Source organism: Sorghum bicolor, chromosome 5 (genome assembly GCF_000003195.3).
Source record: "Sorghum bicolor cultivar BTx623 chromosome 5, Sorghum_bicolor_NCBIv3, whole genome shotgun sequence".
In the NCBI taxonomy this organism is placed as follows: domain Eukaryota; kingdom Viridiplantae; phylum Streptophyta; class Magnoliopsida; order Poales; family Poaceae; genus Sorghum; species Sorghum bicolor.
In genome coordinates, this window is record NC_012874.2 from 10898049 (window position 1) to 10970137 (window position 72089).

General features: G+C 43.8%; 2 protein-coding genes, 2 long non-coding RNA genes and 1 pseudogene across 4 annotated transcripts; 3 read left to right on the forward strand and 2 right to left on the reverse strand.

Annotated features, from left to right (window-relative positions):
• LOC8057119 (protein SAWADEE HOMEODOMAIN HOMOLOG 2) lies at nucleotides 4524–12607 on the reverse strand. Its single transcript, XM_021462209.1, has 8 exons — nucleotides 12578–12607; nucleotides 12224–12461; nucleotides 11903–12089; nucleotides 11149–11209; nucleotides 10428–10479; nucleotides 8082–8225; nucleotides 5433–5555; nucleotides 4524–4851 (listed from the first exon to the last, which is right to left on the reverse strand). The coding sequence occupies exons 2-8, from the start codon at nucleotides 12434–12436 to the stop codon at nucleotides 4759–4761; spliced, it is 873 nt and encodes a 290-aa protein (XP_021317884.1). The 5' UTR covers nucleotides 12437–12461; nucleotides 12578–12607; the 3' UTR covers nucleotides 4524–4758.
• LOC8057120 lies at nucleotides 24513–35910 on the forward strand (annotated as a pseudogene).
• LOC110435723 lies at nucleotides 26411–27033 on the reverse strand. The gene is made up of 2 exons (XR_002453573.1): nucleotides 26914–27033; nucleotides 26411–26675 (listed from the first exon to the last, which is right to left on the reverse strand). It is a non-coding gene; the product is annotated as an uncharacterized LOC110435723 (long non-coding RNA).
• On the forward strand, nucleotides 44972–45619 carry LOC110435873 (uncharacterized PE-PGRS family protein PE_PGRS54-like). The gene has a single exon (XM_021461959.1). It carries the CDS (start codon nucleotides 44972–44974, stop codon nucleotides 45617–45619), a length of 648 nt encoding a protein of 215 aa, XP_021317634.1.
• On the forward strand, nucleotides 48074–50774 carry LOC110435449. Its single transcript, XR_002453142.1, has 4 exons — nucleotides 48074–48304; nucleotides 49116–49433; nucleotides 50220–50306; nucleotides 50427–50774. It is a non-coding gene; the product is annotated as an uncharacterized LOC110435449 (long non-coding RNA).

Sequence of the window (72089 nt, forward strand, 5' to 3'; positions counted from 1 at the left end):
AGAATGCAAATGAGTTCTTCTTTTTCATCGTATTTGCAAAAGTTTCAGGAGCTTTCCCACGTTTGTCTTTTGCTCTCGCCCTCTCCTCCACATCAAGAGTGCCAATGAGCTCAGGCACACTGAACTCCTGCCTATTGTGCTTTAGAGAGGTAGCAAAATTCCTCCAAGAAGGTGGCAACTTAGTGATAATATCGTCAGCCACTAACTTGTCGGGCAACAGACATGTGACAATTCAAGTTCCTTAGCCAGTGCCTGTACCTCATGGGCCTGCTCAACCATAGAATGGTTCTCAACCATTTTGTAGTCAAACAGCTACTCCATAAGGTATAACTCGCTACCGGCATCAGATACCCTAAACTTAGCCTCAGGTGCATCCCATAACTCTTTGCCAGATGTGCAGAAAATGTAGTTTTTCTCATACTTTGAGTGAAGAGCGCTTATCATAGCACCTCTAAATGGGTTATTGGCAGCCATAAATTTAGCTTCCTCGTCATAAGTAAGATTCTTAGGCTTCCGATCCCCAATCTAGAGTGAAAGCAGTTCATCATAGTACACCACAGTTTCATTTTTACACGCCAGATCATGTAATTCTTCCCATCAAAAGGACTAGGTTTATTTTAATACAGCAACAAAATCACTAACAGGAAATTGTCTAACATTAGGTTTTTGGATTGTTAGATATTTAAGCAATTTTCATGGTAATGATATATAAATAATTTAGCATGGCAATGATATAATCATATGTTGTCAAATAAATCATAGCATCATGATTTAAAACATGTGAACATGGTATGTTGAAATTATATATCATACCAGTAAGCATAATCATTTTATAAATTATAGCAGTAAGTATTACCGTATGTTCGTAAACCGCATGAACAAAATGATCCAGGGCATCAAATTAAATCATAATAGATATGAAATATATGATCATGAGAACAACAAAGCTGAAGTTGAGTGTACCCAGAGGAGGGTACCATGCCGAAGGCATTGGAGGCTCCATTCTCACTAGTACTGGCCATAGAAGCAGTGAGTTTGTTTGATGTCGTGGATCTCAGTCGATGCAGGAAGATGTTCATAGTGCTGATCCCGCCAATGCACCAGAGGAAGAAGAAGACGATGTCGGCGGCGTGCAGAGGGAGCAGTCACATAGTCGCTCCCAAAAACCTAATCATCCGCAACCCGAAGTAGGATTCTCAGCAGCGGTTCCGGGGGCACCTGCTCTCTCGACACTCCATACGCACGGAGCACCAGGATGGAGATCGTCTTCAAGCAGCGGAGCATGATTTTGGTGTTCGCGGTAAGTCTTTCTTCAGACGGGACTTGAGATTTTATTGTCGCAGGTAGAGGTAGGAGAAGGGGCTCGCATGCTACTCAAAAGACAGACAGGCAGGTGAAGAGTTCATAACAGCCAGAGATTAACCGTCATAATACAAAAGAAGAAAGAGTTCATAAGAGCCAGAGATTAATCGTCATAATACAAAAGAAGAAACTCCCGTAATTATGAGATTTGATTTGATTGCCGGCACGGCACGACACGCACGCCCGCCCGCCGCCCGCCCTAGCCGGTGGCAGTTTTCTCAACTTCTGAATATAGAGTTAATGCTTTGTCAAAATCTCGTACGGTATTAATTAGACACCACGTTATGTTACGGACCATAGATTTTATTGATTTATTAAATTTATATGGGCCAAGCCGCACCTAGAGGACAGCTAGATGCAACAGCGAGCAGCGGCATCGAGTGTAGGAAGGGGTTGGCGATGATTCTCGGACAGTGGTGGCGATGATCATTTTGCTCTGCGCTGTGGCATGGCATGGCTTCCTGTGCAGCAACCATGGAGCAAGACAAGACAACGTGACTCGAGGCGCAAATTAAAGTATGCACGAGGGGAAATAAAGAACAGATCGTGGCTCTTTCGGTGCTCACCAGGACGCGCGACAAGGGCGGAGCGGTGGCCGGAACATGGGCAAGGACAGCGTGGAGTTTGGCTGCAGGGCAGCAGCTTCACGCTCACGAATGTAGCCCTTGGCATGTTTGCCTGCACTGGAGAAATGGATTGGAGACGCAGATCGATTGCTTTGCTGCCTCACGTACGGAGAAAAACAACAGGGGCTAGCGACGTGGATCGGTGACGGTGCCTTGGGAGGAACGTGATTTATATGGAGGTCTTGAGAGTTGAGACGAGTTGAAAAAGGCTTGTAGCGAATGGGGCGGTCTCAGTGAATGCGTGCAGCTTGATGGGGGTGTGGCTCGATGGTCTCCACATGAAGAAACTTGACGGCTTGCTCAAGTCAGCGGAGAGGTTTCCAACAGCTGTCACCACAGCGGCGAGCGAGCTCAGCACCTCGATGAGATCCATATATAGACTCAATGAATAAAGAATAGATTAGCACAAAGTCTGGAACTTAACTTCAATTGTCGATGGCTATATTGCTGGCAGCCTTCGATGTAAGTACGTACACGGATGGAACTTTCAGTACTGAATTGCAGCAGATGATTAGCGGTGGCCTGAAAAGATTTGCGAGACATGTGCATGGCAGCTTGATAGCTAATTGGAACTCAGACCTTAGGGCTCAACAGGCAGCAAACGCTTGGCTTCCCCATCTGCTCGGGCACAGGGAAAGCACCACCGCCAGCCATGGCGACCAGGAAAAACGCAACCGCGGCACATTGACAGAAGCCTACATACGATCAATTGCTGCATATGGATAAGAAGCAAAGAAATAAGGGAAACATACAACGTGCGTGCATGGTGTAATTAACAGAGAAGATGGAAAACAAGGGGATGCTCACCAACAAATAACTATGAACGATCAGCATTGATGGTCCTGCGGCATGTTTGGACGTGAACGTGAACTAGGCAGCATCAGAAATTCCATGCGTGCACTTCGGGTTCCGCAGCGGCCGGCAACCCCAGGCGACAGAACTTGGTGACTTGTAGAAGGCAGCGCACGATAGGATAAGCAACAACCGAGTTTCTCCTAACGTGGCAATCGAAAGACATGAGAAGGAGTGGAGAAAATTTTAATTCACATCATCAGGGATTCTCAAACTAGGAGCTTCCCTTGAGATAGTTTTGGTATAATTTGTCTAAGAGGTTGATACATACATATAGGAGGATAACTCCCCACATTAACATCAACAAGAGATATGGGACTAATTGATTTGCAACATTCATCTTTACTAATAGGCCTAGCCCATTAGTAAATAAATACATGGTCTTTGGGATTTATTATGATTATTGTAAATGGGCTTTGACGTTGGAAAAATAGTAAGATATTTATTATTTTCAGAATTAATTATTTTCATGGATAAAATAATTCAAGAAAAGTCCAGAATTAGTAGTTAAGCCACGAAAAATACTCCGAAAGCTCCGAAAATTCGGGAAAAATTCTCAGAGATATTATAGAACATGGGGAACCCGAATAAAGTTTTTTTTGGAGCTGATGATAAGATTGTTTGGAGCATCTAAAAATTAGATCATGCTCACAGAAAAGTGGAAACAAATTTCAAAAAAACCTAGAAAAATTCCCAATAAGATTGTAGGTATTGTTTGATGAACGAGGAACTGAAATGAGTGAGTTGGATGATAAAGAACAGATTTTAGGAAGCTCCTAATAAAAACTTGAGCTAAGAAATAAAGAATTTAGTTGTAGATAAAGATAAAGATGTACCGACTAAGGAAGATCGTTCTACTAAACACAAATTTAAAAAACTTTGCTTACTCTCAACACACAAAGGAGCAACAATCAAACATTACATCAAATCTTATGCAACAACATGTATGCACAAACAATGTTGCTAAGCCTTATGATAAATCTTAATTTAATGAAAAATATTATGTTTCCTATATTTTCATGGGCACAAAAATATATAATCAAATTATTTTAACTCTATTTCGAAAGGAGTAAATTTTAGGGTGTTACACATTCTCAACACATAAAGGAGCAACAAGTAAACATCATCTAATCATATGCATCGGCGTGAATACACAAACAAGTGGCTAAGCCTTAATGATGAATTTTAAATTTAATGAAAATTTTATTTTTCTTAATGTTTTATGAGCACCGAAAATACATAATTAAACTATTTTAACTCTATTTCAAAAGGTGCAAAATGAGGGTGTTATAGTGGCACTAATCATGGCTCTCCCTTCTATAATAACCGTTCGATCTGAGCGGCGTGCTATATGAGCTCTCCAATATCCAAGATCTTATACATATAAGATGTAAGACTTCTCTCAACCTAAGACTCAATCTCACGTCATCCTACATAGGACTCGATCTTACTTTTCCTCGTTAACAACAATGAGATGATTAAACAAACAGGACTCTTCTACGAGCAGCATAGACGAATCAAGCCTATTTGATCTATTATAACGCACAACCAAAGGCTGGCTAAATAACAAAAAATAGGATGGGGAAATTTTACAATGCCAGGGCACATGTTTTGAAACCACCTCTGATAACTTTTTTGACAGCCCCTAAAAATTACTTCCATAAAAGTGATATAATTTGTACCCCTACGAAAGGCCATTTCTCTGGTAGTGTGACTCTGATGAACTTCACAAAGACATGTATTTCCTTGTCCTGAAGTCTTACATCTTCACACAATTAATATTAGTTTCCAATCTGTAGCAACACTCATAAGCCACCAAATACATTGTAACAAACAAAGCATACATTGTTCTAAAAAGGTATGGCAATATTAAACATGGCATCCAATTGATGCTAATTTTTTTTCTTGAGCTAGTAAGCTATTTCTTTTCTTTTCGTTGCTCATACGAAGTTTGAGGTTTGTAGTCATCTCCTACATATCGACGGCACAACTTCCTTAGTGTAACAATATCCTACAAAATTAAATGAAAATCTAGTATCAAGCAAAGAACAATATAAAAGCTTAAGGTTGCAGTCTAACTTACGATTCACTAAATGTAAAAAGTGCATACTTTATGGAATTAACAATAGAATATATTAAATTATAGTTCACTTAAAGCATTAAGATTCAATGTAGTTAACCAATTTTGGGTTTACTCCTTAAACATGTTGAGATTACTGCAAATATATTTTTTCAAATTGAAGAATCTAAATTCATATTGCCAAATGAGACAGCTATACAACTTAAGGACATATAGTGTAGTTTACTCAAGCATATGGTTGTTCCTCAATGGGTCAATAGTTATAGGGCATCTAAATTTTAAAGAAAACAAAAAGGAGCAGCAATATGCAGAATTTGTCCATTGAAAAAAATTGATATAAAGCATGTCATAAAGTGCATCAACTACAATTATAAATTTTCAATGCATAGATGTTATTATATAATGAAGAGTTATAAGAATAATAATGAGCATAAGAAAACAAGATAAAACATAGAAATTAGTACAATAACTGAATTGTAGTTAGTGAATGGACAATATTAGAAGTGAAGTACCTCAGAATTATCATGCACATAAAGAACAAGGATTTTACAATCACATTCTTCTCTTGGATGACGCGTTTTCCTTTCAATAACATGCACTTCAGCATCAAAATAGAGGCCACTCTGTTCACTTACCTGGACAATTTAGAACATAAGTATATATATTCATGAGAGACAACACTGCCAGGGTAAGAGATAGAATTACAGAACAAGAAAATATGAAGAAAAATAAATTACTTCTATGTTGCTGATTCTTTCATGTTACACAGACACAAGCGATCGAAAAGAAAATTCCCTTATTCTAGCCCGTTATATATGATGGACTGTAATTGTTTAAAAGTTCCTTTTTCGATATAGTTCTGACTTACATGTATATATTCAGTACTCTAGTTCATAAGTTTGTATATATGTTCATTTTCGAAACTATTAGAGCTTGCTGACATTAGAACTAAAGGAAGTGCATGAAACAAAATTCTTGTCCTTTTACGAAACTCAATTTACAGTACTGTATGAAGAAGAATGAAACCCAACCTACAGTCACAAGTATCATTTTCCCACAGTATCTCATTTCTTCACTCTTGTATTCCTCCAATGGAACCCCAACCCCATGATATATATTCATTAATCAACCTTTAGTCTATAGTTATTTTTTAACAACTTTATAGGAAAATGTGAACAACTACAACTACAGCGCTGAAGTGTTCCATTAAAACCACCATAAAATATGTTTTAATAGTGCATCTATTATCTAGAGTTGTATTTTAATATATTTTCTATAATCCTAAATAAAAGTTAATTAGATAAGTTTGATTTAGTATAAAGTACAAAACTTGAACCTATTAACTTTTTAAATGGTGGGAGTATAGTCTAAGACATTATAGTGTAAAAAAGAATCCACTAACCTTGAAAACCATTTTTGATATAGGCATACCAAGTATACACTGGAAGGGCATGCAAATTCTTATTTTAGTGGCCTTTACACGAAGGGCCCTAATGTTGGACCCCAAGTGCTAACACCGGTTGTTTGAATACTGTATTAGCGAGGAGATGAATATGTCTCTATGTAAGCCTTATGCAAAGGAGGAAGTCGCTGATGCGCTATTTCAAATTGGTCCGCGAAAGGCCCCAGCCTGGATGGCTTCCCCTTCGGCTTCTTCCAGAGAAAATGGGACACACTTCGGGAAAATGTAGTTCAGGTAGTACATGCCTTCTTTTTGATATATGGGCACATGCAGAAGAGTGTGAATGATGCCACTATATATATAGCTCATACCGAAAGTAATGTTCTCAGAGAAGGTAAGTGATTATAGGCTGATAAGCCTTTGCATTGTCGTTCATAAGGTTGTTTCTAAATGCTTGGTTAATCATTTGCGGCCTTTACTTGATAATTCAATTTCTGAGGAACCAAAGTGCATTTATTCCCAACGTACTCTCTAATTACTGAAAATGCATTGATTGCTTTTGAGTGTATTCATGCAATATAGGATGATAATTCAGAGAGGAGTAACTTTTGCATGCACATGCTAGATATGACCAAGGCGTATTATCGTGTGGACTGGAGCTATTTGGAAAATGTTATTGTGAATCTGGGCTTTCATCAGAAATGGGTACAGTTGGTCATGGCGTGTGTTACCACTGTATGCTCTGCGGTGTGCTTCAAATGGTGTCATGCTGGACACCTTCCAACCAACACGACGGCTACGCTAATAAGGTGAAGTGTTGCTGCTAGTAGATATCAGGAGAACCTATACATGGCTTACACCAGAAGGACGCCGGCGTCCCACCTGCTGTTTTTCCGCGCTAATGAGACACAAGCAATGGCAGTCAAGGTGTGGACTTGCCAGGTACTACAAGGGCACTTGTTAGGATTGACTACAATTTTCTAACAGTTCTTTTTTTTAATATAGGTGTGACTTATATGTGTATATCCAATACTCTAGTTTATTTGTTTCATATGTTTGTATGTTCATCTTAAAAACTGTTTAGAGCTTGCTGACATTAAAATTAGAGGAAGTCCATGAAAATAAATTCTCAGCATTTTGCTGAACTCAATTTTAGTACATGTACTGTATGAAGAATGAAATCCAGCCCTCAATCACAAGTATTAAGAAATATTAGCTTAATTCATATCTAGTCTCGCTCTAGCTTATCATTTTCCCACTGTACTTATTTCTTCACTCTTCTATTCCTCCAATGGCACCCCACCCATGATATCTTCCATAATCAACCTTTAATGTATAGTTATTTTTTAACAATTCTATAGAAAAATTGGAAGAACTGCAACTGCACCATTAAATTAGTTTTGATTAAAACAACTGCAAAATATGTCTTGATAGTTAGTGTTTGATATTTGAATTTGTTTTCTACAATCTCAGATAAAAGTTAATTAGAAAAGTGTGAGTTAGCATAAAGTACAAATTAAAACTTTAACCTACTAACTTTTTAGTATAATCTAAAAAATTATAGTGCATAAAAGAATCCACTAACTGTGAAAACCCTTTTTTGATATAGGTATACCAAGTATATACTATTGAATGCACAGTTCTAGGGATAGATAGAGCAACCTAACTACCGTCCATCTCAAAAGTTCTTGTTTGAATATAATGTGGATGTTGTATACTAATTAAGTTAGCGGCAAAAGGTAGTTTAATATTACAATACCTTATAACAAAGAACAGGGTCCCTACAACGAACAGTTGCACATTCTGTGGCCTTGTATGGCACTGAGCGTTGCCGCAAACATGTACGAGCATTGATCCATTCAGGTTCCTCTGCTCCAAGTCCAGAAAAATGAACCAATAGTTCCTGATTCATAAGGCAAGCAAAGAATGGCACATACAGTAAGAACAACATAAAATGACAGTATAGAAACTACACAAACAAGGAACATAGAAGACAAATAATTCTGGCATGTCCAGGAAACTATACAAGCATTTTTAAGCACATATAAATTGTGTATGATGTTACAATTGAAAGCACATGTAGGCCAATAAATATATATGTGCAAGTTTATGTATACAAAGTAAGATAGTGTTAGAGTTATCTCTAGTATATAACATACAAATTTGAATTATCTTAGATCTACACAATACACATGGTTCTAGAGGGCCCAACCAAGGAGCATGGTATTGTTCAATCATAACTGTTGGATGCTTCTTTTTTAGAACATGATGGCACTCACATGTTTCATTAAGAGACATAGAATTACAAGACACAAGTACGAGAGAGCCCTTGTAGTGAAGGCTATACAACCCACCAAGATAATGGTAGACTACTTGGAACAAACCATAACACAAAGAAAAGGCAAGGGGAGGGGACCTCTAGCCTCAATACCCAAACAAACAAATTGGGCCTGCAAGCATAGTGGTTGCCTTCATAGAAGGCAAGACCATGGTGGCACAAACGTCCAACCCAGATAAGCCAAGACGAGCATCCAGCAGCAAAACATCCGCCAGAGAAGGGTCCAAAGCAACCTTGGCAGCAAAGCATATGCAAGAGAGAAGCCAACGCGACAACGGCAGCAAATCATCCAACAGCAGCTAAGCATCCGCTAACAGCGGTAGCGGCAAGTATATATCTACCACGAAAGGCAAACGACGGTTGTAAAGCTTCTGCCAGGAAGGACGACCCAAACAAGAATAGCAGGACAGACCATTGCGAAAAAGGATATGGAGCACACATAGGTACAGTACAAATCTACCTTGAAGACCAACAACACAACAGGGATGGCGGCAACGACCGCACAGGGTCAACTAGGACGACCCTGACAGCTTGAGCACATAGGGAATGGTGGTGTCCAAAGCATCACCTCTCAGAAGGAAATGACATACAAAGATGCCACCGTGACTTCTCTGAAATTGGGTTTTCACCTAGAGACCACATGCAACAAAGGAAGATGGATCTTCGACGATGATGCCTCCGAGGAGCATGACACACGAGCACACGCCATCATCATCGGCACGGATCACAAAACGGGCAAGATTGTCGCCAAGAGTCTATCGAAACACAACATATGAGCCCCAGCCCAGTCGCAACCCTGACAGCTGCTGCCACCACCACCACTACCAGTAGCGCGGCCTCTGCTGCCACCACCGGTGCGGCTGTCACCGTCACTGTGGTCACCAGCACAGCCAGCACCACCCATGCCATGGCCAGCAGCAACGCCACCACCACCGCCAAGGTAGCACAATAGCTAATAGCCGGAGCTTGCCTGGAGTGGGCAAGCCATGCCAAGCAGCTGCATCCTCCATAGATCCGGGTCCCACGCACATGGATCTATCCCCTAGAAGCACAAAATCTGACTGGAGTGAGGACCACTCGATGGGGAACACAACAGGGAGGACGAGTTTAGGAGAGGATCCGAGTGGGAGGAAGAAGGGGGGAGAAGGCTGCGCAACAGCGGCCAGAGCTAGGCAGCCAGGGCGGGCTCGCTTCAGGTGGTGGCTGTCGCCTCTCCTGTCACCCATGGAAATGACACTGAGAGTTATGCGGAGACATGCATCAGAACAAGGCAACCTACATATGGTAGTGCAGATAATTGTTAACAAGTATTCTGTAATATGGAAGTCAACAAAGTAGTGCGGCATGATGAGCCGACTTGTAGAAACTAGAGGACACCAACTAGCAATGCAATGCAAGGAAACTGATTTTTATGTCAAGGAAACTGACATAAACTTATAATAATAAACCACAGGTTCAAATCTTCTTTATTTCTTCTGTCTAGCTGCCTGAGATTAATTGGAATGTCACATAATGTCATTATACTTTAATACCTCCTGCCTCAAAAAAAATTAATATATTAAGTACATATGCGCCCTATCTGAGTGTAACACAAGTGCCATAGCAACCTATATCACAGATTAACTTGCTGGGTTAGCCCCAGGGTTTCCTCCCTGTACATACAAATGAGAATGGAATCGTATATATGTTGCTATGACTAACAGATGCTTATTATTGGACAAAATAACTAACAGATGCTGATTATTGGACAAAATTTGATTTCCTTACCAAATCACCTGATTCGCAAAACCTTTGAGCCACGATGTCTTGGACATCAAACCTGCAATATATAACGATGCACAATGAGGAATAAAAATGCTGCACAGAAAATTTTATATATATACAAACGGCTGGTTTCAATGACGAAGGGTAGAAAGTTTCAAGCAGCACTTCATAGGGTTATCCAATCCCTTCTCTTACATGCATTTAACATCTTTTGCTTATGAAATAAATTTTCTCCAAACCGTTGGAAAAATCTGTTTGACTCACTATCATTTGGAAATCAGGTATATGTCAGCTAGATTATTTTATTTGACTCATATATCAAAACAGGGAGCCGCAGATACAATGATAAGCTAACTAATAGGGATAAACTGTCTTGCCTGGCACATAAATACATTATTTAAAAACGTATGTCGACTTTGTTACTTTTATTAATATAAGTGCATAAGAGAATATACATGGTAAGATAGAAGGGCTTAAAAGTTTATGTATGAGTAGTTTGTCCAGAAATTAGGATGCACAGTAAGGAAGACCTGTATATATACAACCACATCCGGCCCCCCATATCACTTTTTGAAAATTGAAAACCTTGTAACATATACATGTGTGTATATATACAACCACATTCCACCCATCACTTTTTTTGAAAATTGAAAACCTTGTAACATATGGAAATCAATCAATAAAAAGCAAAATATAAGAAGGGCAGGTGCAAGAGTCTCCGTACCAAGCGCCATCTCTAGCTGACTTAGCTTCATACTTCATGTGACCATCAATATAATTATTCCCTGATTGTCAAATAATGCTAACAACAATGAGCAGAAGGAAGATACATGACAGACAATGGTCATGCATGGATTTGTGATGCATATCAGTTGCAAGAATAAAATCATAACATATAGCACTATCCTAAAGAATAATACTGCCCTGGAGATATATAATTGTCTTGTTTTTGTGATGCACGATGTGTAGCAAGAATAAAAACAGAACGTAGCAATATATATCCTAATAATAGAAAAGAAGTGCCTGAAGTTTTGAGGAGGCAACAAACAAGTTCATAGATCCTAAAAGGATGCAACACATTCATTTGGCATGTAAGCTAGGGAAGGGAACAACAAACGACGAATTATATATGATGGAGCTAAAAGTCTGCACCCAGATCGAGTTACAGTTTATTATTAGCTGTTTAGCATGAAATGGAAACAAACCTTGTACCTACGTCAGATGAATAATACATCATTTGGGCGTTCAGTATCAAGTCCATGGCTCTGATCTAGTTACATACAGATCAAGAGAGAAGGAGCAAAATACTCATAAATCGTAACTCGATCAGTTCACAGATTTGATCACTCCCTCGCTCGCTGCGGTGTTCGGTTATTATCGCCTTCCTAAAAACCAGCGACTAGCAGATCCACGCAACTTAAATAAGCATCAGTGATCGATCATATAGTCACAGGTAATTAACATCGTCGATCTATCACCTGAGGAAGACGAAGATCCTGCGTGCGTAGTGACTGTTGGCTTCAACTTGCTGAGGGATGAGGAGCCTCGAGCTTGCTGATGCTTGGCCCCAAACTCCCTTGTGCTCACCGGAGGCGTAGCATGTTCTTCCTTCGCTATCTGCTTGGGGCAATGCTTGCTACGATTGTTATGAAACCAGTTGAGCACCTGCATGATCGAGTTCCCCCCAGCAGCCCAGATTGATCGAGCCCCGGTCAGATCAGATCCCGAATGAAGAAAAAGGTTCATGGAACATCGATTGATGCACAGATGGAGCTAGTCATGTATGTATGTATGTGTACCTGCTTTGACTTGACGGGAGTCGTGATGCCAGCAAGGCCCCGAGAGTAGCTGAATTTCACGGCGAGCTCATCCATGAGGACGTGATCCAGCCTGCGATTGATGATGGTGACGGGGAACAGGCGCTCCTCCATCTCCTTCACTTCCTCCGGCAGGAATCGGAAGAGTCCCTTCTCCATCTTGGTGCTGCTGCTGCTGCTTGATTGCCGATCCATCGTCCTTCTCCGATCCGACTGCAAACTGATCGGAGATTGAAGCAGGTTCAAGTAATAAACGATGGATGGGTTGCCGGAGATCGATCGGAGATCGTCGGAAAGGAAGGGGAAAGAGGAGAAGGGTCGAGGGAGGGACGTTACCAGTGCGTGCTCTACTACGTGCTGTGTGCACTGCTGCCAGTTGCCGTCGTCCTCAGTCCTCTCTATATCTAGCCAACGTGTTTCTCTCTCATCTGACGTGTTAGCCAGGCCACGCCACAAGGACAGTGTCAGATGGGGTCCACTTCTGTTAATAAAAAAATGTCGGTTTGCTCCTAAAGGCTAGTGCTTAAATGATCGAGTATCACAAAAAAGATTTTTTTTTATATTAATTGCACAGGTAATGAAGAAACAACTCATGTAAAGTATGCCATATGCATATTAATGACCATATGATTCATGGTTCCATTGATTTATATTTCCTTAAGTATATAGGCTTTTCTAAAACTCAAGAAAAAAGTATAAGCATTTCTAGGAATAACAGTATAGTTATATGAGCGACGTCACATGGATGATTCAAGAATATTCAAATATCAAAGCTCAACCAGATTTAATTTTGACATCAAGATTAAAAGAGAAATATGATTTTCCTACTAAGGACAAGAAGTAAATTTGAATATAACCACTATGGAAAATCTAACTCATCTATGTCTACTTGAAGCAATAGAGACAAAAATAGCTTTTATTACTAGTATACTCAACAAAATTCTTAAATCTAGATGTCCATAAAATGCATACCTAGTTGTCAAATATGAGTTACCATCTAATTGTCATATTAGTTGTACTTGGGTCAGATATTTTAAGCATTTAGGGGTTGTGCGGATGCAACCTTGAGCTAGGCATTTCACATTACTACACAACTAATTTGTTGGGGCGGCTCCAGATGATTTCAAGGGGCGGTTTTGGCAGCCCCTATGGCACCGTTGCTATAAATTGTCAATTTGTAGGAGTCGGCCAGCCACCCCTACAAATTGGTTTTGTAAAAGTGGCTAGATATAGAGCCGCCTACACAAATTATTTTTCAGAAAAAATAGCAATTCTTTTTAATCCAGGGAGGCCCATCGGTCAGCTACCCGCAAAAAATAGCAAAAAAAGTAAAAAAAAAACAAAAACCAAGTTGCGGCAATTTTCACACACTTTGTGGCCGCTGGGAACCAAGCCCATAACCCCCTCTGGTGTGGTACTCCTCTAACAACTACACCTCACATTCAATTGTGTATATTATAGATATTATGTTCCCATATATTATTCTAAACTGAATTTATATTGATTGTTTAAGACCCTAAATGAATTTAAATGAAAAGGTTGTCAATTACAAAATTTTATAACATTTCAAGATCTACAACTTTTGTTCTTGGTGTTTGTTCGTTAGAGATCATTTACGAAATATGAATTTGAAATGGGAGAAGTTGAAACATAGTTTTCTTTGACAAGACGATTTCAAATCAAAAAGTTGTCAACTATAAAGTTGTACAACTTTTTGAGACCTGCAACTTTCATTTTGGTTGTGTTTCTCCATCCGAGGTTGTTTGAAAAATTCAAATTTTAAATTTGAGAAATTAAAATATAGTTTTTCGTGACAAAATGATTTCAAATGAAAACATTGTCAGGTACAAACTTTTATAACTTTTTGAGATCTACAACTTTCATTTTGGTTATTTCTCCATCCAAGGTCATTTGGAAAATACAAAATTCAAATTTAAGAAATTCAAACGTATTTTCTTGGCAAGACGATCTCAAATGAAAAGTTGTCAACTACAAACTTCTATAACTTTTGAGTTCTACAACTTTTGTTTTTGTCATCTTTTTATGTGACTTTGTTTTTGTCATCAAGATCTATAACTTTTATTTTGGTCATTTCTCCATCTAAAGCCGTTTGAATAAATTCAAATCTTAGTACTTAATTTTTACTATTCAACGTCTATTTGTACAAGTGTCTCTATATCGAGCTAGCCTACAAATTGGAGTCCTTACAAATGGTAAAAATGTTCACAAAAAAGGGAGGCTTTGCTATAAGTTGTTTCTGTGGTAGTGTCACCTGCCTGTGCTTGCTATCAATTGCAAAAATGACTAACCAGGCATATATGAACATGAGGTGACTAAAGAGGTAGGCCGCATTTGGTCCATCTGTTTGAGGAGATATTAATAAAAAGTGATTTATGATGGTTATAAGTAGGGATGAAAACGGATTGGATACGGACGAAAATCATCGATATTACATTTGTTTTCATATTTCTGTTCAGATTCAGATTCAAAATCTATACCTATTTATAAAAGGAGAAAATTTCAGTCTGCCTACCTCCTATCCGTCATCCGTCATGTCCGCTTGTTTGAATTAATCGGCGCTGGTAGCTGTAGGAGGAAAAAAAGAATAGAAGTTTTTCTAGGGTTCCTAATACAAAATCTTCTATACACATTAAAGTATATTAAAAATAAAAAAAAGTACAAGGTCCTAAACACAAATTTGTCAGCACCGACCGCATCAATCGGCCCGTACATATACTACTCGAAGAGGAAAAAAAGAATAGAAGTTTTTTTAGGTTCATAATGCAAAATCTCCTATAAAAATTAATAAATATATATTAATTCATAGAAAAATCTAAAAATTATAAAACAAATTTTGTTCAGCTCCACATATTTAGATCCATATAGTAAACAAAAAACATGAAAAATTTTAGTATATATTTTTTGCTGGTAGATGCTTGCCTATGCTTTTTAGTGTAAAACTAAAATTGTAGTTATCTTGCTCCAATTATTATAAAAATTTTATAATAGCCTATTTAATGTGATGCTTGATTTGTGGTAAAAGTTTTAACACAATTCCTGTATATCTCACTGATTTACTAATTTAACTAAATTTATGCTTGAGGATGCTTGCACTACCTTTGCATGGTATGTTGTTATGTCATATGAACACTTTATAAGTCTATAAGTTTATAATCTACATACATTTAACCCATGTGTTTATAATCTACATACATTTAACTGATATATCTTATTTCATAGAAATCCTAATCTAAAGCTACCAACAAACTTCTCATGTTTTAACATAATACTATGGTATATTAAGAGGTAATATTAAAGTAAAAGAAGGTTTGACTAATTTCTATTTTTATTATTAAATAAATATCTCTCCAAGCTACATATTATTTTAAATATTAACTATCTAATACTATAGATGTCATGGTTATCAATAAAATAAATTATGGACTCTAAATTTTATAAAAAACATAACTATAAATAGAATGTAATATTATGTTATAACTTTCTATGGTCATTTGATGCTTTTCTCCTGTTGCAACGCACAATAAAAATCAATCTCAATATTTACATAGACTTCGGCTTACCAATAAAAAGTGTATTGTTAGCTTCTTATCTTTTCACGAACAATGCACAAATTGACAGAAACTTATACAATCTATATAAAATCAAAATCAAACTAGAAATTATAATTCAATATTAGGCTCCTTTCAACTAAAGAGTATAAGGTGCCATTGCGCGTGAAATACAAATCTTAAAAAGCCTAAGAGCATGTATATAAACTATATATGGACAGTCTCCTTCAAAGTCAGTTTTAAAAGCTTAAAAATTATCAAATTTAATAAAAAAGATAAAACACAAAATATAACAGAGTGCTCATTTTCTACAAACATCTATTTGCTCCCGTAGCAACGCACGGGCATATTTTGCTAGTATGGATAATATATATCAGTTATGTTGGATAGGATACTATTGGGTATACAACATCACAAATATGAGATTTAAGTATTTAGATACGGATACAGTATTGGATGTTGAATATCCGGACTCGGATACGGACACATGTAGGATTTGGTCTCGAATACGGTTGGAAAATATCCACACCATTTAGGCAACTGGGTGGACATCTAGGTGATCGATTCCGTGCACTTGGTGGCCGGCAACCAGGATAGGAATTGGCATCTGGCAAAGAAACTCACGTATGAACCAGAACCAAATGAAGTCCAACTAACGTATAGGCGGTGGTCTAGTCTAGGCAATTTTGGCCACGGTTGCATCCAATCATACCCTTAGAGCTAATAAATAATTGAGACAATGCTCTCTAGCTAGTTTCTCACTTTTGTACACTTAAACATATGAATAGAACTTGATGTTTCTATATTGTAGATGTGGATCAGATATCTTCTTTGATTTTGGAATAAGCTCTTGTTGTGCGTGGGTTGGACTTTGGACTTCCTTAATTAGGGCATTATCTATTAGCACCTTGAATCTATTCCTTCAACATTATAGTCATCATCGCCTTAGAGCAAGTAAAACAATTATCTTATGGTACGTCAAGCTAGTTAATATTTTTAATGATGTGAATGAGGGAAGGGAGAAGAGAGAAGAGAGCTTGGCTCTCATGCAAAGTAATATATACGAGGATGACTAAGAAAGATAATTTGAAAGCATAAAATAATAAAATAAGTTTGTAGACAAATTTATATAGAAGACTAACTAAGGGCAAAGAATTATTGGCTTCTGTTTAGTCTGCACGATCTAGTCCTGCCATATAAGTAAGGGCAAACATGAGTGTAATAATGGTTAATCTATCGGTAATGCTGGGAAGCAGACGTCTGTCCACATGGACCCCGCCCCACTCCGCCTTACTGCTGCCGCCATCCCCCACTGCGCCGCATCCGCTGCTGCACCATGCTCCATCCCCCGCCATGCCCACTCTGCCTCGCTGCGCTCGTCCCCCGGCCCCGCCGCTGCATGCCGTGCCCTATCCCCCACTGTGCTGAGGTGCTTCCGCTACCATAGTTCCCCACCAGGAAGGCCCTGGCTGCTGCGACGCGTGGCCTCAGCAAGGAGATGTTGCACCGAAAGCATATGTTACAAATTTACTCACTCCATCCATCTATCTATTTCATCTAAGCCCTATGCGCACAGACCAAGGAGAAGCAGAGGCCCGTGGGCTTTTCATTAAAATGCCATAACTAGAGTAATACCTTGCATCGCTTTGTGTCCCCGATGAATCTCCAACTAACACCACTAAAAACTCCGTCTCTCGTTGCGTGATCGTGTGCTCGTGTAGGTGCCTAGCGCAGCCGCCGCGCTCCCTTCTTCTCTCCCACTCTCTTTCCCGCGCATAATTTCTACAAGTCCTACAGATGTCTGTCAACAAAAATTTGGCAGCCAAATTTCAAAACTCAGCCACCTATGCATCAAACTTCAATTGGCGCCACTCTTCACTTTGGTTTTCAATTTTCCATGGCCTATATAAGTCAGCAAACAGGATGGAAACGTAGAGGCAAGTTCAGTGATCTCTCCACCACACCTGCTCTTCTTTCTCCACCTCCGATTAGATGCCTGGATTAGAAATTGATTTGTGAATCTGGCGACTTGTATCCCATTGATTCGGATGATATCATCGAGTATGATGGACCAGCACACCAACCTGATTATGATATGGTTTGGACGATGGCAGCCAAGGTGCAAAACTGTCACGATCTTTGTTTTGCCTTCTGTTGTTTCTGTCTATATGAGCTTATTCTTTCTTTTTCTGTGTTGCAGCATTTGGCGAGCAAGGAGAGCAAGGTGATGCTGCAATATAGGAGTGCAAGGAGATGGACCCGATGGTCTGCAAGGAGATGGAGGTGATGCTTCAGGTTAATGTGTTGTCGGACAGCTACAGTTATTATTTTTTTCAGCTATCTGTTCTTTTACTTCTGTCCAGAACATGTGTTGTCCAGAACCTCCCAATTCACCTGATCTTAGCATATTGGACCTTGTTTTTTTTGCTGCAATCAAAGCATTGTTTGAGAAAGGTACACCTAACAACATCAACGACATTGTGCTTAAGGTTAACGAGGCATATAAGAACAATCCGGTGGATAGGGCCAATAGAAGTTTCCTCACTCATCAGCAAGGTTGCATGATGGAGATTATGAAGCACAACGGCGTCCAGTACTACAACATATCCCCCATATGAACAAGAAGACATTGGAGCTGCAATTTCGTCTTCCAGTTACCTTAAAGTGTTCTTTGCACAACTTCAGAATCAAGCCAAGCAGTTTGTAGCTAGTTAGAATTATCAAGCGTCGTCTCCCCCAGGCGACTCGGGGCGACACGCTGCGCTGCCATTCGCCCTGCCGCTCGTAGGCCAACTCCGGTCGCTGTCGCCGTGGCTCCGGCTAGCGGTGGCGGCAGCCCGCAGCGGCGCCCCCTTTTTTGGCTCCCTGCAGCACCCACCCTCCCCCCTATATATTCCTCCCTCCCTCCCTCTCTCTCTCTCTCTCTCTCTCTCTCTCTCTCCCTCTCCCTCTCTCTCTCTTCCAAGGTGTGGGCTTCTCAGCACCTGGACGCCGCCTCGCGTACTGTGATTCTGTGAACCGTGGCAGCGGCCCGTGCCTCGCGTCTACATCCTCCGGCGGTGGGTTTTGCCGCAGTGTGCCGATGCTCTGGTGCCCCCTGACGCCTGGCCGCACCGGCTTGGGGTTCCGGTGGCGCCCGACGGCGTCACCCCAGTGCCCCCAGATGCGCGTGCGGCCGACCGGCGCCAGTGCCCGGGTGCCTCCTCAGCTGTTGCGGCTGCCCCAGCTTGTCGATGCTGCAGGGCACGGTGGTCTTCCACCTTGCCATCGGTGCTGTCCACGAGTGGCCTGCATCTGTGGACTTGCAGAAACTGGGTGAAAACCCTGCCTGGTTCATTTGGGCTGACGACAGTGGCAAGGCTTGTGTCACCAACTTCTTGAAGGCGTCGTCGAAGTTTCGGTCCGTTGGGGACAGGCTGGGGATGAAAGTCCTGCTCGTGGGTTCTCCAACGTTGATTGGCATAGCTGGAGCACCGCGGCAAGAGCAGAAGATTTGCCCCTCGCTCCTCCCGCATGGTCACCCTGGTCGCAGCGTTATGCCTAATTATGCTTCATGCTTCTCCTCACTTGGTATGTCCAGCTGGTGTTTGTTGTAGTCGTAGTCGTCGCTTAGGCCCCTTCTCATGTAGATGCTTGCTGCTGGGAGTGTGTGATGGCCCCGCTCGTGGATGCTGTGGCGTGGATGGTAAAAAAACACTCAGCAAAGAAAATTTTAAATCGAATTTTAAAGTATTAAATAAATGTAAATAGAAAAGTTTTCAACTACAAGGTTGTATAACCTCACAAGATCTATAATATTTATTTTGGTCATTTCTTCATTTGACAAAGTCAAAAAAAAATTGTTCACAAATTTTACATCTCTCTTAGTTTATGAAACTACGAGAGAGATATATAAGATTTATGAAAAATATTATAACCACCATATTGGATGAACAAATGACAAAACAACCAAAATAAAACTCTGTAGATCTTGATAAGTTATGAAATTTTGTATTTTCTATCTTTTTCATTTGAGTTCACCGTGTCATGCAAAACTGCGTCTTTAATTGAAAATTTTAAAATTCAAAATTTTAAAACAACCTTGGATGGAAAACTCCCTAAATAAACTTTGTAGATCTCAAAAAGTTATGAAACTTTATAGTTGATAACTTTTTGTTTTGGAATCATCTTGTCATGCAAAAACTATGTTTGAATTTCTCAAATTTGAAATTCAAATTTTGTAAACGACCTCGGATGGAGAAACTCTCTGAATTAAAATTGTATGACCCAAAAAGTTATGAAACTTTTTAGTTGACAACTTTTTATTTGAAATCATTTAGAACCTCAAATAATCAATTTACATGTGATTCTGTATAATATATGAGAAACTGAAATGCAATATAGACGCAAGTGATAGTGTGGTGGAGTGGTTAAGGAGGGAGGAACTCCCATCGGGTGTGAAGCCCCAAAAAATTCCATGACTTGAGCAGTAGATAGACTTGGGTGGGCGCAGGCCTCTCACGAAAAAGTTTTTTTCCCTTTTTCCCTATTTTTTGGATTTTTTCGTTTCTATCTTTGACGAGTGTCGAACCGAGTGCCCCGACTAAAAATTTGTTATGTGGTCTTTGCCGAGTGTATTTAGGGCTTTGCCGAGTGCCACAGACTCTCGGCAAACTACCAGTATCCCGTAGTGAACAAGGCTACTCCGTGGCAGAAGCTTGACGCTCCTCCCTCGTCATCCACCCCGGATCTAGCGTTACCTAGGCAGGCGGACATGGTCTTGCCCCTCCCCCAAGGAGCCTCCCACCCTAATTCCCCTTTCTCCCCTTCCTTTTCTGCATCGTCTCCGGCACCTTTGGCCCACCGGTGGGGCAATTCATGGTTCAGGCTTAGATCCACCGCGGCAGCAACTAGGCCTCTTGGGTTGACGGACATGGCCCCGTGCTGGTGTTGACACCCCTGGCCCCATCATGGTGCTCCCGAGTGTTGACGGTCCTTAAGTATCAAATTTAATTATCAAATAAACAAAGAAAAAGATCCAAATCCAATCGACATCCAGACTTAGGGTTTTATCTGACAGAATTCCACGAGTTTTGGTGTTTGTCTATTTCTGCAGGGGGTTATCAGGAATTATGGAAGAAAGGCTCATACGTCGTGTTTACATAGAGATATTAACGTGCCGCGCAATTATCTAAGCTCTAGAAGAGTCCAGAAGCCACAGGAACGAACGGGAGACCGGACGGGCTCGGGGGCAGGGCGCCCGCCCTCCCCCCTTGGGCGCCCACCCTGGCCTCGGGGCCAATCAGAGCCAACTTCGCGGATCATGCTCCACCGACCTAAAGGATCAAGAAAAACCGTGCGATTAACGTCGGTTTGATCCAACGGCCCACATTCACTTGGAAGGACTATATAAGCAGACCCCCTGGCCCCTTGAGAAGAGGACCCCTAAACCCTAATTCATTATTCATCTTGGGAGAAGAAGCCTCTGATCAAGCCCTAGAGCCACCACATCAATTAGATCTCTAGTTTAGCATAGCTACATAGGATTAGAACTAGAAGGAGTCAATCTTCGATTGGTTTTCGGATCTGTCAAGAGGATTCTTGGTAATTCTCTATTGTTCTTCAATTGTTCATCTTTGTTCTTCAATATTATGAATATGACTTTGTTCTACTTCAATATATTGATTATGACTTTGCTCTACTTGTTTATATTTGCAATTATATTGTTCTTAGTTTATCGTAGTTATATGCTTGGCTTAGTTAGATTGGAATTATATACATGTTTAGGATCGTATAGCATTTATCTATGTGTACAGTGGGTAAATGATAAGTATTGTGTGGGCGTGGTGCCTATACCGTATTTATCTGCGATTGTACCCTATATGCCAGATCGCGGGGTAGTTCGTGGTAGTGACAGCTCCATTGATTCTTATATAGTCCCCCTCTCGTGTATAGGGCTGGCAGAGCAACATTATTACAGGGGAGTGATTGCGATGTTTGTCATATTCATTGATAATATCACTATGCATGGGCGTAATCCTGTCTCGCAATGATTGCCAAGTATAATTGTACTAACTATGATATGCTAGACTGTATAGTTAAGAATAACTTAGGAAATATTCTTGTAGTTCGTCCTAATTCTATGCTAATGACTTGCTAGAATATCTATTGAGGTGCTTATCATATTTATATGTGGCTAAGTTATGCTGATCAGATTAATTATCTTTGTCACTATTTATACTTTATATATCTTTTATGTGACACTTATCCCTGTATGAAAGAGATAGATAAATGCTCTCAATTATACATGCAATGATAGTTACTCAATTCTATATTCCATTCAATAATCAACATTGATGTTTAGCAATCCCTTCCCAGTGGTAAAAATATAAATAACGATACCTGGAATGCTTCCCGGTTAAAATGTTACGTCGGTATTAATCTGTGCGCTTGCAGATCTTATTTATTATTTATTCTAAAGAGCAATTGCATATTTCAATACTGCGTCTCTCGTGTCATGCTGGGGATGACAACTTGGCTTAAGGGATAGGTTTGGTATTTTTGGCGCCGTTATCAGAATTAGAAAACTAAATCTGTCTATTTTTGATAGTGACCTTGAATGCCCAACACCGAGCAGACGAGCATTGGTGTGGTGGTTTAGGGCCCAAGGCGCTGGCACGGCGACAACCACCGCACCCCCTGGTGGAACCCACCCAATGCGAAGCACTGCGATGCGACGCATACATGTGCTGGTGCAACCTACCGCAAGCGCGACATCAATGTTGTAGGTGTTCTCGAACAGCGGAGCCCCTGCACGGCCATCTAATAGAGCTCCTCTGTGGTATGGAGTCTCATCTACATGTGTGTGCAGGACCCTGGTATCGTGGTTTGGCTGTGGGCTTGTTGGTGGCTGGGCTGTGTGATCTTGGATGTTCTTCTTCGCATCCATGCGCGGTGCATGCGTTTTGGCCGCGAGTGAGCCGGTGGCGGGGCAACATGTCCATGGGTGCCTTCCCCTGCGCATCTTGTCGGGGAGGGCAGAGAGCCGTCTACGCAATGCGATGGCGAGGTTTCTAGCTGAAAGCTCTGCCCAGTTCTTGGGTGGGCTAGTAACGAGGGATGCCATCGAGCGGAACTTCCTTGTTGAAGGCATTGCTGAAGAACCGCCTGCTGCCTCCTCTCCTTGGTTGGCTAGGCCAATGCGATTCTACTTGGCACATATGAATCAGGCCAAAGCCTTGCTAAGCTCAAGCTAGGCGGATGATGATTACTTCTACTCGTCATTCACCTCCTTGGAGGCATCGTCTAAGAGTTTCTAGACCTTGGTGTTGTAGTTTCTTTTATTCCGTTGTATTTATGGTTGTGTGCCACCATTCGCTGTTGTGCTGGGATGCGTGTACACAAATGTCTTGTAAACTTTATAACAAACCATTAGGGCCAATATATAAATCAGATGGGGAACCCCTCCCCTCGTTGAAATTAAAAAAAAAATATATATCAGAAACGAAGTGGCGGGGCATGCTTAACAGAGAATGAAGTGATACCAGGAATTCTGTCGCGCAATTTATTTTATCGTTCAAATAAAGATACATGTCAGGATGATTCACACCTTGAAAGATTTTATTAAAAAACTATGAAAATATCATCATCTGAACATCTTTTTACGACCATCCACACCACCACGCCCTCTGCAGCATTACCTGGCAAGGAAAACACCATAAATATATTTCTTTGCTAGCTTATTATCAGCACTTGCTTGCTGTGCAGTAGGGGTACGAAAAAGTTGTGCAACAAGAGTTACCTTATAACGATGGGGAGGAGGAAACTAATGCTTTTGGTAGCAGGATTCGTCAAGATGCCTGACCTTTGTTGGATCGTATTTCTGTAAATCTGCCGCGTTTAGTTTACTGGCGATGCAATTCATCTGCGGACTCTTGTGTAATTTTTCTAATTGTCGCACTGCCCCGCAACATGGTCCAGTTTGGGGTGGGAGCTGAACGAGGGCTCCTTTCAGGATGTAAATTCTGCACACGCCCACAATTTGGTCCTTTTCTTGAGCGGTACATGGCCATGCAGTCGCAGGGTTAACAGCAATTATTGTGATCAACAAAAGTAAAACTGCTACTTTCAAGGCGAACATCTTTTTGCCGATTTAGCAGGTGAGTACAAACTGGGTGAAGGAATCAAAAGCGGGCCAATGTTTGATGTTCTACCTAAAATTCATTTGTGCGGGCAGCTATATATATAGGAATGAAAGCACTGGTCCAGATATGCAATTACTTTAAAGATTACTTATTATTTATGTACAAATTTGTTTATAGATATCTCATTCATAACTATCTATCTATCTATCTCGGTCCGTCTTTCTCTCTCTATCTATCTATTTGTCCGTCTTTCTCTCTGTATGTATCTATCTATCTATCTCTCGGTCCGTCTTTCTCTCTCTATCTATCTATCTATGTGTCTTTGATCTATCGTATCTATCTATCTATCTATTTATCTATCTATCTATCTACCGTTTATCCACAATTTGTATCTTGATTTCCGTGCCTGCAAGAGTCCAAGTCTAGATTTTCAGTTCTAATAAAGTTAGCCATACTATGAACATGATGACACTAGTACAAAAGTGCTCAAAGCCAGCGGTGGAACATAATTTTTACAGGCGGTTTTAATTAAAAAACGCCTGTGAAAAGAAATTGGCTTACCCGACTACAAAACCGCCTATGAAAATCAATTTTTACAGGCGGTTTCTCTAACAAAACCGCCTGTAGAAATCATGTATTTCTACAGGCGGATTTCTTAAGAAACCGCCCTGTAGAAATAATTTGAACTTGAATTTTTTGAGTTTTTTAAATGACCTTGTTTGAAAAAACCGTCAAAATGAAAGTTGTAGATCTTGAAAAGTTATGAAACTTTGTAGTTGATAATTTTTTCATCGTGAACAGTTTCAGTCTTCAAGTGCCGGCGGGGCAGACCGCCGTTCTCGTCAAGAACCTCGACCTGTCCTGCGACCCCTGGATGTGTGACCACATAAGCAACCACGATGACGGCGACCCCCACCGTGCTCGCCCCCGATTTTGTGATTGGAGAGGTACGCGTCCAAATTCAATCCACTGCCAATTTGTCACGTGCTAAATGTCAATAGTCAATCAGTTGATGAAATCTGTGTGATATGACATGTGTGTGATTCATTGATCATCAGGCCATGGTCAATTTCGGTTTGGGCAAGGTGATCGACTCAACGCACCCAGCATTCACCACGGGCGACCTAGTGGATGGGAGGAATACACACTCGTCACCCAGACGGAATACCTTAACAAGATCAACCACAGCGAGCTACCGCTCTCCTACTACACGGGGGTTCTTGGTCAGAAATCTCATCAACGACTGCATGTACTATATTATCTAGTTCTGCAAATTCTTTTACGTTTTACTGATTTCAAAATCTGCCGGTTTACTCATCATTGACGCTCATCGTCATCCAATGTTAACCGCCGTCAGGGATGCCCGGGCGCACTGCATATTCCTGCTTTTTTGAGCTTGGGAAGCCCAAGAAGGGCAACTTCGTGTTCGTCTCGGTGGCGTCTGGCGCCATCGGCCAGATCGTCGGGCAGCTGGCAGAGATCGCCGGTTGCTACACCGTCGGCAGTGCCGGCTCGGACGAGAAGGTCAATCTCCTGAAGACCAAGTTCGGCTACGACGATGCGTTCAACTACAAGTCGGAGACCGACCTCGGCGGCGCTCTCAAGCGGTGCCTTCCCGACGGCATCGACATCTACTTCGACAGCGTCGGCGGCGAGACACTGGACGCTTTGCTGGTCGCCGTCTGCGGCATGATCTTGCAGTACAATTTGGAGGAGTGGTACGCGACTATCACTACTGGAACCAGCGGCTTTGCCGAGTGTAAATACGCTCGGCAAAGATCACTATTCTACTCGGCAAACGCTTTGCCGAGTGTTTTTTATCGTGACACTCGGCAAAATGCGCTCGGCAACATCTTACTCGGCGAAGACATTTTGCCGAGTGTTTTATTTCGGGGCACTCGGCAAAATTACAAAGTATTTTGCCGAGTGCATCCACCGACACTCGGCAAAGTTTATCCGCCGTTATGCTGGTTTCCGTCAATGCAAAATTTGCCGAGTGCTTGCTTCGACACTCGGCAAAAATATATTTATTTAGCACTCGGCAAAGTTTCGACAAAGAATTTCAGAATTTTTTTTTTATAAACTTTGCCGAGTGTCCTGGTCATTGCACTCGGCAAAGTAAATTTGGATATTAAATCCTGGCATAAACTTTGCCGAGTGTCTTGGTTCTGGCACTCGGCAAAGTAAATTTGAATATTAAATCCTACCAAAGCTTTGCCTAGTGTCTTGGTTCATGGCACTCGGCAAAGTCACCGAAAATTGCAATTTTTTTTGGTATTTTTACATTCCATTGCAACAGAATATATATATATATATATACATCAATCATCACAGATATAACACCAGCATCCATTATATATCACAAGCACTCACATATTTCATCAATCCATCGAAAATCCATTAAAATTGAACATCACAAGTTCAATATTATAAGTCCCGCACAATTGCATCAAAGTTCAATATGACAAGTACTGTGGCGAATACATCAAAGTTCAACATGACATGTCCCGCACAAATGCATCAAAGTTCAACGTGGCTACTGTGACCATCACAAAATGCATTAAAGTTCAACATGACAACTCTATTATTAAAAGGTCAACATAGCTACTGCGGCAAAGACTCAAAGAGTGGCCTCCCGGGCTACTGTGGCGAAGACTCAAAGGGTGGCCTCCCGGTCGTCGGTGAAGGATTGACGGGATCAACCGCCGGTGGTGCATTAGCGTTTGAACCCGCCGATGGAGGCTGCACAAAAGAGAGGAGATGGCATGTGTTAGACTCGATCAAAAATTAAAAATTTGGACAGCACCTCCCCTGCACGGGGAGGTTTCCATCCTACAAGAAAACAATGGCTCGAAGGCCGACAATACCAACGGCTCGAAGGCCGACAATACCAACGGCACGATGGCCGGAAGTCACAACGGCACGAAGGCCAACCATCCCAACGGCACGAAGGCCAACATAATTCAACTTTCATACTCACAGGAGTGTAGTGTCCAGCCGCTAGCACACCTTGTCCTTGCCCCATGCTTTGAATGAGCTGGGTCACCTGAGCGGTCAGCTGCGCCACTTGAGTGGTCAGCTGCGCGTGCTGAGCGGTCAGCTGCGCGTGTGACTCCTTTGTTTCATTCAGCTCGGCCTGCAGTGTTTCAATCACGTGGCAGTGTACCAATTTCATTAATAGAGAAGAGTTACAGCCCCTAGACACAGGTACATGTGTTATTAGCATAAGCAGTTATGCACATTAGTTCTGCACTATTTCAGTTCAGCCCCTAGAATATATTTCAGTTCTGTACATCAGTTCTGAACTATTTCAGTTCTGCACATTTCAGTTCTGCAATAGACATTCAGTTCTGCACGTCTCAAACTAATAGACAATCAGAAATAGGCTTTCAATTGAATATATTTCTAAATCTAGGAGAAAGCTAGCTGCACATCAGTTCAGCCCCTAGAATATATTTCAGTTCTGCACTATCAGTTCTGCACATTTCAGTTCTGCAATAGACATTCAGTTCTGCACTATTTCAGTTCTGCACATCTCAAACTAATAGACAATCAGCAATTGGCTTTCAATTGAATATATTTCTAAATCTAGGAGAAAGCTAGCTGCACATCAATACATTGTTTAGTTTGAGATGTGATGAGTGAGACCGGAATTACCGTAAGTTCGTCGACCCGAGACAATGTTGCAGTTGGGCGTGCACGTATGGGCAGGCTACTGCTCGTGCTTCGTGCCCTCACTTCAGAGAGATACGGTGCAGAGGCAGAGGACTGAGCGCCGTCTGCAATCCACAACCGCCCATGTTGCCTACCTTGCCCACGCCTCACGATCACCTCTGTCTCAAGGGGATGAGTGCGCAGATCAACGTCTGGGCCACGCAGCGCCCTCACCGACTCCGTGTACTCCGTGACTTTAGCGTGGATGGTCGGGTCAGAGTAAGCCTGGGCAGGGGCATCCGGGTTGAAGGTGACACCGGATTTCACCGAGCCCATGTGGGACACAGCCCATGCCCCAAACTCTGACACCGGCACATCCGGCTGTGCAGCCTCCTGCGAGCAAGACGACAACATGATTAGAAATCGGGCAGAAATGAGCGTTAGAATAGATAAATGACATCACGTACAAGTGCTCGCTTGAAATTGGGGAGGTTGCGGCTGCCTTGGTGGTGAGTTGGACCGGCCCTCAGTGCCCGCTTCCGCCTGCCGAGCTCTTGCTTTTCGATGTGCGCCGGGTCAAGGAACCTCTTGTCCACGATCATCGCCCATGCCGATCTATATGACATGCACCAGACGAGCGTCACCTACACATCATCAATTGTTAGACGTAGAAGAAAGATCAATTCTGGACCTGCAAACTCTCAAAATGAATCAATTTTATTCAAGTACCTGAAGATACTACTCCCGGGTCAGCTTCACATTTCTTGCACCGGCCTTCTTGAGGGGATACTTTTCGAAGGACTTGCAGTAGTCGATGTGGGCCTGGAGTTTCGCCTCGTGAATCATGTCACCGACATACTTCTGACACGCTTTGTGTGCTGTTTGATCCGCCAGGTTCTCTCGACCTGGTTCGGCCTTGAAGTAACTCTGTGTGCAAACATAATGTATTCGTGCATTATTTCAATAAAAGACTAACCAATTGAGATGCATTGACCTTTATTGTGATACACTTACCCAAAAGTCCGCCAAAACCCGCTCCTGCTTGTTGGCCTTCTCGTCATCCTCGCCGAGTGCGTACCTCTGCCATGACCAGGCCGGCTCCCACCTCCCGTCTCCCAAGTCCACAAGGCCGGGGAAGTGTTTCCTGCACAGACATCCCAGGATGGTAGCAGGGGTGCGTGGGGGATCAAGAGCACCCTCCAAAACTAGCCAGCCCCTGCAAAAGTGATTCAGGAAAAATATCAGCTTGTCTTTGGATTTTCAACGTATCATATGAAGTACTAGTGATAACATCTATAGTTACTTACCTTCTTCCCGCTGGACGTATCAGTGGGCGTCGTTCATGATGCGGAACACTAGGAAGCCTTGTGGCACCTCGCAGGTAGGGAGTCGAGTGAGCAGAACTGTCCTCCGTCTGCTGAGTCCCCTCATCCGTCTCCATAGCCCCGTTGTTCACGGACGGATTGTCCGTGGCCACCTCGTGGTCCTCCGGGTGGTCCTCCGCCACCTCGTGGTCCTCCGGGTGGTCCTCCGACTGGTCGTGAGCTGGGGTAGGAGGTCGGCCCCGCCTGGGGCGACCCTGGGCCGTCCTCGTCCCCATCAACGTCGACAGCATCCTCGTCCTAGGGCGACCCGGGCCACGACTCGGACCCGTCCCCTCGACTCCATCAGCAGGGCATAGCCTCCGGTACACTGAGGCTACCTGCCTCGGTGAACAGTTGGCCACCATCTTTGTTTCTGTCACCTGAAATTTACAAAGAATAAACAACAAGCGTTAGTAACATAGTATTACAAATAGTTGAAAATGAATGAACATAACAAATTTTAATAATTAACATAGTATTACATGATTTAGGAATAATCTTCCCCTGGGTCATAGGTCTCGTCATCACTGTCAAAGTTGTCCAAATGGGCAACACTATCCGAAGGTTCGGTGTTTTCTTCATCGTCTCTGCCTAAATGGAATCGCTCAAGCATTTCAATGTCCTTAAGATCCACCACTACATCTCCAGGGTCGTCGTCATCAACCATTTCATTGTCTACTTCCATATCGATTATCCCGGGTAAGACTATCTCAAACCTCCCTTCTAGGCCATCTGCTTGATAGAACTCTCCATCATATGTGTTTGTGTCGAAGGTGTAATCTTCATCGTTTGGAAGAGGTAGTTTACCATGCGAAGATACCTGGTGCACAATAGACCAACCCTTAAGATGGTCTTTGTCTGTGCACGCGTACGGCGTATGATACACCTGCACGGCCTGTTGAGCAACAATATAGACATCTTTTCCTATATAAACGGAATCATGTCTAATCTCGACTAGCCCAAGATGAGGGGTCCGTCTAGTTTGTCCAGGATCAAACCAGTGGCACTTGAATATGACAGGAGTAAGAGGAACCCGGCCGTCATATAAAAGTTCATAGATCTCCTCAATTACCCCGTAGTATTCGACGCCATCAGTGCCCAGTGTAAAAACTTGGCTGTTAGTGCTTTTCCGATTGGGCCGAGTCTACTCGTGTTTTGACGTGTGGAAGCGATATCCGTTCACGTCATAACCAGTATATGACTTCACCCTAGGCTCGAAGCCGTTTGCAACCTGTCTCAACTCATCACTCATGGACGCGTAGGTCTGTGCCTGCAAGTTCAAGCTTGACACATCATTATACTATTGGATGTTGCGATGTACTAGGGAATATCGAGTTATAGACGAAAGTACGAGCTAAATTGGAAAGTACCTTTTGTTTGAACCAAGAAATGAAATCAGGCCTCCCAGCTCCCGCACCCTCTGAAAGAAGGGCATCATGTTCGTGCGGGGTAGGATCAATTGATTGACGCCACTCTTGATGAACAAATTCCCTGTACCAAAGATAATCAATGGGGATCGATACATAGTAGTGTCGTCGTAATGAAACAAGCTCGTTGAGAACTTACTGTATGAATGGAGCAACCTCAGGAAGGTTGGTGAACACATATAGCGTGATCCTTCGCCACTCTTCTACATCCAATCTCTTGGGGGTTGATCCACTTGCGCTACCTAGTTCGCCTTTGAAAAGGCTGAGGGTGGATTCATTTTCGCCAGCATTGTAACGAAGGGGTGGATTATGCCTGCTAGGAAGGTTCGGCTTGTAGTAGGATGTTGTGAAGTTTGCTACCTCCTCCCGAATGCTTGCCTCTGTAATGGCAGCCTCAATTCTGGCTTTATTTGTACATTTCTTGCGAAGAGTCTTTAGACATCGCTCGATTGGGTAGCACCAACGGGCTTGCACTGGCCCCCCCAACCGTGCCTCGTTCGGGAGGTGCACAATCAGATGCTGCATCGGCAAGAAGAAGCCGGGTGGAAAGATCTTCTCCATCTCACAGACCAACTCAGGTGCCATTGTTTCTAATTCTGTAATGACGGCCAGAGATAGCTCCTTGGCACAAAGCTGGCGGAAGAAGTAGCTTAGCTTTGCCAGCACTAGCCACACATGCTCAGGGACATAGCCTCGAACCATCGATGGAAGTATCCGCTCAATCCATATGTGGTAGTCATGACTCTTCATCCCGTTCACTCGCAGAGTGGCTAAGTTGACTCCCCTGCTTAGATTGGCTGCATAGCCATCAGGGTACATTAAATTCTTGATCCATCGAAGCACTTCCCTCCTATGCTCGATTTTCAAGACATAGGGGGCCTTAGGCCTTCTCCACTGCCTTCCTGTCCCACTTTTCCGCATCTCTAGGTTTGGCCTATCACACAATGTAGCAAGGTCCACTCTAGCCTTAGGGTTGTCCTTAGACTTGTTGGTGTCCATAAGTGTTGCCCAAAGTGCCTCGGCGATATTCTTTTCGGTGTGCATGACATCAATGTTATGTGGTAGTAGGAGGTCATCAAAATAGGGGAGCCTCGTCAACCCGGACTTATGAGTCCACATATGTTGCTCACCATATCCCACATACTTACCATTCGGTCCGGGCACGAGAGCATCTATCTGAGCACGAACCTCAGCCCCCGTCCTCAAGCGCGGTATAGGGTCTGTCACTTTGACACCTTTCGTAAAGTTCTTGACATCTTTTCTAAATGCATGGTCAAGAGGGAGGAATTGACGATGTTTGTCGAACGACGAATACTTGCCACCCTTCTTCAACCATATGAACCTCACAGCGTCCTTGCATATTGGGCATGGAAACTTCCCCTGAACACACCAGGCGCACATTAATGCGTACGCCAGGAAGTCATGCAGGGAATAATGGTACCAGACGTGCATTTTGAAGCCTGTCTTCGTAGCTCGGTCGTATGTCCACACCCCTTCTTCCCAAGCATGGATCAACTCATCTATCACAGGCTCCATGAAGACACCCATATGGCTCCCCGGGTGTCCAGGAATTATCAACGATAGGAACACGGTATGCCGTTGAAAGGAGACGCCGGGGGGAGATTGAGGGGGATGACGAACACGGGCCAACATGTGTATGGTGCAGCCATCATACCATATGGATTGAACCCATCTGTTGCCAGGGCGACACGTACATTACGAGCCTCCTCTGCTTTGAGAGGATGTCGAGCATTGAAGTGCTTCCATGCTTCAGCATCTGATGGATGTACCATCTTCTCAGGGTTGTACCTTTTGCCGTTTTTGTGCCATGTCATTTGTTTCGCGGATTCTTCGGTCATGAATAGCCGTTGGAGCCTCGGCAAGAACGGAAGGTGCCGTAGGACTCTCATGGGGATCGTAAGCTGCCTCTTCTGGCCATCGCCTGAGTCTACCTCCACGTACCTAGAGGATTTACACTTCGGGCAGTACTTGGCATCACTGTGTTCTTTCCTAAATAAGACGCACCCATTCATGTATCTTGTCATACGGCATCTTAAGTGCGCGAAGGAGCTTCTCTGACTCGTACAAGTTCTTCGGCATAATGTGTGTTGTCGGTAGCATGCCTCCCCACACGACCATCATCTTGTCAAAGCCTTCTCGACTTAGGTTCAACTCAGCATTCAACCCCATCACGCGACCAATGGCATCCAGCTGAGAAACATTAGTATGATCGTGAAGGGGTCTCTGTGCCGAGTCCAACATTCGGTAGAAGTCATCTGCGGCAGCCTCCACCTCCTCCTTATCACGTCCTTCAGCGAACTGAGCTTGGTGAATGTCATCTAGCATGTTTGCTACCCCCGCATCATCAGCAAAAACCTCTAGTCGAGGTCTCACCACCTCCTCTCTGATACGATCAGCTTCACCATGGTGGATCCAACGGTGGTAGCCCGGAGTAAATCCAAACTTCACAATATGTTTACCCATGGTTAGCTTATCTTTCCTTCTTCTGTTGTCACAACTACTGCAGGGACAAACAACTAGAGAATGGCCGTGTGCACTCTCGCCAAACGCTTGATTCAAGAAACCTTCGACCTTGTGTATAAACAGCAAGTCGAAATCCTTCGCATCTCTCCGGAGCGTGTACATCCACTCACGGTCCTCCATCCTTTAACAGAAGCATAAGCACACATCTATGACCATCAGCATACTTGTGGATTTCTATTCTTTAGTGAATATTCAGAGAAAGATATAACTAGAGTATATGCAGCTTAATGTAGATTTTTCTGATATATCAGCCAATCAGGGCATTGCAATTTAACTACTGGTGTAATATTAAAAAAATCACAAACATTAACATGGTTTCCTTTGTATGCAGCTGCTAGAAGCTTTCGTAAATAGTCCCAACAAAAGCAGGTTTACTTTTAATAATGCAAAAAAGTTGTAATCCTGCAGTAACAGATAGTTCCTTTTTTTTTGTTCTAACAGGAGCAGATAGTAAAACATCGTGCAAGCTGCAAGGTGAAAGAGTGCGGTATCTTCAGTTGAAGCCTCATTTCCATGCCTAACCAGAGCGTGGTGAGATGGGCGAGATGGAGTAGAAACATGGCATCGTGTGTGTGTGTGCCCCCCAACTTACTTGTCGGTTGCAGACTTATTACACTCCACTGCCACCAAACTGATGCCATCAAAATCTCAAAGAGTGAAATAGGGGAGTGCATAAGAATTGGCATGGTTTTTGCAGCGAAATTCTGCAAACAGAAGGGCGACAGCCAATTGATAAGGGGAAGCGCGGAGGCATTCACATTTGACACACACAAATCACCACGATTAATCCTATCGCCGGACAAAGCAAAAACACAACCAATACTGAGGCGGCGCAGGCCAGAATTCCGGTGAACAGCTAACTTGCACACTACTTAGAGTTCCTGATCCACGCCATCGGCGGCGGCAATTCGCTACTAGAACTCGAGAACAGGAAACCTTGTGGGTGGGGATCGAAGAGCGTACCGTGGTGGGAGTAGGCGTAAACGGCCCGCCAGGTGTAGATGTGGTCGCCGGGCCTGATCTCCGACCGCTCCACACCCGGTTCGACAGCAGGCGACGCGGGGAGCCCCGGGGGCGCGGCGAGTTCGGGCGGCAACGGAGCCCCTCGACAGAGCTCGCTTGCGACGGATCCCCGGGGGCGCGGCGAGTTCGGGCGGCGCGGGGAGGGGCGAGCTGGACGACGGCGGACGGCGGCAGAGAGGGGCGGCGCTAGGGCGCGGGACGGCGGCGGCGGCGCAGCTGGGTGGGCGCGATTGGGACTTAGGGCGGGCGGGCGCGCTGCACGCGTGTCCGGACTTAGCCGATTGGGACTTAGGGTTCCTATTGGGACGATTGGGCCGTCTTTTTTTTCTCAAATTTACGTGATTGGGCCGGCCTTTGCCATGTATAAAAAAAAGTCCAGGCCTGATCCACCAGCAGATCAAACTTTGCCGAGCGTTCCAGGATGCGCACACGGCATATCAAACTTTGCCGAGTGCCCTACAAAAGCGCTCGGCAAAGTTTTTCTTTTTTTTGTTATTTTTTATCCTAGTTTTTTTATGTGGCCTACACACATTATTTAAAACCTAGTTTAAATGTTTGGGGAAATTTTGAATTACTTTGATATATTTCCTTAGTTTATTTCGTTTCTTTGAATTTTTTTTAATATTTCTAACTTGAACTGCAGGTACATGGAATAGTGCAATTTAGTTCTTCGAAAAATATTATTCATGTTATTTGATGTATGTTGAGTCCCTATCCACAAACTTGCATCAAATTTCGGGCATCTTTTTTCACGTAACATGACGAGGAACTTGGCCAGAAAGTGATTTTAAATTATATGAAATGCAAACAAAGTCCGAAAATAACGAAACTTACGGAGGCATCATGTTACTGCATGTGTAGGCTATGGTAAAAAAATGAACAGATTTTGAGTAATTTGTGACGTCAGTTGTCTAAAACCCACACATATCCACATGCGATAACAAGTTGTCACATGCACACACGTGTGGGTTTTAGGCATCGTGAGTCGCAAATTACTCCAAATCATCCAATTTTTTTACCACAGGATCAGCATGTGATTACAAGACTTCTCGACAAGTTTCGTGATTTTTCAGACTTCGTTTCCTTTTTATATAATTAAAATTTACTTTTCCTATAACTAACACAACATATTACGTCATCGAGATGCTTGACATTTCATGTGACTCCGTGCATACGGCCTCATCAAATGATACGTGTCACGAATATCATATTTTGGAGGATAAAATTTCATTATAACATGGATGTGCAGTTCAAATTTGAAATACGCCGATAAAGGCAAGGAAACAAAATAAATTAACGAAATATATCAAAAAAGTCAAAATTTCACCAAACTTTAGATTAGAGCTTCAAATACAGTCAGAAGGCTACACAAAAAAACTCGGGTCCAAAATCCAAAAAAAAAAAATTTCCGAGTGCCAAGACCTGACACTAGGCAAAATAAACTTTGCCGAGTGCTAGTGCATGAGGCACTCGGCAAAGTTTTGATAAAAAAATTAATAAAAGAATTTTGCCGAGCGCCTAACAGGTAACACTCGGCAAAATCTAACGGGAGGGAAATGTCGTCACGGTGGTAGAAATGTTTGCCGAGTGGTGTCTTTGCCGAGTGCTCTTACACTCGGCAAAAAGTTGTTTTACCGAGTGCGGGAGTTTGCCGAGCGCTTGGCACTCGGCAAAATATTATTTGCCGAGTGCTAAATTTTGCCGAGTGCTACGCTCGGCAAACTAAATCTTTGCCGAGTGCCCCGATAAACAGCACTCGGCAAAATATGAGGCACTCGGCAATGTCCCAGATTCCAGTAGTGTATGCGAGGTTCGAGAAGGAGATCGCTGGGTACATCAAGGATGGCAAAGTCACCGTCATAAAGGACGTCGTCGAGGGCAATTGATAGCGCACCGGCAGCCCTGATCGGGCTGTTCTCTGGCAAAAATGTAGGGAAGCAGTTGGTTGCCATAGCAAGGCCATGAGTTCGATCAGGAACTCCTTAGTGTTTGACGAGGTGAGCTAAAACAAGTCGTGTGTTACTTGTGTGATTCTCTGCTACGAGTCCTTGTTATAATAACAGGACATTGTTATTGTGTATGGAATATTATAAGATGGTCAAGAGGGAGATTGCGAACATATGGTTGAGATGTGCCAATGTGTGTCGACTGATGATGAGCGATTGTCAAGGGTGAGTGTCACTACAGGAAAACAGGACTTTGCCGACTGCTAAAATCCTTTGCCACCTGCCAAAAGCAGGCCAGTCGGCAAATATACACTTTGCCGACCGCTCCTAAAAGCAGTCGGCAAAGAATTCTTTGCCGACTGTCCAATTATCCTGGCAGGTGGCAAAGAAAAGCAGTCGGCAAAGACGTCCTTTGCCGACTGCCTGGCAGGTGGCAAAGAAAAGCTGGTGACAAAGATGGCGGGACACTGACGACGCCCATCGCCGTCCCCTTTGCCACCTGCCAGGCTGTTAGGCAGTCGGCAAAGATAAAATTTTTTATTTTTGAAATTTGAATTTAGGTTTTGAAGTCATCATTTGCTCCAAACTTCCTCAACCTTTTTTTATAGCCTCCACATGCAATAAGAGTGAACCTTAAAAACTTTCATGATTTTGTGACCCTTTTTGCTATATTTTGTTAATTAATTTCTTTTAATAGTATTTTCCACCGCAGAATCCTACTTTAAACTGCAGGTGCATCAAATAATGAAACTTAGCCATTCGAAAAATAGTATTAATATTGGAGAGTCTATTTTAAGGTTGTTTCTAGAAAATCACCCAAAATTTTGACGTCCTTATCCACGGAACATGACCATCCAGGTATGGTACACGTGCTTTTTAATTATATAAAATTCAAACGAAGTCGGAAAATTACGAAATTTGACGAGGTGTTATGTTCTCATACGTGAAGTTTATGATAAAAGTTTGAGAAAATTTGGCGCAAGTTGCGATGTCGAATGTCCAAAACCCACACATCTCCACATGTGATCACATGTGAACGCATGGGAGATATGTGGGTTTTACACATATGACGTCGCAACTTTCTCTAATTTTTTTAAAATTTTTATCATAGGCTACACATGTGATAACTTGACAACTCAACAAGTTTCGTAATTTTTCGACTTAGTTTGAATTTTATATAATTAAAAAGCACTTATACCACACCTCGATGGTCATGTTACATGGATAAGGACTTCAAAATTTTAGGTTAGTTTCTGGACACGACCTCAAAATAAACTCTCCAACATGAATATCATTTTTCTAATGTCTAAATTTTATTATTTCATATACTTGCAGTTTAAAGTTGGATTATACGACGGAAAATCCAATTAAAAGAAATTAATTAACGAAATATAGCAAAAAATATTACAAAATTACGAAATTTGTCAAGGTGTCATGTTATTATATGTGGAGGCTATGAAAAAAAATTGAGAAAGTTTGGAGCAAGTTGGAATATCGAATGTCCAAAACCCATATCTTCACATCTAATCGCTTGTGAACACATGCGCGAATGTCTAGGTTTTATACATCTGACGTCACAACTTTCTCTAAACTTTTTAAAATTTTTATCATAGGCTACACATATGATAACATGACAACTCAACAAGTTTCGTAATTTTTCGACTTAGTTTAAATTTTATATAATTAAAAAGCACTTATACCACACCTCGATGCACTACTGCAGACAGCGCCTTTGCCGAGCGCCTGGGACGCTCGGCAAAGAGCGATTTGCGCTCGGCAAAGTCTTTGCCGAGCGTGGCGCTCGGCAAAGAGGTTCCGGCAAAGAAACGCTCGGCAAAGGCTTCTTTGCCGAGCGTCTTTTATCGGGCGCTCGGCAAAACCTTTGCCTAGCGCCAAAAAGGCCTTCGGCAAAGAAAAGCGACGGGCATGACCGTTATGCACCGTGACACTTTCTTTGCCGAGCGTCTTCACTCTGCGCTCGGCAAAGAGCAAATTTTTTTTTGAAAATTCCTTTGCCTAGCGCCTAAAAGACAACGCTCGGCAAAGAGGAAATTAATTTTTTTTAAAAAAAACTTCTTTGCCGAGCGCCTCCAACAACGCGCTCGGCAAAGAGGATAAAAATTGTTTTTTTAAAAAAGTCTTTGCCTACTGCCTCCAACCTGGCGCTCGGCAAAGCTGGGTAGGTTGCTGTTGTCCCACGCCAAAGATTCCAGCTTTGCCTAGCGCGGCGCTCGGCAAAGACTCTTTGCCTAGCGCTGCGCTAGGCAAAGCTGGAATCCGTTTTTTTTTGCTTTCTTTCACTGCAAACACAGCAAATCATATGTATATATATCATATTGATATCACCATGAACACAAGTAGCACCATTTATATCACAATTCCATCAATTTTATCACCACCGGCAAATTATTTATCACAATAGCACATATATCTCATAATAACATCACTTATTCGGCGATAAAGTCCATACAACAACTTGATTCTAATGAAGTTCAACACAACAAGTCCAAGTCCATGACATGAAGTTCCACACAACAAGTCCAAGTCCATGACATGAAGTTCCACACAACAAGTCCAAGTCCATGACACGAAGAGAAGGAATACATGACAACTTCTTCGACGACGTTACTCACGCGGCGGTGGAGGTGCGTACTCGGGCCACCCATTTGATGGCGGCGACGGTCTCCCATGCTCGTTCGCCACTTGGTTCGAACCCGCCGACTGAGGCTACACACAAGAGCAGCGATTGCATGAGACAAAGTTAAATAGCTAAATAACATGCATGTGTGATATATATTACTCACCGGAGTAGTGTGGAGAGCAACGAAGGGAGGAACGACGGGAGGAGGCTGAGGTGGACCCATCAAGTTGGGTGGCAAAGTAACACCCAAAGAACTCTGCAGAAACGCCAGCACATCTGACATCCTCTGGTCAGTTGCCAGCCGCGCCGCCCGCTCTGAAGCCACAACCGCCTCCAGCTCGTCAGCCCTCTTGTTCGAAGTTTCCACCTGGGCCTATACATTGTTGCAAAGGTAATGTTAGTGAAGCGAGAAGAAAATCCTTAATGCATGATGAGTAAACAAAAACTAACCTGTAGTGCCTCGACCCGGGCCTGTGCATAGGCCGGCCGCTCGCGTATCGGCGGGAGTCCGGAGCCGCTCGTGGTCTGTGCTCGGATCTGTGAGAGAGAGGGAGTAGTGGTGCTGTCGATCACGCTGTTCGCCATCCAGTAGCGCCCATGTTGCTTTCCCTTTCCAAGACACATGACGAGGCGTGCATCGATGTTGTCATTCGTTGGATCATAATCCAACCCATGCATCGCCCTCGCCGCCTCGTGGTACTCGGTGACTTTCTTGTAGGCGCTCTCACTTGTGTATGCCTCGGGCGGGTCCTCCGGGTTGAAGGAGACGTCGGACGTCGCCTTGCCCTTGTGTGACATGGTATATGCCGCGAAGTAGGAGCATTGCTGGCCACCGTGCGCCGCCGACTGCGAGAACGAAAAGAAGTTTGTTAGTAGTCTTTGCCTAGTTAAATTAAAGCATGGAAACAGTTACAAACATGATGACGTACCCAAGCTCGGGCGAAGCCGCCCACGTTGCGGTTGCCTTGATGGTGAGGAACACCTGGCATGGCCAAACGGTGAGCCCGGAAAGTCGCGTGCTGCTGCCGCCACTCCTCGCTCAACCAACGGTCCACGATTTGCCCCCACGCCTCAGGGGACTTTTCGCACCACCAAGGAATGACCTACATGTCATGAAGTAATCGACATGTTAGGCAGTCAAGTTCATAGCACTTAATGTTGAAAGGAACTTAATTTAAAGTTGCTCAGTTACCTGCATGAACTGCTCTTTGGTCAGAGAGAGGCTCCGCTCTCGAATTTGTTTCTTGTTGACGCTCTCGCCAAATTGCTTCCCATAGTAGTCTCTGATGGCCTGGATTCTCGCCTCGTGGTACATGTCCGTGACGCGCTTCCTGCAAGCTTTCCTAGCCACGGCATCCGCATTGCCCTCGTAGCTCTCGTCGAGCTTGAAGTATGTCTGCATATGAAGACACAATGTATGCATTAGTTATTTCAAGTAGGATCCAATGAATGCGTTGCATTGAGGCATGTAGTGCGAGGAAAGCTTGCCCAGAACTCCTGAAGGATGAGCGCTGCCATGTTGCCTGCGGTGGCATGGTGGGCGGACTCGTAGTGGGCCCACGTGTAGGCAGGCTCGTCCTTCCCGGCATGTGTTACAATGCCAGGGAAGTAGTGCCTGACCAGGGCACCTAGGACGCCATTCACATGGCGTGAATCCCCTTCCGACACAACCCTCCAGGTCCTGCACAAGTGATAAAGTAGACATATTAGTATATATTTAGATTTTGAACAAAGGATACAAATTAATAGTGATAACATATAGAGGTGTCTTACGCTTGCCCCTCTGGGACAATCGAAACGCGTCGCCTCGGTTTGTCAGGGAGAGACGAGGGACCTCGGAAGTAGACACTGCCCGTAGTAGCGGAAGATGACGTCCTAGCAGAGCCCTCAGCCCCGCCACCGCCGAGGTCCCCGTCGTCATCCCCCTCGTCCTCCTCGTCCTGCTGCACCACCACCTGCTGCTCCTCATCCTCGTCGTGCACCACCTGCTGCTCCTCATCCTCCTCCTGCTGCGGCTGCTCCTCGTCCTCCTCCTGAGGCTCAGGCTGGACCACGTGAGTCATCCTCCTCGTCGGCCTCCTCGCTGTCCTCCTCGCCATCTTGCGGCGTCTCGTCCCCACTGCAGTGGGCTCTGGCACGTCGTCTGCACCCCCTCTACTACCAGAGCCCTGGTAGAAGTGGCTCAGGCTCCTCTGACGGCCTCCTGGCATTTTTGCTCAATCACCTGCAATTAAGAAGGAATATACGTAATTAGAAATAGATATAAAATAAACAAAACTAAATTACAAAATCTGAAAGTATTACATGTATGTTACAAATATTCTTCATGATCGGGATTAGCTAGACCGTAAGTCTCATCATCACTATCAACCAGGTCAAAATAATCAACAACATCTGGCGGAGGAATGTTGTCTTCATCATTATTGCCTAGACGCAACCGCTCAAGCATTTGTAAGTCATTTGGATCTCGCACCTCATCTTCGTCATCATCATCAATGACCATTACATTGTGTACATCCATTCCTATCTCACAGGTTAAGTCTATCTCGAACCTCCCCTGTAGCCCATCTTCTTGGTAAAACTCTCCATCATACGTGGTTGGGTTGAAGTGGTAGTCTTCATCATTTGGGAGAGGTGCTCCGCCGTGTGGCGACACCTTGTGCACAACACACCAACCACTGAGATCCAGTCTAGCCTTGCAAGCATACGACGTATAATAAACTTGTGTGGCCTGTTGTGCCACAATATACACATCGTCTCTTGGATAGACAGAATCATGTCGAATTTCAACAAGACCAAGATTCGGGGTCTTCCTTGTTACTTCTGGATCAAACCAATGGCATTTGAATATGACAGGACGAGCTTTGGTGCTACCAGGGAATGTGATTTCGTATATTTCTTCAACTCTTCCATAGTAGTCCTTGCCATCAGTGCCAGGCGTAAAAACCCCACTATTTGTGGTCTTTCGATTTGGCCGCACACGCTCGTAGCTTCTTGTGTGAAACCGAAAACCATTCACATCGTAAGCGGACAATGACTTGACTCGGCGGTCACACCCATTGGCAACACATCTCAGGTCAGCACCGATAGAAGGATCGGTTCGGGCCTTAGTTGAGAACCAACAAATGAAATCGGGCCTCCCTTGTCCCGCACCATTGGCGAGGAGGGTGTCTTGTTCTGACGGGGTAGGCTCCCTTGGGCGAAGCCAGTATTGACGAATGAATTCCCTGTGACGAGTAACAAGGGGGTTAGATGTAGAAAAGGTGTGGGATTATTGAAACTAGTCTGTTGAGAACTTACACAATGTATGGCTCCACCTCTTCTAGGTTTGTCAATACATACAACATGATTTTACGCCACTCCACATTTGACAAGGGCTTAGTGGTCGACCCACCGGCTCTTCCCAGTTGCCCTCGGAAAAGGCTGACGGTCCACTCATTTTCATCAACATTATAGCGTGGAAGTGGATTATGCACACTTGGAAGGGTGTCGTCGTAATATGATGTTGTGAAGTTTGACGTCTCCTCCAAAGTGAATGCACTTGCAATTGAAGCCTCGATTTTACCCTTGTTTTTGCACTTTTTTCGAAGAGTCTTTAGGCACCTCTCGATCGGATAGCACCAACGGGCCTGCACGGGCCCCCCCATTCGTGCCTCATACGGGAGGTGTAATATCAGATGTTGCATGGGATTGAAGAAGCCTGGTGGAAAGATTTTCTCCAACTTGCAAAGTAGGACAGGTGCCACTTTTTCCAAGTCTGCAATCATGGATCGAGATAACTCCTTGGCACAGAGTTGGCGGAAGAAGTAGCTCAACTCTGCCAGCACTGTCCATATGGGCTCAGGGACGAAGCCTCGAACCATCGTCGGGAGAAGACGCTCAATCCAAATGTGGTAGTCATGACTCTTCATCCCGTTCACTCGGAGAGTACTTAAGTTCACTCCCCTCCTCAGATTTGCTGCATACCCATCGGGGAACATCAACGTCTTCATCCATTCGAGTACTTCCCTCCTTTGTCTAGGGGCCAGGACAAAATCTGCCTTAGGCCTTTTCCATGTCCTACCACCACTAGGAGCTTGTATCTCTTGATGTGGTCTATAGCACAACTCTGCAAGGTCCAATCGAGCCTTAGGGTTGTCCTTTGACTTTTCAGTGTTCATGAGCATTGCCCAGAGTGCCTCCGCGACATTCTTTTCGGTGTGCATGACATCAATGTAATGTGGCATGAGGAGGTCATCAAAATAAGGGAGTCTTGTCAAGCCAGACTTATGAGTCCACATATGTTCCTCGCTATATCCCACGAACCCATCACCTTGTTCATTCTCCACGAGAGCATCAATCTGAGCATGGACCTCAGCAGGAGTCATCATCTCTGGTGGAGGTTCAGTGACTTCGACACCTTTCGTAAAGCCTATGGTGTCTCGCCTGAATACGTTGTCGAGGGGCAAAAATTGACGATGTTTGTCGAACGACGAATACTTGCCACCCTTCTTGAGCCAGATGAACCTCAGATGAGCCTTGCATAATGGACATGGGAACTTCCCATGGACACACCAACCAGAGAATATCCCATACGCTAGGAAGTCATGCATGGAGTACTGGTACCAAACATGCATTTTGAAGATAGTCTTTGTTGCTCGATCATATGTCCACACCCCATCCTCCCAAGCACAGACCAGTTCATCAATCAGAGGCTCCATGAAGACACCCATCTTCTTCCCCGGGTGTCCAGGAATAATCAATGACAAGAATACGTTCTGACGTTGAAAGGAGACACCAGGGGGGAGGTTGAGTGGGATGACGAACACAGGCCAACACGTGTACGGGGCAGCCATCATACCATATGGATTGAACCCATCTGTTGCCAATGCCACGCGTACATTACGTGCCTCTGACGCTTTCTCATGATGGATGCGATCAAAGTGTTGCCATGCTTCACCATCGGACGGATGCACCATTTTCTCGGGATTGTATCGTTTCCCTAATTTGTGCCATGTCATTTGCTTAGCAGGCTCCTCGCTCATGTATAGCCGTTGGATCCTCGGCAAGAAAGGGAGGTACCGTAGGATTTTCATCGGGATGGTAAGCTGCTCCTTCTGGCCGCCACCAGAGTCTACCTCCAGGTACCGAGAGGCTTTACACTTCGGACAGTACTTCTCCTGCTCAAGATCTTTCCTAAACAAGACACACCCGTTCGGACAACAATGTATCTGCTCGTTCGGCATCTTGAGTCCATCAAGGAGTTTCTGGCACTCGTACAGGCTCTTTGGCAGCACGTGGCCCTTCGGAAGCATGCTAGCAATCAAGGCCAGCATGCCATTGAAGTGTTGCCGACTCATGTTGATCTCGGCCTTAAACGCCATCACGCGTCCAACGGCATCGAGCTGACAAACCGTCGTGCGATCATGAAGGGGTTTCTGTGCCGAAGCCATCATGTCATAGAATGCCTTTGCGGATGCCTCTGCCTCCTCCGCACGCCCATCGGGGATTTGTGCTTGTGCAAAGTCATCTAACAAGTCTACAACCCCACCACCATCATCGACATGCTCGAGGCGAGGCCGCACAACCTCCTCTCTCAACCGATGCGCTTCACCATGGTGTACCCACCGGGTATAGCCCAACACAAAGCCATTCAACTGAAGATGTTTAGCCATGGTCTCCTGGTTCTGCCATTTCCTATTTGCACACTTGCTACAGGGACACTTCGCCAATCGCGCTCTATTCACACCACTGCCAAATGCACGGTCCAAGAAAGCCTCTGTCTTCTGCCCCCATTCAATGCTGAAATCATGCTTGCTTGTGTATCCCGCATACATCCACTCACGGTCATCCATCGTCTAACATGCATATCAAAGATAAACATAAACATCAAGTGCATCTACTTCGTGTTCCTACCATCTAATAGGTAAGGATAGGTCCTAATCCCACCTGTGAATGCGTAGACGAGGTTAGTTTCCATGGGCTACTCCGAGCCGAGACAGAATTTCGGCAGCACCTCCCCGCTGTTCTCCAGATACACGTCCCGTCGGGGAGAGTGTGTATCCGAAGAACAACACGGAGGTGAGGCCGAAACCCTATCTCGGATCAGAGCATACTATGGAAACTAACCTCATCTACGCATCCACGGGCTGTCCAAAAAAGTGGACAATCCGAAACAGATACGGTTATACATATGCCAAGCTCGCATACTTCCAACCGTATCCGTTTCGGACGGGAGACGCCTAACTGGGTAACGCGACCTAAGACCATATGTGACGCAAACAGGGGTCATACCGTACGTGCCGGTGAAGATAGGCTACCGGGCCAGTGCCGAGTTGTGCTCCTCTGGCTATCCTCCAACGGGAGCCCTCCTGAAAAAAAACAATTAGTGAGAAAAAAAATTCGGCAGCACCTCCCTTGTACGGGGAGGTTACCAAACCTGCAAAAAAAAGACGACACGATGGCCGACAACCACAAATACATCACCAACACGATGGCCGACAATCACATACATCACCGGCGTGGGGCGCCGTCGGACAGCAGCGGCAAAGGAGGGCCGGCGCAGCCGCGGCCGCGACGGGGCGGCGCCGGCACGGCCGCGGCGAGGCCGGAGCGGGCACGGCCGGGACGGGGCGGCGCCGGCGCGGCCGAGGCGGGGTCGGGGCCGGCCGGGCGCGGCCGGGGCGGGGTCGGGGCCGGCCGGGCGCGGCGGGGTCGGGGCCGGCCGGGACGGGGCGGCGCCGGCGCGGACGAGGCGGGGTGGGTGCCGGCCGGGCGCGGCCGAGCCGGGGTCGGGGCCGGCCGGGCGCGGCTGGGACGGGGCGGGGCGGCCACGGGCGCTACCGGGCCGGGGACGGCGCGGGAGGCGCGGCCGGGCGCGGGCGGCGCGGCCGGCGCGGGCGGCGCGGGCGGCACGGCCGGGCGCGGCCGGGCGCGAGCGGCGCGGGAGGCGCGGCCGGGCGCGGGCGGCGCGGTGGGCGCGGGCGGGGCGGGGGGCGCGGGCGGCGCGGGCGCCAAGCTCGCCGTGCGGGTGGGCGCGTGTGGGCAGGCACTCTGTGTTTTTGGTTTTGGTAGCTCGTGTTTGTATTTGGGCTGCTCCTTTGCCTAGCGTTCCCGATCTGGCGCTCGGCAGAGGTGTCCTTTGCCAAGCGCCAGATCGGCAGCGCTAGGCAAAGGCTTTTTCGACTTTTTAAAAAAAAAAATTCTGTTTGTTTTTTTTTGAATGAAGTTAGCCATTACACAATTTTGCCGAGGGCCCTCTAACAACGCTTGGCAAAGAGGTCAACTTTGCCTAGCGCAACCCTCGGCAAAGCGTCTTTGCCTAGCGCTGACTTTTGGCGCTCGGCAAAGAATTTTTTTATTTTTTACTTTTTGCTTCCAAACTTTTTTGTTTTGCACTACACATTATTTAATAGTATATGTTAAGGTTTTGGTAGTTTTTAAAATCTTTTTATTATATATCTTTAGTTAATTTGGTTTAATTGAATTTCTACGATAAACGCGGGTTTGAACTGCAGGTGTATCGAATCTCCGAATTCGACGGTTCAAAAATTGATATTCGCTTTACATAGCGTATGTTAAGGCCATATCCAGGAGCACGCATGAAATATCGAACATCTCGCGCACGGAACACGGCGACCAAGTTGCGCGTGAAGTGCTATTAAATTATATAAAATGCAAATGAAGTCGAAAAATTACATAACTTAGCGACACGTCTTTGGAACACATGTGGATGCTATGGTAAAAAGTTGGTAAAGTTTCGTGCATGTTATCACGGAAGTTAGTTAGAAACCTAGACATCTCTCATGTTATCACTAAAGATATATAATAAAAAGATTTTAAAAACTACCAAAACCTTAACATATACTATTAAATAATGTGTAATGCAAAACAAAAAAGTTTGGAAGCAAAAAGTAAAAAATAAAAAAAATTGTTTGCCGAGCGCCAAAAGTCAGCGCTAGGCAAAGAGAGCCTTTGCCGAGCGCAAAAATTCAGCGCTAGGCAAAGAGATGCCTTTGCCGAGCGCCAAACGTCAGCGCTAGGCAAAGAGATGTCTTTGCCAAGCGCCTAACGGAGGGCGCTCGGCAAAGGGTGACGGCAGGTACCCCATGTTACATGTGTTATCTCTTTGCCGAGTGCAAGCCGTTGCCGAGCGCTTGGCGCTTGGGAAAGATGTCCTTTGCCAAGAGCGGGCCTTTGCCGAGCGTCTGGTGCTTGGCAAAGACGTTCTTTGCCGAGCGTCTCCGTTTGCCGAGGGCACTACCCTCGGCAAAGAAATCTTTGCCGAGCGCTGTCTTTGCCGAGGGTCCTGCGCTAGGCAAAGGTGGCCTTTGCCGAGCGCCCGATTTATAGCGCTCGGCAAATAACCAAACGCTAGGCAAAGGCGCTGTCTGCCGTAGTGATGGTCATGTTCCATGGATAAGGACTTCAAAATTTTTAGGTGAGTTTCTAGATACGACCTCAAAATAAACTCTCCAACATAAATATCATTTTTCTAATGTCTAAATTTTATTATTTCATATACTTACAGTTTAAAGTTGGATTATATGACGGAAAATCCAATTAAAAGAAATTAATTAACGAAATATAGCAAAAAATATTACAAAATTATGAAATTTGTCAAGGTGTCATGTTATCATATGTGGAGTCTATGAAAAAAATTGAGAAAGTTTGAAGCATGTTGGAATATCGAATGTCCAAAACCCATATATCTCCACATCTAATCGCTTGTGAACACATGCGCGAATGTCTAGGTTTTATACATCTGACATCACAACTTTCTCTAAACTTTTTAAAATTTTTATCATAGGCTACACATGTGATAACATGACAACTCAACAAGTTTCGTAATTTTTTGACTTTGTTTGAATTTTATATAATTAAAAAGCACTTCTACAACACCTAGATGGTCATGTTGTGGGGACAAGGACTTCAAAATTTTGGATGAGTTTCTGGGCACGGCCTCAAAATAAACTCTCCTAAATGAATATCATTTTTCTAATGCCTAAGTTTCATTATTTTATGCATCTGCAGTTCAAAGTTGGATTATGCGGTGGACAATTCAATTAAACGAAATAAATTAACGAAATGTAGCCAAAAAGGTAAAAGAATCACGAAACTTTTTGAGGTGTTATTTTATCACCTCTGGAGCCTATGATAAAAAATTCAAAATTTTTTAAGCAAGTTGTGTATGCAAATAAATTAGAAAAAAAATTTTATCGACTGCCCTAGATGTAGGCAGTTGGCAAAGGATATTTATAATTAAAATAAACCGCGGCTTTGCCGATTGGCTTGCGCGGTAGCGGTCGGCAAAGGACTTTAACCTAAAACCCAGCCTATCTTGTGCCAAGCTTATCTTGTAAAAAAAAAAGCCAACCTGCCCCTCCTGGCCTCCTCACGCACGCAGCACTCCCGCACGCATCGCCTCCTCCCGTGCACGCAGCGCCGCCGCCGCACTCCCGCCGTCGGCCGCGCCCCGCCGTCGATCTGCCTCCCCTGCACCCTGCGCCCTACGCCCGCACCCGCGCCTCCTCCCCTGCACCCGCGCCCCCGCCGTCGACCGCCCGGCCGCCCGGCCGCCCCGGCGCCCCGACCGCTCCGATCCGGCCGCTCCGGCGCCCCTCGATCGCCTCGGCCGGCGTGAAGTTCGATCCGACGGACCAGTAGCTGCTGGAGCACCTGGAGGGGAAGGCGAGGCCGGACGCCCGGAAGCTGCACCCGCTCATCGACGAGTTCATCCCCACCATCGAGGGCGAGAACGGCATCTGCTACACGCATCCGGAGAGGCTTCCTGGTGAGTAGAGCTAGCTAGACTGCTAGACACGCCAACATAAACTGCTGCTGCCTGCCCCTACGTACGCACGAAATCGTTCCTTCTTATGCGTGTATAATTTGGTTATATAGTAGTAGCTGAATGCATGCTTGCTACATCGTCAGCTATCAAAAGCGTTTGCTCTGCAAACATCCATCATATCTCCGATCCTGGCCCCCCTCAATCGCGAAAAAAGAAAAGAAAAAGAAAAAGAAACGTTCTATATATATCAATTCAGATTGTTTTTTCTTTAAGTTATCTATTCAGATTTAGACCAGTCGACGAAGATAGATCCGTCAAGGAAGAACCTTGATAAGCTAGCTTATAATATAGACTAATTCTTCTTTTAAAAAAATTCAAACAATCCTTATTTTGGTGTTAGAAAAAAGATTACATTCTGTACTGTTTTAGTCGTTTTCAATTGGGTGGTCTTGCTTAATCAACCAAGGCTAGTCTTAGAAATTTAGTGTGTTGCATTGTCTGCACACTCACATCATATATGTAAAACTACGTACATGTTTTACATATAAGTATGCTGGATTAGCCAAATCAGCTTTGATATATTTGGTCCTTAATAACACACCCTGATTTAGTCAGGGACAAAAGATTAGATACCAGAGATCATTCCGTGACTTGCATATTTTCTGGGAAGTTTTTTTTAGATTATGTGTCCGTCATTTGACTAGTAGTAGAATAAAATAGGTGAATTTACTGGGATTATGTCATTGTGTTCTCCCTGCTCGACTGCTTCCATTTGGAAAACATGAATTACATGATGCTTGTATCTCACCAGGATTATGAGGGCTTCAAAGACGATGAGCTGGAGGTACTTGAAAGAAGAAGTGGATGGGGTTCTCTGTACACGAGTGATCCTCAAGTTCTTTGCATGGACTCGAGTGATCCACAAAATCCTCCTGGTTATATTGGCCGGCAAAGTTGTGAGCCGCTCACCACACAGCAGTTTTTTTCACTGCGCCAGAATTGGCAACAGCTGCTAGATGGCAAGAAGACATACCTCCGCCCGCCAAAGAACAACCGTGTTGCCAAGGACAATTATGCCAACTGCCTCCTTGTAACCCCAGAACCTCTTCAGAAGGCAATACAATGTCAGGTATAAATATTGTAGCCTCATAAGCTACTTAACTGAATTTACTTGTTTGTTCCTTAATTAATCATGAGTTGTTTCTCCTTCACAGTGAAGTTTCTTTTTCATGCTCAATGAAATGGTCTGGCATCTGAAATTTCATACCATCCTCAACTATCATTAAGTATCCAGAAGTTTTATCATTGTTCTCTATTGAAACATCTGTGTTCTGTGATGCCCTGACCATACCCTGTTCATTGTGTTTGTAGATAAGATTTGCTAATCAATGGAAATAAATATGTGATGATGATTTGCACTAAACATTTCCTGGACTGTTTTCAGATTCCTTGAGTGCGTCCTAAGTCTTGGCTTAGATATTCCAGTCATGATTTCTTAAATATATTAAAAATAAAGCTGATGCATCTCTCGGTCAGGCTGGATGTTTCTGTTCCATTATCGAGAAAATGTTATCCATAAAATAGATTTGGTCTTCCACACTAAAACAATTCTTGTTTTTGTAATTTGGTGTCCTGGAAAAAAATTGTAAATATTGCCATGAACAGATACAGTGTGCCCTGCAGTATTTGTACAATAAAAATATCGTAAAAGTCAACCAGAAAGTTAAGTATGTCTTAAACAATGTTGAATACTTGGTTACCAGAGACTTCATGGGTTCATAATGTTTACTGCAAACACTAGCTAGCTTGCAAGTCTTTTTACGCAAAGACATATTGCCGTGAATCTTATAGCATTTTTTGTAAAAAAAAAGTAAACTCGGCGCGTCAGATGAAAGAGTTTGCCAGCTTCTTTCAGGGCCTGGAGATCTCTGGTTTCGGATGTTCTCCGTTGCCAGCTTCTGTTCTCGCTCCACCCCCTGTTCCTAGCCCTTTAGGGACTCCGGTGAGTTTCTAGCAGTCTGTCTATTGTTTTCGCTTGTACAGCTATCCCGCAGGTACTAATGAGATCGCTTCTCCTCTATGTCGGCGGGTTTAAACCCGACTCCACATGGCCTTTCTCCAGGTCAGGTGGGACCAGCACTATGTCAAAAAAGGAAATCACAGACGCGCGATTGCATAACTGGAAGTTAACACGCGTCTGTAATAGATTGTTACAGACGCCTGTTACTGTTGCGGTGTTAAAACGCGTCTGTGATTCGTCTTGTTACAGATGCGCGCCATGTACGAGCGTCTGTAGTTTAGTACAGACGCTTATTGTCAACACACGTCTGTAACTATGGAGTCTGAAGTTCCCCTATGATTCTAGATGGGCCGCTTGGCTGTCCGAAAATTGGCCTGTTAAGCCGATGTGGGTCGACAATACTAATTGGGCTGTTTTAATTTCTTTTGGGAAGAAAGTCATCTTTTTTAAGGTTTTGCCGTAAAAGACGTCCGTGCATGTTTTAACAATATGTAGACTAGCAAATTTTCTCAATAAATTAACATCATACAAACTCTTAGAGGGAAAAAATAAAAAAGGCACCCAAAGATTTGGATGGCTACTGTTGAAGACGATACAATAAATCAACAATAAGTATAAAACCACGTATATGAAAAGCTCTCGCTAAACTTATCCATATATATTTTAAATTACTAACAACTTGGCATAAAAGGCCACATGCACAATTTTACTAAATGTGCTCCACATCGTATACATGCCTTCATGGGTGAGTGGCACAAATAATAACCTTGATGCATATGACATGAATATCATGCAACGAAAAAAATGGAAGACTTAAACCATAAAAAGTGATACTAACCAAGCACCGTAACATGTCCTTACAACATTAAGTTCGAACTAACAATCACACATAGTTCATCACAATAGACTTACATAACTGGAATATAAATAGAAAGGAGTCCAAGGTCCATACATAAATATCTTCGATAAAAGAGACGATCACAAAAGTTCTCCCCCTGTGGCGTCAAGCGCCAAAAAAGAAATATGTCGGCAAAGAACATGCCTCACTTGTCATCAGCAACATTGTCGTCCTCTTGGGTCCCATCGGTATCCTGGTTGCCAAAGTCCGAAGGGCCGCTGGCGGGGAAGAGAGTGTCGAACGCAGGGTTGAAGAAGTAACTTGCTAACCCATAGGTAGCATCAGCCCATCCAGAGGACGAGCTGGCAGCTACACCCTGGTGTGCACCGAACGAGGACTGGGGCTGCACAAAAGACTGCTGAAACTGTGGGTGGAACCAAGCGGGCTGTGGAGGAGCTGGAGGAAGAGAGCGAACCGGAGACAGGGGCACACCAGCCTGCACTGCTATCGCCTTTCGCTGAACCTCAGCACGGTGGAGCTCCTCCTCGACGATGCGCTGGTGTTCTCTGTTAGCCTCATGGATGGCCATGCACATCCCAAACACAGATCGAAGAGCCCTCATGACAAGACCCTAGTCGGCCTGAGTAGTAGCTGCTGCATTGGAGGTAGTGTCTACAGAAGGCAAAGGCTCAGATTGTCGTGGCTTGCGGCCCCTCCTCGGTGCCGTCTCATCAATCCGCACAGGATGATACACCTCATGGCGCATCTCTTTGACAAACTCCTTCTTACTGACTATCTCAATCATCTTCATTATATATGGAGCATGAGAACAAGACCTTTTAGCATCCCAAGAGGTCAGCTGAATCTGCTTCAAAATGAAACCAAAAGCACTGAAGGAGTCTTCGTTATCCTCCTTGAGAGCAACCAAGAAAGGACCCATAGTAGATAGGATTTCTGAAGCACCACCAATCTTGGGGACCACAGTTTGCCTCACCAACAAATTAATGTAGCGATAAACCTTTCTCATTTTCTTGAGGGTATAAAATTCTTCCATGGTGGCACTCGTATAGTAAGCAAAAGATATATCAATGTTACGACTAGGTGAGCAATCAAGCCATGGCTTCTCAAAGTCATCAAGGTCAAATCCAAGAATTTGAGCAAACCTAGGATAAGAAACAGAATACTTCTGACCCTGTGTGCGAAAGTGCACACAACCATGGTCCGTATCTGTAGGATCCTCATACCAAACGGTTGCAAAGAATTGAGCAATGATCTCATTGTTCCATGGATATTGCATAGTCATGATGTTCTTGAAGTTGTGCCTCTCCAAAATAGCAAGAGCCTTGGTCATTTCGGGATCATCAATGCGAGCACAATAGTTCCAATCGATGCACTTCTGCTCTACCACTGGCTGAACTTTAGATCGAATAACAGAATTGTAGTAGTCCAGCTGAAAAGGAGTTGCAAACCGAGGATCAAGAATCTCAACAACATCAACCTCATCAGGACAGACAAACCTTTGAGCAAAAACTTGTCCACTATAGTTCCGGGTGTAGTCCTTAGGTTTAGGTGGGTGAACATCATAAGGGCTGCGCCGCAACGCTTCTTTAATGTACAGGTTGTCGGTCACCTGAACAAACTCAAGATTCTCATTGGGCAAATCCAAATCAGGAGCATGCTTGCGGACACGAGCCTTGCCACGACCCGCTAGCACCTTGCGTCTGCCACTCAATGTCACTGCAGCAAGCCGCTGCCCACGCTTGGGAGGTGGCGAAGCAACATCCTCATCACCACGACAAATCCTCTTGCGAACCATACTGCAAAGAAAAGGCGTGAACGCATAAGAGATAAGGTGCAAGATATACGAAAAGGCAGGGGCAGAACAAGCGCTAATTTGTCAACTAACAACAATGACTTACAGTAAACATAATTGTTTAGATTAGTACTATAACTATAAATAAAGCAACAAAAATTAGAGCATCTTCAAGAACTTTTATTAAGTTAACTCTCTAAATCATCATTCAGAGAGTTATTTGGATAACAAAAATGCTTCATATATCTTTGTACCCTATAGCTAAAGAGACTATTGGAGCCTTTTTATAAAAAAATGTCTTTTCCAATTATTTAGAAGAAAAATCAAGAGCCTCAAAAAATTGCAGTTACAGGAACAAAACAATTTCAGAGAACTTGTTACCAATGTTCAAGTGGAAAATAAAAAGTTCAATTATGACATTACTAGAAATAATAATGGCCTTCATTATGGTAATCCCAAATAACCATGTGGCATCCATTTAGTTAAGTTGGGTAGAATTATCTATTACTTCATTGGAGGTAACAAGTGAAATACGTATTTAGTTATTAAGTCAGGAAGAAGTCCTTAACTTTTTCCTATTATATTCGATGTGATAAAAGATTTCGACTATTAAAACTTTGCATATGGGAACGGGGTTGATTTAAAGTCACTCACTTCTTGCATTGCTGCATATTTCATGATCTGACATGTGGTATCTTTCACTGCATGGTAACAGCTGTGCTGGCTGTATTGAAAATCACAAGCTAGCTGTGTTGACCTATACCTTTTGTACATACTGTAATAAACCAAAGCCCCCAGAGCACAACACTGCCGATCTTGTAAAATGCGTGTGGTGAACATGGATCATAATTGCCCAGCTATAAGTATGATAACTGAATTCTGCTGCGTTAGTATTTTTTGATGATTGTTACTTCACTTGTTTATTCATTAACTACTTCTGTTCAAGTGCAGATAGGCAACTGTGTGCGAGCATCAAAGCATCAAGTGTTTTTCAATTTCCTTATATCTGCAGTTATTAGTTGTTCTAATGCTGCTGGGATGACCATATATGCGAGTTATAAGATGTGGCCCTCTGTTGATTTTCAAACCTAGCATCAAACCATCACTCCGTGAGTTATTACTTATAATATATGCTAGTTTATCAGTCAATGCTGGTATAGGAGTATTACTGTGCCAGCAGCTGATGCTTAATGTGGCTGGGAGAACTGCGCTCGTCAAAGCAACACTCTCGGCAATCCCAGTCCATCGCGCTATGCCTGTCGCCGTGGGCAATCAACGCCATTTACAAGCTACACAGGGCGTTCATGTGGGCAGGGGCAGACAATGTGCAGGGCGGGCGATGCAAGGTTGCCTGGCCAAGCGTCTGCAGGCCCAAGTAGCTTGGTGGTCTGGGCGTCACTGACCGCAGGCGGGTGGGAATCGCGCTGCGCGTGCGCTGGGTCTGGCGAGACCGTCTGAACGGTCGACCGCCGACTACCAAACAGGGCGTCGTGCTAGCGCTGTTCCAGGCGGCAACTGTTTTCCACCTGGGGAACGACCAATCAACTTTCTTCTGGACAGACCGGTGGCTAAACAGGTCTAGTATACAAACGTTGTGAGCTTTACCGAATAAGCTCACAAGCCGTTGTGAGCTTTAACAAATAAGCACTTAGATTTACATATGACACGATGGTTTGGTTCTATAATGTATATATGTAGCATGTACACCCAATTTTAAATAGTAGCCACTAGCGCAAACCCTAGCTGATGGATTTTGCAAAGAAAAAGACTTGGGGTTGCAAAGCAACAACAGATCGGGAATAATTGAACACTAAATTATGAGGGGGCAAAAGAAATCGACCAAAAGCGAAAAACGTGCGCAGATCGGACAAAAAGAACTCACCTTGAAAAGGACCGTCACGTGTTGGAGAAAAAGGACCAGCGGGATTTGGAAAGCACTTGGATTGTCGCTGTCGGACGGAGCTGGTCCGGGCGCTGCAGATGATGGGGATGTGTCTGCCGACCTCGCTGGCCCGGGCGAGCTCGCAGTAGGGCACGACGGCGCAGCCTAGATGGAGGGGCTCCTGTCGCTGCCGCGAGTGGGAAACGCATGGCTAGGAGGGCGCGTGCGCTACCACGCACGCACGGAAACGCAGGGAGGGGCAGCGAGGGGGCAGGGAGGCAGGCAATGATGGCGAGATGCAGGGGAGGCGGGCGGTGCACTTCTGGGACGGCTACGCGGCTGAGTTCATTCGCCGCACGGCGTAGAGGGTCGCGCGGCCCGTCGGAAGGGGGGGTGGGAACAGATAATGTTCTTTTTTTTTCCTAAAAAACGGCAAATGCAAGTGGGGGTGGACGCGCGAGGAAAGATCGAGGTAGGGCGAATGAATTACCACCTTGGCCATGGAATATATCCAGCCGAGGGTCCTCTGTCTTGAACCACGATTGAGGAAAAAAATCCAGTTTTGACGGCACTATTTCCAACCTGCAGTCCTCTATCTTCAACTAAACTGATAGCTCCAATTTGCTGTTGTGGTGGCACTGTGAAGCTTCACCAAAAGATCGTGAACAAGATAGATGAAACTTCAAGACTCTTTGTCGAATTGGGTAGAGACTGTGAGGGTTGTCTTCATTGCGGGGGATGTAGAAGGCTGGTGTGCTCGATGACAGGGGCGGCCATGCATGTGTTTTTAATTTCGTAAAAAGTCTATATTAGTACTCAACGCATGTGTCTAAAAATTGAATGTGACGGGCAGTAAACTGTAACAAGAGCAACTAAATAGGGATGCATGGAATACAAAAATATACTATTTACATGTAGTAGAGAATAATTTACTATACAAATCTTTTGAGCCTAATTACTCCACGATTGGACAATAATTATCAAATAAAACAAAAATGCTACAGTGTATTTTCAGTTTTAACACCCCTAACCAAACACCCCTACATCCATTATTTTGTTGTTAACTATTTTTCTATTTTATATTTTGTGACATTCTTCATCCATTTTACTAATATTTAATTATTTACATTTTTAAAAAGATTAAGTAGGTACATCATTACTCTTTTAATTTATTCACTAATTATATATTTTCATAATTAATGTTTCTGCAACACTTTTTATTCTACCCATTTCTTGATTTGTTTTCTATAAAAGTTCCACAAGCCTAAATACATAAACTCTCTTCGCACTATTTTTTGTAATGTCTTTCACAGGCAATTTCACTTATATTTGTTTATTTATGTTTAAAGACTATGTAAACACGTATTTTAAAAAGTATCTATTGCTTTTGTAAAATTATTATAGGTACGTGAAGCAACACTTTCTAATCTCATTTTGTTTCTTTGATTTTCTTATAAGTAATTACTTTCAAAAACAAAATGTTAATCGATATTATTTTCTTTAAGCTATGTTGGCATTTCTTTAAGCTAAGCTATGACGACATACACAATTATTAACGTCATGGCAACAGGCGGTCGGACCGGTAAAAGACCGAACCAGAGTCTCTACCGGTCCGGTTCACTTAAAAGATCGTCTGTGCAATTGAACCGGTAAAAACTGGTTAAACCGGCCGGTTTTTTACAGAACCGTTGAACCGGCCGGTTTTCTTCGAACCGCTTCGGTTTGTAGGGCGTGTGGTGCGGCAGTTCTGTGCTGTGTGGCTTGGTGCTAGGCTGCTAGCTGGTGGACTACTGCCCCTGTCATTGGTCCGCCCGCCTGCCTGCTCACAATTGGAAGTGTCCCATGCACAGTGGCGTGCAGCAGCAGCTGCTGTTACTTTTTTTATTTGCTAGAGCCTGGAGCTGAGCTGATGTCAGCATTTTTCTTTATAAATTTCAGAATTTCATAACTTTTCTAAATAAACTCAAAATTAGACAAATAATATATCTATTCCGATTATCTCAACGAGCTCTTTGAAGTGGCGCCCTTTGTTTTATCACTTGAGATTACTTTGCAATGCTGAATATTTAAATTACTATTGAAGTCTTTTTGCATCAATTTGTAAGTGCTCCAAGTTTATGTTTTTCCACACGTATTTTATATATTGGGTAAACAACTCTAGAGAACCATTACCTTGGAGTATGTGTTGTGTACTTGTGGATAGATAATCGAGAAGCGAGTTATATACTTGTATTTTTTATCATTGTTCTCATTTATATATGTGGTTAAGTACATGTTGTGAGCGGTTCAATTCATCCAGTTCAAAACTATCGAACCAGCGGTTCAACCGGTTCTTAACGGTTGGACCAGTGAACCGATGGCCTTACCGGTTCGATGTCCAGTCCGGTCCTAATAACTATGTTCTATACTACTTGATGCTCAACCATATATAGCTTGCGACTAAGTAGTGAATACTAGTATTGCGCGACTTAATTGCTTGTAGCAAATAGACGTATACATAAACCAACAAAGAGTCTGTGAGTCATCCACCCTATCAACAAACCGTCTGCAATCAACGCAGATCCAAGTCTATCCAAACGAAGCCTAAGGGAAAAGTTTATAGTAAACATGGCTGAATGCTGCAGCCTGACCAGTGCAACCACCAGCCAAAAAGTCAGCCACAGCAGCAGCCATTCGAATTCAAAAACTGACAGGACTGACACACATTGAAATTCAAATAATACACCAGTTCATTTGCATATATGCCAAACACCATAAACAAAGATTGTCAGCAGTCCAATACAACACAAATCACAATACTCCAGTTCTTACATATATCCCATCTGAGCCACAACCTGGCCTGCTAGGAGTTATTGCATTAATGCATCATCGCTCATATGCAATTCACATATAAAGCACTACTCCTAATTGGTTGCAGAGGTGGCTCCACAATTCAAAAGTTGTACCCATTATCCGGTACTTAACCAAGAACAACACGAAGGACAATTGGTCAAAATGCACCTACTAACTTGTCCTTCTTCCTGCCATCGGCTGCTACTCATCCGACTGGAAATCTGCATTTTGTCAAGGCCTAATGAGCACCCAAAACAACTAAATCAGTTGACTACATAATGACCAACGGAATTGGTTTCACTTACCTGTCTTCCCAAGCAGACCTAGGCCGTAAGTAATCCAATCCCTCACTTGTTCCATATCATTTGGGTCACTTAATGCCATTGCTGTCACTTTACTTAAAGGGCCAAGGTCTGGTGCTTGCCTACGCCTCCCCGCACGATGCTTTCCCTCCAGCCCACGCACGTAGTTGTGCAGTGCAAACAAAACCAGAATTATCTGTGTTTGTTTAGTTCCTGGATAGTGCGGTATGCTTTTGAGCATCCTCCACTTTGATTTTGCGACCCCAAAAGACCTTTCAATAACACTGCGCAACCCCGCATGGTGCCGGTTGAACAACTCCTCCGCGTCTTGCGGACCAAGATTCTTGAAGTCCTTGGCCCGAAACCTCTTCTGCGGATACGGCGGCATGTAGCCCGGCCCAAGTGCATACCCAGAATCCACCAAGTAGTACCGTCCTGCATACACAAAAATTCCCAATCAGTAAGCAAATGCAGAACACAAAACCATTACATTACTACACCCAACGCGACAACTAAGGTAGCCATACTGTCTGGTGGGATGGGGAAAGCGGGATCCTCCTCTGCCTTCTTTTTCATGCGCATGTCATTCGCCGAACCCTCTGTCCCCGCGCCAATGTAGGTGAACATCATGTTGAAGTCACAAACAGCAACAACATTTTGGGTAGTCACACCATATCTATTTATGTGGTCCAAACGAACTCCATCATCCACTGACACTAATATGTGAGTTCCATCCATAGCTCCTATGTAGCCATCAAAAAAGGGTGTGTACTCTAACAACTCATGTGGGACTTCACCATAATTGTAGTCCCTTGGCCTAATCGCATCATTTGCAAACCCAGTCATGGCATTCAGAACTACCTTAAAAATTTTGGAACATGAGCTCAATCCCCTCATGAACCTTTCATTCATTTGCCTCTGACATTGATTCGTCCCACATGCCCAAAGAAATAGGCCTAATGCTTCATGTGAATCAATGTTTCTAGTGGATGATAGACCATACCAAGTCGTTAATAAGCTATGCAACCGTTCAAAGTTCTCAGGCAGCATGCGAAAGTTGTTATAGCACCTACGCTGATTTTGCAACACGTTGTGCACCCATTGTCGACCGGTGGTGTCCGGCTGACCCAACTGTCGGCTGACTTGTGGGTGTGCTTGCATCGTGGCCCAGTAACAATATGCTACACCCGTTCCTACTGTCACCATCTCGTTGAAACTATTCTCACTAGAATTATCACTGTCCTCACTTTGGTCCATGACAACACCACCCTACATCAGACAGTACGTGTAACAGAACCGCCCAATTTACAAGAGATCAACTATGAAAAACTCCCGCCAAAGTAGTTGCTTTAACATAATCGAACTCTCATAAACCCGGTAGTCCGTGAAATCACGCGGGATTTCAAACCAACCATCATACAAGCCAAGATCGTAATGATTCAACATAACAAGTCACATGTTACATCCATTTCGCAAGTAGTTTGACATACATCAGAGTTTAATATATTTATTACAATGAAAAGTAGCGGAAGCAAAGTAATTTGAAACTAATATTGCCCTTATTTCAAATACATGCCAGTATTCAGGTCAACTCCAACAAAAGCAACATAGATGAGGTAACTAAGAAGGATCATGCCCATGATCTTACTCCTCTAATATGGTAGGAGTCATCCAACTCTTGCAGTAGCCATGATACATCACAACCTACAACAAGTGGGAATAAACCCTGAGTACGAGAAGGTACTCAGCTAGACTTACCCGTCATAAACCAGAAATAATATGACACCAAGGAGTATGCAAGGCTTTATTGGTGGAGCTAGCTTGACAACACTTTTTGCATAAAAAGCTTAAGTTGCAACTAAGTAACCTTTCAGGTATTTAGCTCAAGTTAATAATCATTAACCTGTCATCTAGATTAGCACCTGTACTAAAGCAATCACTTGATTAAGATACAATCATAGTACCCATATTCGATGTGGCATTTCCAACATCATCATACCATAATCATCCAAGTGTTCCATAAACATTACTACGAGGACGGGGCTCAAGTCAAGTGCTCACTATCCAGGAGCGATGGCGATTCGAATCGATTTCTGACCAGCTGGCGAGTTATTCCCCACACAAACCACACTCACCGGCCAAAGTGAGCTACAGGTCACCATATTACACTATCCAGGACCAATTCGCGGGTTCGGCAGGCACCGCCAGTACCCGAGGACCGTTCCGGCGACCGAGGTATCCAAGGTATACCAAGGTTGCGCGCCGCGCCCTCGTCGTTCTCCTCAACCATCACCAATACAGCGCATGGCGGCTCGACTCCCGGCCCGGATAGTGTTCAGGCTTCGCGGTCGGAACGACTTATCCTTCCATCTAAGTGTGGGGCATGCGTTCAACATGACAAGAGGGCCGTCAACGATCGGTCCTTAATCGACACAGGTGGGGATAGATAGGCACCCAAGACCTCCATGTCTTGTTACTTCTCTATCATCGTCCCGCCCGGTCTCCAATTATTAATCCTCATCACTTGGTTATTTCCATGATAGCATATATAGCCGACCTTTTCAGGTATCCACCTATCTCGCTCAGGTGACAGGACATCACCTGGCTTCTACCGATCTAAGCATAGCTAAGCATTTAGATTCGATCCTGAATCTACATAGGGTCATAGGTATATTTACTGGACAAGGAGTGATATATGCAGCAAGGGTTTCACCCAACTCCTATACTTAATGCAACAATACATATATAACATATATTCTCAATTGCATTCAAAAGTAGTAGGAGACTTATAATGCTCCGGGGCTTGCCTGGGATCAACACGGAGTCAGTTTAATTAGTTGTTCCATCTTGGTGACATCTTAGGTCGCAACACTTGCTTAGTCCTTCCATCTTCGCGATGGGTCCACCCAACACCGTCTTCGGGTTTGTTCCCACACCAAGACCTTCACGTGATTCATCTAGCGCACCTAGATGAGATGCAAGATGCAAGTGCATGAATATAAAGAATAATAACACAACATGCATCACAGAAAAGTATGCAAGACATAGGCATTTAAAGTTATTTAGCTAACATCACACGACCAATTATACAGAGCAAACATATCAATAATGACACAAGTTTTACAAGGTTACAAGTGTATTACTTAATCACCATTAAAGACATGAATCACAGTTTGCACACAACAAGTAAAGCAATCAAACATTCATGCATTTTCAGCAATTTTGGACATACATGCAGCAACTTAGTAAACAATTCATAACTAGAGCTACACAGCTCCAAAAACTATGCAATAGGACATTACGGAAAGATTATAAAATCATCTACAATTCATCTTTAATCATATTAGCATGATTAACAAGTTAACTAAGTCAAACATGCATGACCATATAATCTGGTCCAGGAATTTCCAGAGAACAAGCATTTTAAAGGATGAAATTCATACTACTGTAACTCACAAAACACTTAGCCAAATGATATGAAACTTTACCACAAGATATATTAATAAGTTATCTACATCTTTTATATATACATGTTTCACAGCAAACATCATTTATATCATGGAATTAATTGCATAAATAAAACTGCTCATGCTGCCAAACAGTAGAAGTACAATTACAAACAGAAAACTGATAGGCAATTCAAGGAAGCATAACTGGAGTTGTAGAACTCCATCAAACATGATTCTTATCTTTTTGGAAAGCTCATAAAGTTTTCTACAACTTTATTATTATCATATAAATATGAATCCACAGTTAACAAGGTCAATTAACCACATAAAGACATCTCTGTCCAAAACATGGACAGAATCTGTCATGCCACATTACACAGTTATAACTTAAGTTTCACATGTCTATAATTTATGGTTGTGTACTTTCTAGAAAGCTTACTAAATTGTGAACAACTTTGTTATAAACATCTAGAGCTAAATCTACCACTAACAAGGTCTTACATTACAAACAATGCAATTCTATCTAGGTTTAGACAGAAACTGTAACAGTAATTCAAACCACTATAACTAAACATGTGCTTAACCAAAAATTGTGCTACTTAGATTTCTGGAAAGCTTATGAAAAGTACTACAACTTATATATTTTTATCAAGGCATGATTCACAACTTAACTGAGCCAAACAATACAAACATGCAGACCTACTCAGAATAGGTGCAAAGCAACAAAGGGCAATTGTTATTTTTATAACTCTGATTCTATCAATCCTAAATTCATGAAACAAATTCCAGACATCAAATAAATCATGAAAAGCATGTCCTAATATTTTCACATTTATTTGGGCAATAACACAGCAGTTATGAAAAAGACAAATATAACAAGCAATTAAAACCTAACAGCATAAATCTATTTTTACGACTAAAACTTCAAACTAAACCATACCCTATTATAGATCTACTGCATAGATAATTTCACATGGATTCCAAAAAGTCCATATTTGCTATTTTACGACTTTTCTACGAATTTCTATGCATTTCCAAAGTTCATCCAAGAAATCTGCAAAAACAAAAGAAAAGGAAAACAGATCTTGCACCGGGAACCCTAGCTTTTCCAGAAATCACGCCACAGCCCAGTAACACTATTCATCTGAGTCTGTGGTTCGCATCTGGAACCCTGAGTTGTTTTATATTCTAACACGAGGTCCCTTCTCTTCTTCTTTACGGACAGAAAGCAAGCCGGCAGCCGGCAGGACGTTCCGTTCGAGCTCGAGGCTCACGGCCGAATGGTCACAAGCTACGGTCGTGGGTGCCGCGTCCAACCATAGCCACGCCAATCTCCTGGCCGGCTGAGGCAGCAGCAGCGCACCAGAGGAGCAGCACCGGCGACAGCGACAGATGGGAGAGAGCTGGAGAGAGAAGGAGGCGAGTGGAGGATGGGAGGGCAGTGCAGAGCGTGTTGGTGTGTGTGAGGAGCGTCTGGCGTGGCTTGCTGTCCACTTTAGACGAGCAGGAGCGCGTGTCAGCCATGGTGGGAGTGCTCTCGCGCATGGACGCCGCGTAGGCAATTCGTCGAGCACGTGGCACGCGACGGTGTGGCTCAGGTGGGAGGCGATTTTGGGCTTCTTCCGGGCCGAGTTTGAAGATGGGCCAAAAACGAAGTTTGCTCACCTCAGCCTGCTCTCCAACTTTGATTAAGGGTGCTCAGTCATTAGGCCAACAGATTAGGAGATAATTAGATGCCAAGTCACAAGTGTCAACGTATTGATGGTGATTAGGAAAACTAAGAATTGATGGTCCAAACCATGTCAAACTTGATGCAACTTTTTGCATGCTCTTCTCCAAACAATTATCCACAACTTTTATTCTTGGATCAACTTGAGTTCCTTAACAAAAACACGAGAACGCGGCATGCCAACGGGTCGATCTCCGTTTAGCGATAAAATAACTTTTTGCTGTTTTGGGAGCTACTTTTAGATATCCAAATAAACTCCAAATTTGATGATACTTGATCCATTGCTTTCATCAAGAAGAGTACTCCAACTCATATTAAGGAATCTAATTGAGTTACCATATGAATTTGGATAATAAAATATCACAAAGAAGCTAACTTGCTGCTGTCACTTTCCGGGACTTAGAATTATTTCTCAAGGCTAAAAAGCAGCAGCTGATTCGAACTTGGAGCCTCTGTTTGAACTATTTGCATACTGATTTGGTTCTTGACCCTTGAATACAGTTTCTTCTACACAAGCAAAACTACAACTTTCATTTAGGGTCAAACCTCATAACTGCAACTGAAGTCAACCTTCCACTTTGGTCAATGCAGTAACCCGATAAAGCTCCAAATAGGATTTTAGGCCAATTGAAGCATTTTCTTGACATAAGCTCAACATCAACCCTTCATGACTTTTGTTGTATAATTCATCTAGAGTCCTATGAGCAAGTTTGGAAGGGTTGGTTCATGACCCATGATTCTATTTCCTTAATAGAGCCATTCCAACAATGATATAACTTATCATTTCATGTGACTTCTTGATTCCAAACTTAGCCAAACCTTTCCAGAGACCAACATAGATTGGGATGGATATAAGACACATGAAAAAGGTTCCATTAGCATCATCAAAGCATACCTTTTAAAAAGGCATATATGCAAGCAAGGTTGCATCCACCAAGCCCAAGTTGGGGTTTACTTTCATAGATTGACTTTGACCTCTTTATTACCATTGAACTTGTCATGTTTGAACTCAAACCTAGTACTTAGCAAGTGACAAACACCTGGGGTGTTACAGTACGCATTGAAATATTACATACGGAAACACTGCTACATGAACAAATGAAACAAGGAGAAGCATAGCAGGAACAAAATATGAAGACATCAAAAGAAAGTGCAGTGCAAGGCAAATATTACCACAATTAAACATACCACCAATATGCAGTTCTATTATCTAGTGTTGCCACTGAACCTAGAACACAAATTAAAAATGCCACTATACGTACCTTACTAATCGAAGAGATACCCACGATTCACGCAGTCCGTAACAAGTGCACGACCATACACTGTTGTCCACAGCAAGACCCTGCACTCATTGCAATTAAACAGGTCAGCCGCAGATATTGTACCAGAGCACAAGCAAATTACATTAACAAAAACACAAAAACCACAGAAATCAGTTGTGAAATTGACCATAACATACAAAGAATTATAGAGCAAAGCAAAACTGCTTTGCACAAGTAGCTCAGTGAAAAAAAATTACAGCCTCAAGTCAGCCCATAGGGCAATACATGCATGTAGCCGAAAAAACACAAATCAATACAAGACGCAAACAAGCGCAAATGGAAAACGATACAAGACATGGAAATGTCATCCGAGGTGTGCACAACACAAATGGAAAACGATACAAGACATGGAAATGTCATCCGGTGTGCACTGCACTGAATGAGGCACCCAGTCACTACTTGGGGTTCCCATTGACATGCCATGCGAGCCGCGCATGACGCTCTTGTGCATTCAGCAAATTCTTGAATTCCCTATGGTACACTGAGTTCTTGAACAGCTCCAATGCAACGAAAAACATAGTTGAACATCCTGGCACTCCATCATCTCGTAAAAGCTTCATTGCTTCATCGACCTCAGCTTGTTCTCGGGTCCGTTCTCGATCACGAGAACTGCTCCTAGCAGCAATGCTTTCAGAAATACGGGCCATGTACTCCCCCATGTCACAAGATTTCTTCTTCACCGGGCTAGTTGCACCATGCTCTCTAGAGGGCCTCTTAGACCTAGAATTGTTGGTTGAGAGTCCAGGCGGGAAAATTGGCGGAGGGATTGCATCCCGATGCCCCCCGGCTGACATAAAAATGCCTGTGTTACTGTTACGGTCACCGTACAATGCTTCAAGTAGATCCAGGAACTTTGGTGCCTTTGCACGTGTTGGAACTGGTGAGCTTGGATCCTGGAAACAAATCGAACAGTACTGTAAGTACTTCCTGTGTACAAGACATGGGAGTATGGAACCAAACTATGTAGAGCTGAAAATGTGAGCGCACGTGCCTCTCCCTGAGGCTGGGAACCGTACTGTGTGTCCCAATACTCAGGTTCTGCAGCAATGTCACGTGTGCGTGGTTCCCTACCGAGACCAGTGGCTATCTGGCTTGCTTTCCATTTGACATATGTGCTTTTTAGGGCATAGAGTTTGTTGTTGCATTGCTTCTTATCATAGTGAGGGAAGTAGGTGTAAACGTTGGACCACCCAGTATTAGTCAGCCCAAGATAACTGAAGTTCAATTTGTCCTTCTCTTGAAGGCACAATCTCAGCAAGAGCCTTGTCTCCTCATCATTCCAGTGTGCACGTGACATCTGTCGGAACATGCAAGTGCTAATATAGATTGGGGCTATGCAAAATGAGGGCACTGAACCAAGCATAGGAACATGAACAAAGTAAAAGGCATTGTGTAGTGAGCAAGAGAGTATATACTTGCCTTCCTTGCGCGTTTGATGAGCCGGGGACGCAGCTTGTATCGTGCAGCTTACGGCGGTGAGCTGGAAGCTGTCGACGAAGCTGCCAGTCTAGGGAATTCGGTAGGAGACCTGCAATACAAAAAACAATGAATTAGGTTTGTTTTGTCCATTGCAGTTTGGAATGCAGTGTCGTGCTAAATTCATAATGGCATCCATCTTTTAGGGTGGATAGAGGAGTTCATGAAGCGGACTACAGATGATTTGCAAATAAAATGGGCTTCACTAAGCTTAGCCTTGTGCTGCCTCGCCTCGGAGTGTGAGCAGACTGCTCGTCATCGAAATGTGACAACTTACAACAAAATCATGAACAATGATGGGGATTGAAGATACAAGAGTGCAGGCCTTTTGTGCTTCGCAAACCCTAACCGTTACCTGAAACAAGCACACTAGGAACAGCCATGGGCTCCACACCATACCCTAAACGCTACACCGAGGCACAGAGCGCAAATCCTCCCACTCCCCAAAATAGGAACTCTAACCATGGATTTGTCCAGTTCAAGTAACCAAAACCCTAGAAACAGAATGGTACATGGAAAGGGGATGAGGAAACGAATCGGGGGCGTACTGGAGAAGTTGAAGGAGCACCGGAGAAGTTGGAGGAGCTCGTGCTCCGACCACCGCGGAGTCTCCGAGGCGACGACGCATACGGGCGCCGGGGATGGGTGAGTGCTAGGGGGTTGACGGACGAGAGGCGACCGTTGATAGCGTACGAGTTTGGTTCGGCAGCGAGGGGGGAGGGGGGCACGGTCATCTCAAAAATAAAAATAGCTCACAATAGTTCATTAAGCCATTGTAGCTTCAACAAATAAGCACTTAGATTTACATATGCACATGGTTCAATTTGTATATAGGTAGCATCTACACCCATTTTAACTACTTGAGTCTGCCACTAGCATCAGATCAGGACTAGTTAATTAAGCTCTAAATTAGGACCGGGCCAGAGGAATCGACCAACCAGAAGCAAAGATCATGCGCACAACGGACAAAAAGTAATCACCTCGAGAAGGACCTTGGAAGGGGACCAGCGGGATTTGGAAGGCACTTGGCTTTATTGTCGCTGTCGGGCGGAGCTGGTCCAGGCGTTGCAGATGATGGGGACGAGAGCCGATACCTCGCTGGCCCGGGCGAGCTCGCAGTAGGGCACGCCGCTGCGCCTGGATGGAGTGGCAAGTCGTTGCCGCGAGTGGGCGGCCAGAGGGCGCGCGAGCTGGCACGCACTCGAGCAGCCACGGGGGGAAAAAGCGAGAGGGCAGGGGGGAAGAAGCCACACGGCTCGCGGCCCATCGGTGGGAGGGTGGGACGATTAATGTTTTTTAAAAAAAAATCGCAAATACCGGTGATGGAGGTGAAAATTCTAGGACGGGGTGCTCTCGACGCAAGAGGCAGGGCGAGTGAATTTCCAGCTCGGACACGAAATATATCCAGCCGAGGGTCCTCTGTCTTCAACTACGGTCTTGTTTATATACTTCACTCAAAATCAAAAAATTTTCAAGATTTTTCATCAGCACATGTATTTTAGCATTAAATATAGATGAAAATAAAAATCTAATTACAGAGCTTGTCTTTTAAAGTCTATTTACTCCGGTGGATTTATGTCCTGACATGATTCGAGATGCCGTGCATGGCTCGAGCGCTGCAGTGTTGGTGGGAGCCACCACAAAATAGAAAAGAGTAAAAATTACGGTCTGTACAAAGGATACAGTAACTCCACTCAATCAATTTTTTATTAGCCAAAAATTACGGTTTGGCTAGTTTTAGCAGGACACTTAAAAATACCAGCTGCCAGCTACCGTCACTGTGGAGGGTCCACCGAGCGCAAGCCAGCTGCCCCGCCAATGCGCGCCACAGTCAAGGGATTTGACGTCCTAGGGCAGGCGTGCGCAGGTCTGCTGCAGCATTGAAGGCGGCACGCGATTGCATCCAAAGGCGTGCTGCTGATCGACGACCGGCCTTGCTACACATGCGCGCGCGCGGCGCTGCCAACAACGTTTTGGATTCTTGTTCCGATGTAAGCATGCATGCGTGGTCCGAGTTTATTGCGACAGTACAAGCTTAAGCTGCTTCTAAATTCTAATCCACAGAGAGATGTTGTCTGGTTTTTGTTTGCTTCAATCCAAAGTCATAGTTATTTCGTTGTCTCTGTACTTGCCTGCTTAAGTGTGACAGTAGAGGTGCATCAACTATTCCTTTGTTTTTATTGTGTTGTGGCAAAGAAGGTCATGATGGCTCACGAATAGAGGTGTGAATAATGGTGGTAGGTGGCGGTTGAAGCGCTTGTGATCCAAGGGCCCAAGCTGGGCCCCACCATGCTCAGCCAAGCTGCCTTGCTACCGCCTTGGGCTCTGGGATGGAAAAAATGCTTTGGTACTTGTTTAGTTCACCCCAAAATTCAAAAAGTTTTCAAGATTTTCTGTCACATCGAATCTTGCGGCATATGCATGAAGTATTAAATATAGACGAAAATAAAAACTAATCATACAGTTTGACTGTAAATTACGAGACGAATCTTTTAACCTAGTTAGTCTATGATTAGATAATATTTAGCACAAACAAACGAAAATGCTACAGTTTCGAAAACTTTTCAGTTTTTGGAACTAAACAAGGCCTTGGGATGGGGCTGCAGATGAGTGCAAGTGCACAGCGAGCCGACCGTCATGGACGTCCGTGTCCGTCCGCATGAGCACGTTTGGTTCCCGAGCAGGTTGGGCCCCCCGCCATTCCCTTCCAAGCTAGGCCTTGTTTAGTTTCCAACAAATTTTGCAAAATTTTTCAGATTTCCCGTCACATCGAATCTTTAGACGTATGCATGAAGTATTAAATATAGACGAAAATAAAAATTAATTGCACAGTTTAACTGTAAATCACGAGATAAAACTTTTGATCCTAATTAGTCCATGATTGGACAATATTTGCCACAAACAAACGAAATTGCTACAGTAGCGAAATCCAAAATCTTTTCGTATCTAAACAAGGCCTGGACCTTGTTCAGTTCCAAAGTTGTTGCTTCTGGGATATTGTAGCATTTTGTTTTTATTTGACAAATATTTTTCAATCATGGATTAACGAAGCTTAAAAGATTCATCTCTAGATTTATAGTTAAACTGTACAATTAGTTTTTATTTTTATCTATATTTAATATTTCATACATATGCCGTAAGATTCGATTTGATGAAAAATCATGAAAAAAAATTTGATAGTTTTTGAAACTAAACAAGGCCTTAAGTTTTTTATTCAAAGTCGACGGAGAGCAGAGCTGTCTCAGGTATCTACTGCGCAATAGCGTGGTTGCTGCGCAACAGTGTGTGGTTGCCTCGTCCGGTCTTCGAGGTAGAGCCGTGCACACTAGGCGGAGTCCGCTACAGGCTATCATGCTTTCTTCCTGGCAGAGGCGGGAAAGTGCAGTACCTTGGGGCCTTTTTTTTTTCCTTTTTTGTCACCACAGACACATTGCCATTTTTGTTTTTTCAAAACTCCTAACGCCGCGTCCACACCTGGGGAGGCTCGAGCGCCCGCAAGGCTAGCTCTTTGGGCGGCGGCCGGCCGTGGGCGCGCGCTTGGCTCTGAGGTGGGAGCTAGCGGGCGGCGCGGGGGCAGGCGCGCACGGCAGTGGGAGGCGTGCGCGGCTGCTGCCCGGAAGGCGTGCGAGGCGCGGCCGGGCGCGCGCGGAAGGCAGCCTTGCGTGCGGCTGCGCGCGGGGGGCAGGCAGGCACGATGGAGGTACGTGCGGCGGCGAGCGCGCGCGACGCAGGCTCCGGCAGCATATGAGGCGGGGGCATATGCATATGCATGCTAGCTAATTGACTTAATTGATTGCCCAGCGATCACTCCAACTAGTTATGCTCTGCTTTCCATCCAATCCTCCATCATCTCCCCGCGGCGTGCTCAGCAGCTGATCAGCTCCGTCAGGTCAGCAGATGGACCATCCCTGTGTTTTGAACTACTAAAATTTAGTTATCTAAAATTTTACAAGGAAACCATGCAAACAGAGCCTTAATAGCGCATTGTATAATTTAATTGGGCTTTACTGACGGTAATCTGCTGTTTATTTATTTCGATCGGATGATCACGATCAAATATTACCTGCCTAGGAGGTAATATATGAAGCATTTATTTAATTAATTTTTAATTTTGGAAAATATGACAAATCTGGAAAAGCTTTAAGATCGTTTTAGATCTAATTGATGCATTCATGATCCATTGAATGTGGTAAATCTTCTTATTTTTTCAACCTTATATATAGCATAATTTAATTAACATAAACTACATAACTTTTATATTCAAGTAACTCGCGTATACGTGTATGCATGTGCTCAAAGTGACGTGAAAAACGATGTGTACATGTATGTGCCCAACATATATTTCTTTTCCTTTTTTCTTTTCTTAGATCAATTAATTGATTTTAAAAATCTAAAAACTAATGACTCGGATTTATTTGAAATATTACATCCTTAGAGGTAAAAAGGGTGTATCTTAGCATTGCCCAATTCAATTTGTTCTGTGTGAGTGCGCTTAATTATAATTCTATCTCGATCTCTGCAGGAGGGCGAGCTCGCTTACTTCTTGATCTTTGTAGTACATGCTTCGTCAGCCATCCTCCGGCAGTGCTTCGCCTCCCAGCAGGGCCAGTGGGTGAGCTCTCAGCAAAACTTGTGCAACTTTGCATTCTGAAATCAGATCTGACAAAATAATTATGTTGTGTTGATTGACTTAATATTCTTTTATTTTCATTTTTTTAGACTATGGCTGATCGAAACCGTTGGATGTATCTTGGGAATCGTACTAGTTTTGAGTACGTGAATGGTCTTCAATCTTTTCTGAAAGTTGCAAGTAGAGATATGTCGAATGGACATAAGTCAGCAGTGTGGTGTCCATGCAATGATTGTCAGAATGAAAAGCAATTCTCGTATTTGCTAGAAATCCATGCTCATCTACTAATTCGAGGATTTATGGATGACTATATATGTTGGAACAAACATGGAGAAGAAGGTACCAATGACCGAGACCAAGCGCAGGCTGCTGGTCAACAGGATGGTGAGGATAGCCTCCATGAATTCAATGATACATGTGGCGAGGAAGCACCCTTTGGCAATCAAGAACTTCGTGATGATGATGTAGCAGATATAGCTGCGAGCTTTGATGAAGTCCATCTTGCCGAGAATCTAGAGGAGATGGTGCGTGATGCAGGCTTTGCTAGTTACGCTTGTCCAGATTTGAAGAAGCTGGAACAACTGTTAAAGGATATGAAGACCCCACTCTATCCGAATTGCAGGAGGTATACAAGGTTGTCTGGTTCGCTAAAGCTTCTCCAATTGAAGGCATCAAATCATTTGACTGACAGGGGCTTCAAAGAAATGCTAGAAGTGCTTGCAGATATGTTTCCTGAGGAGAATGAGATACCCAAGACTACATATGAGGCCAAAAAGATTATCTGTCCAATGGGATTAAAGTTTGAGAAAATTGATGCTTGCAAGAATAATTGCATCTTGTTCACTGGTGACAATAAAAAAGCCACGGAATGCCCCAAGTGTCAAACCTCTCGTTACAAACAAGGAACTGGTGAGGTTGTTGGTGGCATGATGCGTCGTAAAGTACCTATGAAGGTCGTATGGTACTTCCCTATAATCCCTCGCCTAAAACGGTTGTTTGCAACCTCTAAGGACGCACAACTGTTGACTTGGCACTCAGATGGCCGGAAGGTTGATGGTTATATACGACACCCAGCAGATGGTATTCAGTGGCGGTACATTGACAACAAATATAAATCTTTCGCTAAAGAACCAAGGAATCTTCAGTTTGCACTAAGCACAGATGGTATGAACCCATTTGGTAAAATGAGTAGCTCACATAGCGTCTGGCCTGTGTTGTTAAGTATCTACAACCTTCCACCCTGGTTGTGTAACAAGCAGAAGTACATGATGATGTCAATTTTGATCTCTGGTCCGCATCAACCAGGTCTTAGCATCGACGTGTTTCTAAGGTTGCTTATTGATGATTTCCAAGAACTCTAGAAAGAAAAGGGTATTAAGGTGTATGATGGTTTTAGGAAAGAGTCTTTCGACTTACGTGCCATGTTGTTCACCACCATCACTGATATTCTAGGACATCGTAGCATTTCTAGGCAGAGCAAAGGAGAAAAAGA

Excerpts from the sequence above, each read along its gene's own strand:
- LOC8057119 (XM_021462209.1), bottom strand. The coding sequence starts at position 12,436 with ATGGATCGGCAATCAAGCAGCAGCAGCAGCACCAAGATGGAGAAGGGA. Across the intron at positions 11,210-11,902 it reads AGGATCTTCGTCTTCCTCAG|GGAATAATTATATTGATGGT; the intron begins GTGATAGATCGA and ends TTTGACAATCAG. Across the intron at positions 8,226-10,427 it reads TTTGCGAATCAGGTGATTTG|GAACTATTGGTTCATTTTTC; the intron begins GTAAGGAAATCA and ends CTTATGAATCAG.
- LOC110435873 (XM_021461959.1), top strand. The coding sequence starts at position 44,972 with ATGGCCGACAACCACAAATACATCACCAACACGATGGCCGACAATCAC.